At 31.3% G+C, this 72,089-nt stretch overlaps 1 protein-coding gene across 8 annotated transcripts; it reads right to left on the reverse strand.

Moving 5' to 3' along the window:
• Positions 1–3,771: 3,771 nt before the first annotated feature.
• On the reverse strand, positions 3,772–49,456 carry LOC148613321 (PR domain zinc finger protein 1-like). 8 transcript variants are annotated; one of them, XM_088586655.1, is made up of 6 exons: positions 49,220–49,456; positions 48,047–48,127; positions 27,215–27,381; positions 18,102–18,224; positions 16,091–16,343; positions 3,772–9,780 (listed from the first exon to the last, which is right to left on the reverse strand). In XM_088586655.1, the coding sequence occupies exons 2-6, from the start codon at positions 48,108–48,110 to the stop codon at positions 7,931–7,933; spliced, it is 2,457 nt and encodes an 818-aa protein (XP_088442781.1). In that variant the 5' UTR covers positions 48,111–48,127; positions 49,220–49,456; the 3' UTR covers positions 3,772–7,930. The 8 variants fall into 8 exon arrangements, with proteins under 8 accessions (XP_088442781.1, XP_088442783.1, XP_088442784.1 ...); XM_088586657.1 differs by lacking the exons at positions 48,047–48,127; positions 49,220–49,456 and adding an exon at positions 34,040–34,168; XM_088586658.1 differs by lacking the exons at positions 48,047–48,127; positions 49,220–49,456 and adding an exon at positions 30,422–30,493.
• Between the last annotated feature and the right edge of the window lie 22,633 nt (positions 49,457–72,089).

Consider the following 72,089-nt stretch of genomic DNA (forward strand, 5'->3'; position numbering starts at 1 on the left):
GTTGAAAACCTGATATAATTGTCATCTGGAAAGATCAAACAGCAAACACAGTACCAGACAGAGAACACCTAACACTAAATACTGAAATGCTTACATTGGAGGCCTACATGTATACTTATATTCCCACATTAGGATTTGCTAACCCAGCTTAATATGTTCATGTACATAACAAAAAATTTTCCTGGGGAAAAAAATAAAATAGAAAGCCGAATGCTCAGTGAAACAAGATATTGGAGGGCCATTTTGCAACTGCTAGCAATTTTATCAAAATTAAATAAAACTTCAATTTGAATTCATTTCAAAACTTTATCAGAGACCTTATGTTACTCACATTGCACACCGTGTATTTGTCATTATTTCATTGCAAGCGACACACAATGAACATCTTTGCAACGAAATTACCACGAACAGTTTAAACCAGTTAAGGATCTTTGATTTTTCAAATATGAGAGCACTATAAAGACATATTGTAGACGTCACTGATCTGCAAAAATAAAGAAAGTTTTTGGGGTATGGGAATGTGGTAAATGTTGTCAAACGGGAAGTGCGCCGGACATAAATTCTCCAAAGTTATCACTGTAATGGTCTCAGTCTTTCACCATACGCGTCTTCTAGTCTGCGTTTATTTTTAGGGGATAGGCGTCGATCCAAACGAGCGTACCCCTCCCCTAAATTTGCATGTAATCTTTTTTTGCTACATTCGTTTTACGCAATCCCTAACCTAAAACACACATCCCTAACTTTAAATCCTTGACCTGCCCCTGAAACACACATCCCTAAAATTAAATCTTGGACCCGCCTCTGGAACACACATCACTAACCTAAAATCCTGGACCCGCCTCTGGACCACACACTCCTATTACTTTTTTTCTACTGCCCAGTTCATAGAACAGATTTATATATTTCTATACTTTCAGCCTTGCTCTTACCACAAAGCCATGAAAAGCCACATAATAATAGCCAATTATACCTATTAACGCGATTTTTATCCGACCATACTGTCAAAGAATGGATCTTATCGCTTTAAACTGAAAATTAATTCTTCATTTTCTAAAAATTATACAATATTAAAATTTTTAGCAAGACAGTCTAAATAAATACTAATTATAATATGCTCTTTCACTAATTATTTAATATTGGGTATTTGAAAACGAACTTTTAACAACTTTACTTTCCCGTATCGCTCACCTTGGACAGAAATGTATATATTCTTTCATTCATTCAAGGAGAATCCTACAGAGAAAATATTATGTTATGATATAGTGGAGATTAGTCTGAAATTGATAATCGGCACGCAAGTATAATTTTCACTTTTGACGCCTTTTGGTTGTCTTAATGCAGCCACTACGTTCTAGTTCTCCCAAAGCAGTTCCAATAGGAGTTCCGATGTACTCACAGTGCAGAAGTAAATTGTAATAGTGAACGCTTCAAAATTCAGCTTAAAGATAATTTGCGGAGTTCGTGAAAACAAGGTTTAAAGTGTCCAAAGATATATGAACTTAGCTTGCGGTCTGATATACACGATGAAAACAAAAAAATCGGCAGAACAAATTGAGGACCATTCTGATGCATCGGGAACAAAGGCGAATCCAGAAAGGGGTTTCAAGGAGGTCCTTCTTTTTCGTTTTCGTTAAGTTTTGTTCAAATTTAACGAAATTTCTCAATAAAAGGGATGGACAAATTGGAATCGATCAAGGGGAAGGTAAACATTCCCTGCTTTGCGACAAGAAACTATACCGGTGAGCTTGAAGTATGATAACCGGAAGTAAATACACAGGCGGATCCAAGGGACGGCGACCTCCACCCCCCCTTAAACAATTTGCAAGAATGAAGATATCATATTTGTGTGTGTAAGTGCGTGCATTAAAATGTGTTTATTAAAGATATTTTGGCCCCTGGTGCCTTACCCACCCCACCTCTTAGGTGACAAGTGATTCTCTGGATCCGCCACAGAATGACTGAAATCCATATTCTCACAGACCAATTACCAGAGATGTTCGTTACCGTATTTTACAGTTCCTGCGGTTTCTTTCATCAGCATGCATCAGAACAGCGAAAATGCAACAGTAATATAACTTCAGCATCGAGTCCACTAGTTGAGATTCGACCACAATATTTTGCGCGTTTTTTTTTACGAATTAAAGTACACTCAATCTGAACTTTACGCTCACTAGATATACTTTTCATTAAATGTAAATGAATTGGAAAATAAAATGAAACAGTTTAATTGTAATCAGATATTTTATTTTTAGTGACTTTCACTATTTTATGTGTTCATGCACGCAAGCACTAAGGCACTACATAGTATCAAATGCTGACTTCCTTTAAAACCGAGGCTGGGCAAAAGAGCAAAGGTCACCACTTTCCGTGTTGGTGTTTATACTTCACGGTTAACCCTTGCGATCGAATGTCACTTTTCCTCCATTCTGCGTGAGATGCGACATCAAGGGGAGATAATTTATTAGATAACAATTAATCCGATATGCTTCTTCTTTGTGACATGAGGAAACTTGTGTCGCCAAGGAAAACGGAAAAGAAATTTTGAGAGAAATTTAAGCTAAGAGAAGAGACTAGCGAGCTCATACATCTTTATATCAAAATAAAGCTCCGTGCTGATTTCTTTTGATATCACGGAAGGATGTGCAAAGTCGGAGAAGTACTTTTTTTCATAAATTCTTTTCCCACGGCACCGTCATTAATTAATGTGTTTACCCAATGAAAGCAACAGAGCTTATGATGTCTCATCGCGGTATATTAAATTTCAAAACAATTCAACTATGAAAAAGCGTGAATCAGTCGCCATGATAACACCATGCATGACTCGCCAATACCTAAGAAAGTTTCACTACGGCACATCAAATAGCAAGCCATTGACTCATCTTGTCAAAATTTGTCTCCAACAACGGCTGGAAAAAAAGCAAAACGTAATTTCTTCAATTGCTGCATGGTGGATCGGGTTTGCATTTAAAAGCAAATGTGTTTTGTAGCGCTTTTTTTAGAACGGGTGGTTACTTCTGTAAATGACCAGTTACTACTATCAAAACCTGACCATCTAAAAACATTTTTTCTTTACATTCCAAACAATTGTCTGACCCTAGCACGGGTACATGTAGTAGACAAGAACTGTTTTTTTTTTTTTTGTGTATGTGTTATCAATGATATATTCTCAATTATTCATACAAAAATAGTCGCCAATCCGCAATTCATGAAACCTTTGCTCAACCATAACAATGAATCTTTTTCTTTATTTGTTTTTGTGTTGGACTTTGGTATGAGGCATTGTATACTACTTGTAATATCAAAATAAAGAGATAAATATAGCTATGACCCGACAGAACTTATGTACAACTATAAATTAGTTAAGGTATATTCTTATAAGAAAATAAAACAAATTAGATCGAATGCAACCAATATTTTAAAAAGGAAAAATCGGAAGCCAAGTACCAAAACAAAGCCGAAAATGGAAACAAAAACAAAATCAAACATATTAAAACAAAACTTATAAACATTGAGTTACTTAACAACTTTGGACTCTACCAAAAACCGGGAGAATGGACCAGCTAGATGCATCAGTAAGGTAAGAATCCTTTGCCTTAAAAAAAACCACACGAAGTAGCTTACATTATGCTTGGTGTAATCATATTAATTTGGCCTCATTGAAAAGAAGGGCGAAACATAATTTGGCTTAAATGAAGGGGAAGACTCGTTATAACGTGGATGTGGGAACTAGTTGAAAATAGACTAATATTAAAAAAAAAAAAAAAAAAAAACTTGTTTGAGTTTACAGTACATTTTATTTAGGATCAGTAACAAAAGAGAAATACACACACATACATGGTTATATCAATAACAGATTTCATTGTCAATTGTGCAACAAATAACAAATGCAAAAAAAAAAATAAACCCGATAATCATGTTTGTTCCTTTATTGTTCTGTTTTTTTTTCCCTTATAAACGTCCAGGTTCTTAAATGTACAGATTTTTTCCTTAATTCCCCAGGTTTGTTTCTTAATTGTACAGATTTTTATGGTTTGTAGCATGTCAGTCGTGCTTTATTTTCTAATTGTGTTAGGCTAATGAATCACGTGTCTTTTATCAACATGATTCTAGTACTTAGACATTGCTTGAATTGACGATCATTATTTAACAGTTTTTTTTTCAAGAAAAGAAACACAGTGGCCGATTCAAATAAATTTAAGAAACAAATATTTCACCTCCTTTTTCTTAATAAGATCAAATTTGCTATTTTTCTAAAACTCCTACTAAGGCCTTTTACAATTTGCCTCTTGGAAGTTCTAGAGACTGACATAAACAGTAAACCATACCAATTTATCAACTTTAAAATGACTTGTTGAATAAAAAAATTGCTGGATTTGTCAATAGAGGTAAATGTCAAGCCATTCTGTCAAAGTCATTTCTCAAAATACAAAGAAACTTTTCAAGTAAATGAATCAACATAAAAAAAAACACTGTTGAAATTGAGAATAAAAGATTACAATCTTTAGATCTTCTTATTACAATGTATTCCAATCCTCTATAGAGGAACCCTTTTGTTTTCTATAATGTTTTTAATTATGACATCCTTAATGATTATAAATAATAGCAATACTCCTGGGTGACATATCAATTTAGCATCCTTTCTCCTGCACTTAAGGTATCAATGTAGAGGCTTTTATTGCTCTCGGATATTACAACCGGAAACCCTAACATAAACAAAATCAAAACTCGACACATATTGACATCCTTTTGATGCTGAATTGAAATATGTTCGCTTTATGGTAAAAAGTAAACTTTCACAATGGAGCCCCTCAAACAGCTTAATTGAATAAATATTTTTTACCAGATGATATCAGAAGAAAAAATCTAATGTTTGACAACTTTGCAATGATGACTGGTTTCGATGAAATAACCTTTTGATTTTAACATGGTATACAAGCTGCATCAACTGAGGCATATAGAATACTATTTGTCTTTCTAATGGAAGTTATATGGAGAGAAATAATAGAAAACTCGCCAATTTCCGTAACACATTCAATTGCTTACAATACAGAGTCAGGTAACCTTTCTGTTGGGAATAAATAGAGAGAAATGAATAGTCACACAGGAGAATTTAGACGTCATCTCATAAAAACATTAAACATTGTCGTAATCATCCATAACACCTGTTAAAGGACCTTACATTTGATAGATACCATAGAAATCGGCAATTAACTTGACTGATATTAATTTGTAGAATTGAGGTAAAAGCATTAAGTTATTGTTAAAGACTGAAATTCTATCCCATATTTATCCCTGTGTTATAGCAGAAAGCTGTTATGACTTTCTTCCTTTTTTCTGTCACGTACAATACCACCAATGGGAGATAATCAACTTGATAAGGGAAGGCATTTTGTTTTATGATAGCCTCAGGACCTCTTATGGAGGAAGCTGTTGTCAATTTTAGATTACAAGAGCCTAATCTTGAATAATAAGGTGTCAGGTTCATTTTTCAACAACGAAATCATATTGAATGGCTATATTTTTTCCACTGTACAGAATAATTTACAAGCAAATAATGTAAAGGTTGATTTTATTTTTGTCATTTATTGAAGAATTCTTAAAAATTAACTTTAAGTGAATTAAACTGATGGGAAAATTTTAAAAGTAGGCAAAACTGTATGGAATCCTGCATATAATAAAATGTGAGTGCAGAAACTATTACAGTTTTATTGTTATAGAGTATGCTATAAAAGAGTTGCTTGGGGGTATTAAGGCAAATACTACCTTACAAGGCTAAAACTTGAAATTATATATTTTCATTGTTCCAATGAATTCTCATTAATAAAAAAAACATAAAAATTATTTCTCAAACCTACAGTACAAGGCAAGGGACAAATGCTACTTGTTATAAAAATGCCTGTGTAGTTGTCAGAAATTACTGCAAATGCACTGTTTACAATGATAAAATGATTAAAAAAAATGGACTTGCCTCTTTTATGATAAACAATGCCACAACATCAGCCAAAAAAGTTGGTAAATCTCCAAATATTCACCCATTTATCAGTACAATAAATTCACACAGAGCCTTGGGCAATGCTTTAGTGAAAGGTTTAATTACAGTGAAACCAGTCGTAACTGAATTCTAGGTAGGTAAAGAATGGATACAATACCCATCACCCTTTTTGTCTCTACAACTTTAACAATAAATCACCTAATTTCTACCTCTTTAATAATATTAGAAAATATCTGATAGTATAATATGACTGCTACTCAAAATATCTCAATTAAAAAATACATATAGAAGTAGAAATTACCTTTTTATCACTGATTATTTTTAGGGTGTAGTAGAGAAAAAAGGGGGAGGATATAGTTTACATTCTGCATGTACCTCTCCACTGAACCTCTTAGAGACTGAAGAGGTTGTTTGGTTAAGGGAGATATTTGGTTAATATTAGTTCACAGAATTGAATTTGAAATGCAGGGACTTCAAAAGAAATCTGGTTTGAACAGGTCACTAGTTTAATCAGGGTTCATGTAACACTGGTTTCACTTTAGATACAAAGTTAGACATGGCACTCAAAACTTTAGAGTAAAATCTTACAGACAAGGAGTCTAGTCACAGTACAAATGAAAACAAAAAAAAAATAGTATATACATTCAAAATAAATGCTGCCTTAAAATAAATGCAAGGAATTCTATAGTGTCTGATTAAAACAGATGAGCAAAAATGGTTAAAAGACCCAAGTAAAAAAAAACAAGTTTAGTTCATTAAAAAAAATGTGCATTATTGTATTATTCCTAACAACTGAAATGCACTTTATGATGATAAAAAGCATAAAAGAAAAAAAAAGTTTTGATTAATGAAAGCCTCAACTTCATTAAAAAAAAATTCTAATTTGTTTTTCTTTGTCATGGCACAACCAAATATATATTTGTTATTATGGCACACTACAAATAACTCTTAAAGATAACAACTATTTACAAATAAATAACAAAATAATTATGTCCATCAAATATAATATACAATTAAATATAAAGACATGCTTGAGCTACAGAGTCACAGACCAGTGGCAGATCCAGAAAGACGGGTCTGAGGGTTGGATTCTAGATGCCCTTTTAAGTTGAAATTTATTTTTTGCAAACCCATTCTGTTTGAATTTTTTTTTTACCTTTGTGCAAACATTGGTAAAAATGAGCAAATGATACATGAAACCCTCCCCTCTTGTATCTGGTTTGGGACACCCTCTTTTTTCAACTTCTGGCTCCACCCCTAAAATATAATACATGTACATGTTACAGACAACAGACCAATCATACTCAATTACATTTAATAGACAATAAACTAACCCTACTCCTATCCAACCAAAATATGGAGGGTAAGTAGAAAAATTACATTTCATATTTATTTGAATTGGTGTTTGATTAAAAAATAACCCTATCTAAATAACCCTAAATTCCAACTTAGGATATGAAAACAAATCAGAATATGGCTGGCATTCTGAGAAGATAAAGTAAACATCAATTTTGATTGGTCTCAATATTAAATGCCTTACAAGATGCCCAATTGTATCAAATACAGTAAAAAGCATACAAAATGAAAAAAATTCTATAACTAAAAATATTGATTGGTACGTGTTCTAACTATAAATATTGTCTAGGTATTCTATGACATATAAATATTGACTAGAGCTGAATGGTTTTGGCAACAAAATTTGGATTGTAGCATAGCTTTTCTGTGAGTCTATTGATCATAATAATAATTTCATTACACAATCAGATTAACTAAGTAAATATTTTCTGAAAAAAAAAATATTGATCTCGTATGCTTGATTTTTAAAAAGCTCAGGGTAAAATATTTTTTCTTAATTTGAGAAATCGCAGTACCAAAACTCTGTAACTGTTCAAGTAAAAAAATGCACTATTATGATGCCCCAGGGCCAAATATTACAGTCTATGATGCTGTAATGGCTTCTACACTGTGAGACAGAGTAGTGGGCGGAGAAACTCCTCCTCTAGGGGAGGGGCAAACATAGTTGATTGGTTTAGAATAATTGTCATTGCTATCTTGGTCAGAATCCATTTCCATTCCTGTGCTTAAATGACCTTTGACTTCATCATCTTCCTCACTTTCATTTTCACTACTATTACAGCTGTTTAGACGAAGATGCTTTGGACTATTTGGCCCATACATGTTTTGATGGTCGTAATTCTGATTATTAAATGAGCTTGTTTGATTGTCAAAAGAATTTTCTTGATTGTTTACACTGTTCATGATGCTAAGTTCAATTTGTTCCCTTACTTCCTGAGAAAGACTGCTATCATCTAGGTTTTCTATTCTGTCATGGCTAAGGATTGATTGGTGAGTATTCTCCAACAATGCATTATAGTCGACATTCATTCCAGACGGTATACAGTTGCCTGTTTTCCAATGGGTTTTCAAGCCACTAGCACTAATGTATTTACGGTTACACTGTGGACATTCGTAAGGGCGTTCATTTGTATGGAGTCTCTTGTGAAGCTTGAGATGTACAAACTGAGTAAACTTGGCTGGACAGAGTTTACAGTGAAACGGTTTTTCACCACTATGAAGACGCATATGAGTTTTTAGATTGCTGGTTGAACTGAAGCGTTTGCCACACACCTGACATTCATGTGGTTTTTCACCTGTGTGTACAAGATGGTGTTTCTGTAGATGGGCAAGCTGGGTAAAGCCTTTGCCACAAGTCTGGCAAACAAATGGTCTTTCGCCCGTATGTGTTCTCAAGTGTACCTTGAGGTTTGACAACTGTCCAAAAGTCTTTGAACAAACGTTGCACTCATAATGCATCTTGCCATCCTTTTTACGCAGTGGATATGGCAATGACCTATGACCTCTGGCATCTATTTTAGGCTTACTAAGATTCAAAACTTGATCAGGTTGTTGACCCATTGGACGGAAGGGTGGTGACATCTGTGGGTGATTCCCCATTGGATGACCAGGGTGGTACTGAGGATACATCTGCCATGCTAGTTGAGGATATGGATGGAAAGGGAACATTCCAGGCATTGGATACATCCCTGGCATAGTTGGTGTTGGGAAGTAAAGTGGGGGTCCAGAGGGTGACATCTTTGACATACTGCCAGCCATCATTTTATTAAAATCATCGTTTCTACTGATACACTGTTGCATTGGTGATTTGTCCATCAGTGGATTGGTAGGCATGAACTTCTGTGGATAGAAGAATGGGTTAAATGGCATCATCTGGTCTGGCATCTGTTTCTCTGGAAACTGCTCAAGTTTCACTTTATTTTCATGAGCAGCTGTAATAGGAGGCTTTAAATCTGGTTTTGCATATGGAAACATACTACTACCATTCAGCATCTTATCAGAAATTTCATCCCCATTTTCTTTCATCCTCTTCAAAAGGAGATTCTCAATAAGCAAGGAATTTTTCTTAGGTGTGCTGTGTGCCAATGTTTTGTTCTGCCCTGGAAAAATGCTAGTAGGGCTTTTCTGAATAGGTGAAACATCTTCATCATTTTCTTTGCCACTGTCGTACTTAGTTGGTGTTGTTCTACCTGATTTGTTCTTTTCTTGGTGGTCACTGTCGTCGCTGGTTGGACTGCCGTCACGTTTATGCATACTGTAATCAATGGCATATCCTTCATTATTACTATAATCTGACTCAATACATTTCTCTTTTGGAGGCTTTTCTGTTTCTAGTTTGATTTCTGGCAATGCCTCCTTGAAGAGTTGGCGATTGTGGCAGATTGGCAAGAATGGTTTTGGCATTGGAATTTGTCTTTCCAACATCTGTCGCCCTTAAAAAATAAAGACAACAATATAAATATCACTTGTTTCCATTTTCATATTAATTCAAAATTAAAAGATTTTTTGCTTTATTCAAAATTAAAACCTAAAAGTGGTTACACAGTCAAATATTCTTGACGTGAAATTCATAATAACATGAAATTACTGTGATTTTCATGTGAACAATTCACACGAATTTTATGTGAACTCTGTCACAAAGTTTATTTGCTCAATTCAGGTGAAAATCATGTGAAATTATTCTGCCTGCATAAATAAATGATACAGATACCTCAAAAAATAACTTTGTAAGAGGTATATGTAGGCTGTGACATTTTCATGTAAATTATGAAAGATCTCTTCAATAGTATACAGCAAACAGTGTTTGGTTAAAGAATTAAGATCTTCATAACCTTGAAGATATGTGTTAAGTCTTTCTCACTTTTATCGCACATATTTTTTTCTTCATTTTATTACTAATTAAGTTTTTGATCATTGACTTAAGTAATGTAATTAAAAATACATGTATGAGAAATAAGTTCTGATACTTCAAGTTTAAGAACCAAGTAGTTCAATTCAATTTCATGAAAATTATAAAATTTCTTTTAAGCAGCTCAACTGTCACAAGTTGGTAAAGACACTGCAAAAAGACTTTTTGACTTCCATTTATTTTGTGAGTGAGTTGGTATCATTTAAATACCAAATGGAATCCTTCTAAGGTAACTTTAATAAATATATTGGTTTTTTTTTTCTTTTCCTCAAAAAACACCACATTTTTTTAATGAAGACATGGCCCAATTAGAAGAAATTACTCAATGTCAACACTATTTGAACAGGTGGTTCAGTTATCATGACGATAGTGAAAAAAATAATGAAATTGACGGAAAAAAAGTCTACGATGGGGCTAGAATCGCTTTGACATTACAATGGATGAAATAAAAATCTGTGATTTTACCACCACTTGATAAAAGATAGCGGGTTATTTGTATAATGTTCCATCCTTCTGTCGAGTAACTTCACAGTCAATTACAATACAATCAGATAAAATAGAAGCCACAAGTGAAATAGAAATGATTTCATGACAAAGCACTTCAAAAATCACTTCGAAGTGGGATTTATATAACTGTTTGCTTAGCTTAAGTAGGAAGGTTTAGTTTAATTCAGAAGACCGTACTTAACATTAATAGGCATCTCTCGACAATCTATTACACAGAAGGTTCAAAGAAATACCCATTAGCTGTCTTTCATTTCCGATTTCACTCCAAAAGCAGATTATTTTTATTCAAAACACTGTATTATATGCATCAAGGCCTCTAATCTTTATTCTATAGAAAGCCATTTTTCTATTTTTTCCATGCTCATAGCGAGATTGCTTAAGTTGAAGATATTCTCAATATAGACAAAGTTATGTCGGCTTCCCTTTGAAAAACCATCTCACTTGAAATTTTTGTATCGAGTGCAAATAAGATGTTTGAACTAAAGGGATTAATTTATTGGACCTCTTCAAGAGTCAACTACTGCATAAAATAATGAGAACCAAGAAGCCTGAGACATGCACAGATATTTTCCAAAACATTGTGCTTCAATTACAAGCAAGTAGGCCATGTTGGAACTCATAGTCATAAGAGGAAGTCACTCATAAACTCCTTTAATATTCACCAAACATCTGCAAATCTTATTTTTTTAATGATGATATTTTCAATTTTTTTCACTTGACCACTTTTAATGGTTTTTGACAATGGATTGATGTTGTGCCCAATTCATATAAATTCTTTCCAAGTAAACTGCAGTGAATGAATTTAAGGGAAAGTTGTCAAACCTTATAATTAGGGGTGGCTATCCAATTTCATGACATTGGCTTTTATTACCTTTAGGCATGTAAGGACTGCCCACAACCCATGTATAGCTCAACTCCTTATAAAAAGGACAAATCATTAAAATAATAATATCAGGTATTTTATGGTTAATGCCCTTGTAATAGAGATTAAATATAAAAAAATCCCAAGTTATGAGTCATTTGATTACTTTATAATTGTACTAATTTACAAATAAATATTGTATGCATCTGCTCGGAGATTAAGTTGAAAAAAAGTTTACTTTGTACTTTAAGGACATCAAATGACTTTCACTTGTGATTGCAAAGAATGAAGTAAAGAAGTGAATTAAAAAAACTGTTTTAACCAAACAAAGGCTTAAATCAAAAGAAATCTGTTTAACACAGATTTCTGCACTTTAAATACTGTGAAAGTACTATTGTTTGTGGGGTACCAAAATTAACAGTTTTTGAGGTTAGGTCACACCACAAACTTTGGTTCCCAATGAGAAGGAGAATCCCATTGATGTGTATAATGAAAACCTCAAAACCATGAATTTAAAAATCCATAAAATTGTGTTTCTCCACCTACTCCATAATCCAAGAAATCATAGTGTAACATAAAGTATCTTTGCAATATTTTTCAAACAATACCAGTATTTACAAATTAACATATAAATGTATAAATAAATCAAAATTTTCTTCTAAATTTAACAACAACAGAATTTTTAACAGATATGGCATCAAAATCTATCTTCCAAAATTTCTAAGTATGTTGGAGTTATTTCCCTTGATGCAAGTTCTTATGTGCCCAAGAACACCTCATGGCTTATAATATGACTTGACATGTATTATTTTAAAGCTGATGTCATTAATAATCCTTTTTATTGTCAGTTTCATAAAGTAAATACCATATTTTCCATAGTATCAGGAAGACCAAAAATCATGACACCTTTGGCGACCCGTGCTTACATAGCAAATATTAAATCTATTGTACATATTATAGCTCAAGAAAATAAGAATTTTGATACTTTTTATTTAATTATGCTGGAGATGAAATTAAACTATTTAAGACTAAACTGTGACTTAACTAAGAATGAAATACCCTCCACCTTAGACCAAGTCTGATCACCTAAATTGTGATTCTGTCTTTGTGATGCAAATATACTGACAGTAAGTTGACGCTTTTTACTAAAGGAGTTGCACGTACTGTAGTTGTCACAATATCAAATATTTTTCTTATCCAAAAAAGTTTGCACAACATCCATTGAAATACTTATAAGTAAAGTGACTGAACTTTAAAGAGCCTTCCACACGACAAGACTATCTTACTTCCTTATGATAACTACTTTCCCCTTTAACTACATGTACTCGACTAATTGGCACATTTTTCTTCCTTAAAGTATGTATTCATATAAGCTGATGTTGTTGTGAAAATTAACCCTCTTATCCCCAAGAAAATGAAGACAAAATTTGTCGTTCAATACCTTAAAAGAATAAGTTTTTGTAAGAATCAGGCAAAATGGGAAAAATCAGAAACATGAATGTCAAAAACCCACTGATCTGACAGTGTAATTTCATTCAAGGATGCTTTCCCTATTTAAAAAGACCATTATTTAATCTCTGCATCACTGAATTTGCTCACAAATTTTCCAATAAAATGATAGAAAAATATGGATTCTCGAAAGAGTTATCTGCCCTAGAAATGTTTTTTTACACCATGTTTCACCCACTGCTTGATTCTTACACAGACTGATACTTAGGTTGTATAGTGAATCTTGTTTAAACGAGGACACTTTTGGACAGATTTATCGTGGCTTAATGTCCAATTGCAGGTATTTCATACATTTCAGGATGAAGATTTTGTCTGCTTTAGGCTAGTCCAAAATGCTGAGCTGACAGAAGCAACAGCCACAACGAACCAAGGCCTTCTGCACTCGTACTACCTCAAGACCCAAAGGTTTGTTAGGTTTCAGCATTTAAGTTCTGCCATTAATGTTTATAACCTTAACAAAGATTATGATAATACTTCACCACAGAAATATATCTATCATATTTCTGACTAGGCTCACAATAAATAAATCCAATAAGGAGACGAACATTCACTGTCCTTTGAGCAATTTTCATTAACTTATTCTTGTACATTTTTACTACCTTTGAAATTTCAAGACCTTATAAAATATTGGGAGATAAAAACCCAACCCAAAGCAAAAAACAAGCAAAATTAATTTAGTCTATCGTCTTTGTATTCTATTTTCATTCTTTCCACAGCGAAGTTATCCGCAATAAAATGTTGTTTCTTTTGTATCGAGAGACAATTATGAACTCATTGTTCAACCATATTTATTGAAACAAGTTTTATGTCTTAAGAAAGGATGGCAATTTTCTCAAATTTCTCCAGGATGTAAGACAAGTTAAAGTATTAATTGAAAGACAAAGATATATGTCAAAGAGCACAAGATAAAATATTTTCATTTATATTCAAACATATCCCAAGGGTATAAAAAGAGAGGCACATGCACACAAAAAAAAAAACCACCACAATATGACAATTTGATTACTTTTTTTACTCTGGTCTTTCAAAGAGAGAAGGTTTATCATAGATAGGCCTCTTACCCCTCTTTACCCCCCACCCTCTGGCAGGCTAAGGGTCAGTAATTTGCAATGTGTGACACAGCAGTAAGGGTGTCAAAATAGCCTAGTGATAGTGCATTCTTACACAATGAACAAAGTGCTGAAACAGTGTAGTTACTGGTGGAAAGAACATAACATATTTTTAAGTCTTACAAAACCGTCTTTGAACATCCATGTCTATCAAGGACAAGTTGTAGTATAGTCATTTTCAATATAGAGTTCCTGGTATTCAAGTCCCATTGGATGAAAAACGATTTGTTGTTTAAACGTCCTCTTCATAATTAACTAAGTTTATAACAGTAAGTACAGTAAAACTTGTCTAAATGAAACCCTGAAAAAAAAAACCCACATCCGGTCTAAACCCAGATCCTGTCTAAACCAGATACAGTCTAAACCCAGATCTTGTCTAAACCAGATCCTGTCTAAACCAGATCCAGTCTAACCCAGATCTTGTCTAAACCCAGATCCTGTCTAAACCAGATCCTTTTTGAAGTCCCTTTATATCAGTTGAACCTGGGAAACCCAACACCTATATAAACCAAACAATTTCTACAGTCAAAAAGGGTTCGGTTTAGACAGGGTTTCACTGTAATTAATTTTCTTACTAGGAAGTAGTTTAACTGCAACAGAATGAATTAAACTTTTTCCAACTCCTCTTCATTTAAGGAGTGTTTTAATTGTAGAATTTTCCTTCTTGTTTTTCTATTAAAGATATCATAAGTATCAGGATACTTCAACTTGATTTCAAACATAGGATAGTTTTATAAATACCTTATACACCCCTTTAAAGTTATTATTGAGAATTCTCATATCATATTAGCCATTTTTCTGCATGAGAACTTCATTTTTTCCAGATTTATTCATTGACTGCCAAATTTGGAAAGATTAAACGGTGCTGTTGAAATTACACTTTAAGCAATAGCTGAAAAACTACATAATTTTGTTAAATCCCTATAAACCAGAAATTACATGAAATACAGGTCGCAAAGATCATATCTCTAATGTTCACAAATGCTAGTGTATAATACATTTTTTTTTAAAATTATTCCACTTAGGAGGCAGATTCAGAAATTTATAAGAGTGGCAAGGGTTAAAAATCCAGAAATTAGTAAAAAAGGGGGTTCAAGGCTATCGTTTGCTAATTTTTGACATAAATTTGCATAAAATTAACAAAATTTTCAAACAAAAGGGGGTTTCAAGCCCCTCTCCTTGGATCCTCCATTGTTGTTTTATAGTATTAGAAAACCTTTCCAGGTTTATTCTCCATCAATTGGGCAAGTGGTCATATCAATAAAAGTAACTAAGAAATTGCTCTGTCCGTATTGATAAAACAAGCATAAAGAAATCTATTAACATAGTACATTAGCATACATAATTTTCAGTCATTTCAGTATTTTGTTATCAAAAAACTATTGCTTAGATAAGTCTTTATTTGCATCAGCTTTTTTCCATAAATATTTCAAAAAATCTCCAGTTATTTTATTTAACAAAACCTCTTGTATAAGCTGCAATAAGATTAAAGGGACTATGTTTCAGAGAGTTTTTGAACACAAAAACATGTTTTCCTTAAATAAGAAAATATTAGCTGACCACAAATTCTAGTTTATTTTAGGAATTGCTTCAAAACTGCAAAACAGAGAGTTTCATCATACATAGGAAAAACTGATGAAACTTACATAAATAAAAATAACTCTTTCTCTAAAAGGTAAGTTCTGAAACTGATCAATTTCACACCTATCAAGATAGCATATAAAAAACAGCACTTCTTTCCCTCGAGATTCATATATTTTTCGCACTAAGATTTAAGAAGCAAAAGCTTATATTTTGTAAATAACAAGTTTCTACAACAAAAAATGAAATAAAAATTAAAAACTTACTCCAAGTTTGAAGCATCTCTTCCCCAGTGAGGGGATAGTTGAGCCGATCGGCATATTCTCTGCAGTACCAAACCATCAGCTCTGTGTTTGGAGGAATGGGCTTTGTTGTGTAGAAGTAAATATTAAAGTCTATTTGACAAGCTATCAAATTCTGCTGTACAGTATTGTAGGAGAAATTCACGTAGTGCATCCAACTGGATTTGGTTGTGTCACTGTTGTCTATGAATTGGTATACCGTGTTGTTTTTGAAAACCTACAATAAATGGTTATTTCATTCAATAAAGGACAACAATATCAAGCATTGTGACAAAAAAGGTTTTGATTTTTACAAATTAATTCATATTCAAACTGAAAGTTAAAGACACAATTTAAGAATTAAACATATAAAAATACAAAAATCATTCCAATAAGAAAAAAAACGAAATTAAATTAAAGATGTCACAGAACATTTACATATCTTTTTTAATAAAAAAAATCAGCAGTTTATTGTAAACCTGAAATTAACTTTCATAACAAATTTCACAGCAAGGAAAATTAAGACATAACTATTTCATAAAGCTCTTTTTAACAACCTTGTGAAAATAAATTTCAAAAATACATTAAAAATTTATGATGGAGAAAATATCTTTACCTTAACTAAATCTGCAGGTGTCTGATCATAAAGAATAAATGAACATAAATGATTTGATCCTCACTCCATCGTACTCCACTTACATTTAAACATCTTTTCACTTAAACTCAAAAATTAAATGCAACAAAAATTCATTTCTATCAGTGGGACGATTTAACACTCTATTACTCAGCAGGTGAAGCGGAGATGATTTGCGGTCATAGCCAATCAAATCAGGTGCCAGTTTTACCTACAGCAAAATTGCAGTTTTAACGCACAATAAATTGAATCTCCCTATTTTTAATTGTGAAAAAGTCACAAACTTCACAGCTTTGTTCGGATCTTGTTGATAAGTTTAAGAGGAGTGCATATTTGTTTTCGAAGCGATTTTCCATTTTCCGAAGGTCACTTATGAACTTTAGGGTGTATTAGAAATGAGAATAAAGAATACAACAAAAGTATCTTGAATTACCTATACTTTTAAACACTTTTAACAAAGTTATTTAAAATGGAATAGTCATTGAAAATGGTAGAAAGTGAATGATAATTCAATTTATCATGCATTGAAAAATTATGATTTTTTCCTATAGGAACTCTTTAAAAATCATTTGTATTTAAAAGGTAGGAATTTGATATCAAGGATTTTTGTGTTTTAACAGCAGATGATAAATAGACAACTTTCTTCTAACCTTGGTTTCAAACGGCAGATAATTAAAACATGATAATCAAAGATCGTTCTTTTAAAAAATCTTTCATATCACGATGGGATAAAAATTTTAATTAATCAATGACAAGATGAAAAATAAAAATCAGTTATAGTTTATTAAAAAACCTTCAAGACCATTTTACTTTAGTTTGAAGAGGACATAAAGTACATCTAAGCAAACTGACATATGAAAGCAAATGTTTAAAGTGTGGCTTGATTTCAGTTAAATTCTAAGTATGTACTGTAAATAATCATATTTAATCTGGTGTCAATGGTTTCCCCAAAAAATATACAAAGATCAGGAACAGCATCCCATTAAAGTAGATATATTAAGCCAATTGCAGGTAAAGCAGTTGAAGCAGATCAAGAGTCAACTGGAGGTCCATTGACGAAAAAAGAGTGCCAACAGACCAAAAGAGTGTCCTTTGAAAAAAGAGAGTGTCAACCAACGAAAAGTGTTGACTGTCAAATATGAGATCATCAGTTTGTGGACACACGGAGACTTTTAACTAAGAATATGTGAGTAAACTGACAAAAAAGAGAAAACTGACAATTAAGCCTGAACTCAATACCCTCTTGAGTCACTTCACACACATCAGATTTAATAGAGTAAAACAGAGACCAGACTCTTCCTTCCACTCTCTTGTTCTCCAAGAGCTCTGAATTCTCATAACATAGTAAAGAATAATGCTTACCTTCCAAACAGATAATCTGTCAGCCTCAGTGGATGTGTATGGTTCCCTAGAGTATACTTCACCAACCAATGGACCAAACCTCGTACCTCTGGGTATATAATCTAAACTCCACACTCCTAAGCCCTGAAATTAAAAAGAGGTATTTAAACTGAGCCCAAGTATAAGCCCTGAAATTCAGGAGCGCCATCAAATTCAATCCAAGTTATGGTCATATATATATGTTATTCTTACCACACATTTCTGTTCATTTTAGAACAAAAATTGGCAAAGTAGCTATTTTTTAAGAGGAACAAAATTAAAGTTGGAACCTGCAAGAGCATAATCAAATTCAGAAACTGTAAAAATGAAAATATATTTCAATAAAAACAAACCATAAGATGAAGGAAACATTTGAAAAGAAAAAAAAATTAGTCTTACCCCTTAAATATTTCCTGATGCAACTCTCACTCCAACAACTTTCAACGATATGAAAAAAAATAAATTCCACCCCTTTCTTCTTTCACAAAGATAAATATTAAAGGATTGGAGGATATAATATAGATATCTATATTAATCAAGGGCACTTCTAGCTACTGATAACACAAAATGATTTTTTTAATGATTAACTGATTAAATGTAAGTAAATTACAACTTCAATGTGATGGTATAAGGTCGCCCCTGGTGATGCTACTAAGATAAAATCGGTAGGGGCCTGACAAAAACAAAATCCTAAATAAACCATCGTCTTTACTATCATTTCTGGTCGGTGTAGACAGCTGTGTCAGAAGGGGAAAATTATGTACCTGTTTTCCTTAATACTAGGGGAGCTATTTATTTTGAATGAAACAGAATTCCTTATCGGATGTCGAATAAAAATTTCATGAACTTCCTGATCCCAAACTGACATGGTTAATTTGTGTCAGATAAAATTTAAGAAAGAGAAAAGTGCTCAAATATATTTTTATAAATGTAGTAATACTAGGGCTGTTTGTAAGGGTTTTAGGGTGCCCTTTTCAAGTGAATTATATTAAACAGAGTTGGAACTCACACTGAGTAGTGAAAACACGCCATTATGAGGGAAGACATAGAAACCAAGCCAATCTACTCAGACTCTGAAGAAAGCATTTCACTTTAGAAAGACATGAGCATCAATTTATGTGATAAAATAAGTGAAAACCATTAAACAATCAAAAACAGAAAACCCTCCAATGCAAAATGAAGTCTAAGAAAACTTTCTAAGTATTCATGGACAACACTACTTCAGAATCCTAGGTCAGAATTCTTAACAAAGTCAATAAGGTTATAAACACAAAATATAAGGCACTACATTGCAGTGTATTTTCATCAAAATTCACCTGCAAATACTTGTTGTTTGCTGAACAAAATAATTTCAACACCAATCACTCCCAAAAAATAAGAATTTGCTTTTGAATTGCCTAATTCTGTTTCTTAAACCTACAAGAGGAGAACTTTTGAAAATAAGATAGGAAAAATCCCTACATTGTACCTATAGATGAGGCAGTATAGGCCCAAACAGGCACTTATAATTTATGATAGGGTTACTTATTTACATAATTTGTATAAACTGTGAGAATGAAGTACAAATCTTTGAAAGAATCAGGCAATATGAGATAAAACTGAAATGCATGTAAAAAAACCCAACATTTCACTTTCTATTTGAACTAATGACTTTGATCTCAGCTTCACTGAATATGCTAGGAAAGTTAGAAAATTATGGTTTTTGACACAACAACCTACCCTTGAAATGCTCATTTGCAGGACATTTCAATTGAATCTAGACTCATTTTATGAGATTTGTCTTTTCATTTATTTTTATAGTACAAATAGTCAAATTATGCAGCAAACTTTTTACACTATGCATTACCCACAGCCAGATTCTTGCAGAGACTGACACTTAAAGATTAAGTTGCACAATTAAGCAACATAAATGTTTATCTCTATCCTATTCAAATTGTTTATCTCTAAACATCTCAATTTTACTAATTTACAAATTTTGGACTAGTTAGGTCTAAAATACAAGTATTACCCCCAAATGTGCAGAAGAAAACAATTATTGAGAAAAAAATTGAAATTTTGCCGGTCCCTAGTTCTGGCTTTTCCAAATCATCTTGACCTTTTTATTCTTGATAATCAGGCCAGTAATCTCAGGCGCCTCGGAAATTGTCGATCCTTTCACTTTTGGACAATACTTGATTACACCTAAATTGACTTAAGAGCAACTTAATTTATAAAATTGTAGCTATAAATATACCTTTAGATAATTTAAATAAGACTTTTTGATAATTGAACAAACTTAATATGGTAAATTTTCTATATCTTACTTTGACCTCTATAGACAGTTAATATCACACTATGATTAAATGCTCTTTACTCAACAATGACAATTTCTCTTAAATGTAAAATAATCTACTTATTTTAAAATTCAGAGTAAAGAGCAGAGAAATTATAGGTGAAAGTTTTGAAAAGATAATTAACATGATGAAGGCCAGCTGAAATTTATCACTCATTCAAATCAAACGGTTGACAAACACTTTAAAATATTTTTTCGTCACTTTATATTTTCTTTTTGCACTTGGAATGCATAATCAAAGTAAAATTCTGATTATATCACAGTGTAACTGTCAAAATTGTCCATATGATTAACTCTTATATCAAATTTAAATAATTATGGTTAAAGATATAGAACTCATTAAAGTATCAAAAGTTGTATATTTCTCTATGCATTTTCATTTTTTTCAAGGTGAAGTACACACGACCAATATCTTGTTTCCTACTTAGTGGAATAGCACTTAAAAGGCAGAAATATTCATAGACAGCACGCGATGGGTTTACCACATTTTTTGCACCAGTCCTAAGTAAGGACTTTATGCCTACATGTATTTGGATAAGGTATAAAATTGGTGATTTCTTACAATAATGCTTTTAAGACAACTTCGCTTTGGCTAATTGTTCGTTGCTTGACTTTTGGTGGATGACTTTTTTTGGTCTAATTGACAATAATAACACATCTCCTATTTTTATATTAATCTTGTTCAATGTTAATAATTTTAATTCCTAACATTTGGTCAGGTTTTTATTGTAGTTTTTCACCTAATATCACTTTTTAAATTCCAAAACCTTTTTACATGCTATTTTTTTTTTTTTTAAGTTTCTATGGTGATTAATTATTGCATATTCCACAATATTGGTTTGTCTGGTCTTAGGTGGGACAATGACTATGTCTAAAGTTCTGAATCTAACTTCAATGAAGTATTCAGTTAAATACTTTCATACCATTTTTTTTATTTCAAATATTCTGTAGTGATAAAGTAATTACTCTATTGCTAGTTCATCTTAGCTTAGGCATGACAATGCCTATAACTAAATCTATAAATCTAAGTCCTATGAATTATTCTTCAATGTAATTCACACACAATGATATTTAAGTTGTAAAACAAAGACTTACTGTCCTAATCTTGGTAGTACTAAGAAGACTTAATTAAAATGTTAGGACATAAGCTCTTGACAAAACTTGAGTTAGAGTGACACAAATTTATACCATGGAGAATTTTCTCTTAACATGTGGGTATTGTTTTAACTTTAAATTTTCAAATTTGAACTAATTCAACGAGCCGGTATAAGTGTATGATGTAACAACCTGGCTATTTGGACTTTGTTGGCCAAAAGTTCTTGTCAAAATTTCAGAGTTACCTAAATATTTATATCAAATATTTAACGGTGTTCTCTGATGTCCGGGAGAAAGTAACGATTGTATTGATTGATTTCTTCGCTGTGGTATAAGATTCCTAAAACAATGAGATCATATTTGGACTTTTGGAGATTTAATACTATCACTTTTAAGATAACTGTGACACGTTAAAACAAACAAATTTCCCACAATCCTTCAAGTTGTCAGTTAATGACCAGCTTTGATGAGACTTTGGAAGAATGTTGCACATGTTCAAATATGGATAAGATTAAATTATTGACCGATGATGATAAAGGGAGATAACCAATTACAATTATCCATTCACAAACTGTCTCTCGAGTGCTTTCACTTCTTCAACAAAAATACTTGTAAAAGCTTGCTTTGTCCTGTTTATCATTGTGAATTTGTTATTTATTTTGACGGTCAAAAATCATACGATTAGATTAATCAGACGGTGATGTCATGTGAAAGTTGCAGTTTTAATTAGTTTTTCACTGAAATTCATACATAAGTACATGTGTAATAAATTATATCATAGAATGAAGGATGTCTGATGCAGTAATGTTAGGTCATCAGATTATCCATAAAATATCAAAAAAATATCAACAAAGTCAGTTAGTCCAAAGTGTTTGTCATGCTATTTACCTTGATAATTTCACATTATTTTGTTTTTTTTAACTCTTGCTCTTATAATTCAAGGGATACTATTAATACACTATCATTGAACCAGTAATCATCAAAACCTGTCAAAAATAAAACAAAACCTGTCTATACCAGACACTTTTTGAAGTCCCTTCACATGAATTTGAATGTACTTTATACCTGTGTAAACTTGACAAATTCTACAGTCCAAAAGGAGTTCAGTTGAGACAGGATTCATTATAAATAAAGTAAATTAATGTAAACTGCTTTGCTTTGCTATTTCTATCTTTACTCTTTCAGGAGGTAGACCTAGGGTTAGGGAAATAACTATTGAAATCAGTGATATGTTTGTATGATATTCAATTTCATCAAAGCCTTTCAAGCTCTCATTTGAAACAGAATGAATTCAGTCCAAGTTACTTTGATGTTTAAATGAGATTGATGTCAAATGCTGAATACAAACATTCCAATGATTTGTAAGAGTTGTTTCCCTTACTCTATGTCTACCTCCTTAAATAAGAGCATATAATTGTCTTTCTACTGAAAGAAATATATATGCATTACCAAAATTTATAATACAGATTTTATAAATGCAACATACAGGTATGCATACATCCTACCATTACTACCATGAGTTTACAAATACATTAAGTGTATTTGTTCATTTAAAAGCAAAATTAAAACCAGCTGTGAAGTCCTTTTTTCCTTTATTAAAGGTAGATAATGCCTAACTGTTCAAAAAATAGATTTTTATATTTGCTCAGCTGTTACTCTTTATACAAGTACAAAGTCATTAAGTCAATTTGTCCTATTCGCTTGCTATTACTGTTCTCCTGTTGCTAATATGGACTTTTAACATTTCTATGGACTAGAACTTGATGAAAAGAGGGGGGTCAGATAATTGAACATGTTTGGCAAAAATAACAAAATTTATAATCTTTGCAACAAAAGGTGGGATTCAAATTCAGCACCCTTACCCCCATCCCTTACCTAATGCCAAAAATACACTTAATTTTATCAAAATGGCATATAAAAAAAAGCTTGAGTTATTGCCCTTGATTTACCAAATGCTTTTCAGTAGGAGATTATAGTTATTTCCATTAATTGTCTATATTTTAATGGTGCAGAGTGACCAAAAAAAACCAAATTAATTAATGACTGGCTAATTACATTCAAATTAAATGACCAAAAATATATATCCATCAAAGCAATAAAATTCAAATTGAAATTTTGGGAATTTCATAGATGGCAAATGTGGGCAAAGCACCGTAAGCATCATTACAAAAAAAAAATTAAAAATGCACCAACAACATGATAAAGCATCATATGAATAAAAAATATCATTACTTACAATGTCCTTTCCAACCAGGAAAATTACTCCATTATAAAAAAAGTATAACAGCGTACTTCCATCTTTGGTCAAAATGAAGTAGAATCTTTTAAAATTGCCATCTTAAGAAAAAGTAGATCTGTTTAGATCTTTTCTAAAAATAACGAAGAGACTTTCTTGTTTCAAGTACCGTAACTACTTTAGGTCTTGAGATGAAAACTACATTCTAAAACTTTTACTTAATATTAACCCACTTGTAATAACTTGAGTTAAATCATTCTTTGAAGTCAAAAATTTGATACTTTACGTATATCCTATATCTCTATTTGATGTATCATATCTTTTAACTTACCATTTCTTTTATAATGAAATTTTATTTAAATTTATTGCCCAGATTTCATATCTGCCAATTAATACAATGAGTTATATTTGACTCCTGTTTTTAAGATAATTACCATCAATTTTACACAGTTGTCAAGAAAGTGGAACAGATGATCGATGGGATGTCCTGACCCTAACTACATATGTACCCTTACTGAATTCTTTATTTTTGTAAGTCATTAATTCTAAACTAAATTCAGAGGATGTAACACTAGCTTTTTTGTGCTTATATTGCAATTACTCATTATTGATTTTCACTAATGACATAATTAAATAATCACAATTCACAGGGAATAATGTACCTTGCTCATAAAAATCATTGTTAATCAAGGGCAATAACTCACTTTAAAACATTGTCTATCATTTCTGCTACAGAATTTGTAATTGATTCATAACTTAAAACAAGGAATAAGAAATCTAAAGTCGTATTCTTGAAATGCATGTTGAAGCAGTTGATGACACAATTGGAAGTATATGAAATATAACTTATGAATAAAACCAAAGTAGTTCTTTAAAAATACAAAATTTTATTTAATTTTAAATGAGCATTTGAATTATCACAATCTTTTTAAGCTTCTTGGTTCAATTCACAATTTACAAATCTTTATTAATAGGGTAAAAAGTTTGAAAATGGAAAGCATTCTGAGGTTTATAAATGCTTTTAACTTCTCAGGAGGGGTTGATCTAGAATTGCAAGTAGGGAGGGGGCAATGACAAAATTTTGGGAGGGTATCCATAGAGAAAACTTATAATTTCATGCCATAAAATTTCTTTTTCCTTTTTTTTTTTTTTTGAGGGGGGGGGAGGGTGGTGGAGTTCACACACCTTTTTTAACTACCCACTTCAAAGATGATTAAATTGATAAAATCAAAAAGAGATTACTCCTACATAATGAAAAACAAATGAAATTCGATGAAACAGGGTTTCATGGTTTGATATATAAACATTTTACTCCAGAAGATGACCTTGAGGTGATTATGCCATAACAAAAACAATAATTATAAAGTATAATCACAAAAATGTTTATAAAAGTCTAAGGCTAGCTACAACTTGTATAGGAGACATAAATGATGCATATAACACAAAACATGCATGGTATCAACTTGTATTTTAAAGTCAGGACTTTTTATGATATACAGTTAAACACTTTTAGAAAAATGTTATTAAATTACTCTTGTTGAATCTAAATTTACATAAAGTATCATTATCTCTCGAAAGCTTTTAACCCTTGTAACAGCAACCAGAACAAAATCTATTATGGAGCTTTTATAAGGAACGGAAGAATCAGCAAGAATTCTTGACAATATCTACAAACTAATTTATAACAGCAGATTTAAGCATAAATTTTCCGGTTAAATTTATGAAATCATAAACTTATAAAATAGGATGTAGAGATATTAAGATAAGATAAAATTTCCTATGATTAATTTGAACTGTAAAATGAATCAAGTTTATGTATACTACAAATTAATGTCACGATGTCACTTTTTCATTTCTTCATAGGGGACCTTGAAATAGTCATAAATGTTTATTTGAAGTTGTTAAATAACTTTTAGCAAAATCATCTACAATAGTCTCCTTTAAGACTTAACCTAAAAATTTAAAGATTTGAATAAAAAAAAAAAATGAAGTTTCTATAAACCGAATACACTGATTTTTTAATTTGAAAATCATAAATTTTCTTTCCTATTCATCAGTTATTGCTTTCTTTAAATCCAAACTGGAAAATTGAAATTTAAATCACAAAAAAATATACAAGTTTCAAAATACTGACAGCAAAAATTTTACTTTTTAAATTCAAAATATCAATACACTCCTACCTGAAGAAATTATGTCTCTCTCTTCACAATTCAACCAAAAGATAGCAAATATAACCTCTTCCACCAATAAATCTGTTAAATTCTGATAACCTAATCAAACCGTCTAATTTTAAATATTTAAAACAAGAGAGTTGCTGTTTTAACATTTAACCAAAACCTTTGAAGTTTGTGATTAATCCGATAAGGGGGAGATAACCCTTGTCAAAACACTTTTCCCACTTTTAATCTGAACTCAGGGTAGTGGCTTCCACAGGTAAATAGCAAGAACTCATTTTTTACAGAAGTAAATCATAATTACTGATAAGACAGTTGTTATTAAGAAGAAGGTTTCACTGATGAGTAAAAGATTAATTGAAATTTAAACACAAGGTTGAAATTATTTGACCCTGGAAATCGTAAATATCCATCTATTTAAAGCATAAATCAAAGAATGATATAAAAATATCTTCTATATGCATTTAAAAATAAATATTTTTTTAATACAGGAATTTTATAAAAGCAAGTATTACACCGAGAATTATCAAGATCAGTTAAAATATTCTGTATAACTACAGTGAAATCTGACAATCAAACCCATTTTGTGCTTTAGAATTGGTTCAGTTTGTACAGTTGTCCAATTTTCAAAAGTTAAAAAATGCATTGAAACTGATAGAAAACGATTTTAAAATGTGTCTGCTTTAGACAGGTTTTTGAATTATTCAGCATTTGGTTAAGGTTTTATTGTAGTTTTTTTTTAGAGAAAAGCTGAAAAGTCTGACAAATAGTACAAGTCCTACTGACCATAGTACAAATCCTATTGATAATTTCGCTGTCCAATACTTATATACAATAATTACAAATGGTCATTTAATAAACTTTTATCTTTTTGCAAAAAGGTCTAAGAAATAAAAGTAAAGACATACTACATGTAAAAAATTGATTAAAGAAGATATAGAAATTATAACTTTAAAACCTTCTTAACTAGAATGATAATCACATGATGATTTGCACAAGAACAAATGTCGACTATCAACCTGCATCTGTTGATATTAACCCTTTTTAACTGAAAGTTTTTTCTCTATCAACATTTTAGATAAAAGTAGCTAAAATTACAACCTGCACAAGATAAAAGAAAATTAGGTAGTTCATTCCTTCCCTAACCCTTCACACATGAAGACACAAGATTCATATAGCTAAGAAGTATGTTTTAGCTCATAGGTTGATCATAAACTATCCCCCCATTTTTCATGAATGGTTAACCAGTTATACTTACTTTACTGCCTGTGTTTTGTGAAGGTTTCAGTGTCAGATTTCTGGGCAAAGATGCCTGGGCTCTGTTTGGGCAGACCCTCTCGCAGGCTCTGTCATGGACGATATAGACACAAAATTCTTCAAAATCATCCTCTTTCAAGCTTGATATATCCCAGTTGTCGTCCATATCTGAAAACACAATAGAAAATTCTAACAGCTTCATCAAAATTGTAAATAAAATGGTTTTTATCATTGCCTTGCTCTGTTTTGCTGAAATCAACAGTTCAACAAAAATCCACAAAGCTAAAGCTGATTAACAAAAAAGCTACCCAAAACTGAAGTAAGAGCACTTTGGAGAGCAAACTTACCATTGAAGACCTCCATTTTACCCTAGTCAAACAACTGACTGAAAACAGAATCCATCTGAAATCCTTAAATACCAAAATTTTCCCTTTTTTCTTGACATTTCCTTACATGAACACAAAACAAATTTTTTTTTGGTGATATATTGCTGAATCTGAAAGTCTTGGTTTCTACCCTTATCATTACATAATTTCCTGAACAATGACAAATGCACCTTTTATCTAAGTGTTCAAACAAGAAAAAAGGAGGGTGCCTGAAAGTACATGACAGTGTTTTTTTTAAGAACATGATACCTGTACTTATTAATTTCCTTAAATGCAGATAACCTAAATGTCTACTTTCAGTTTCTCAATGAACTGGAGAGAAGACCAGGAAAACAAAACCAATGCAAGGAAAATTTCTGGGAGAAAAATATTTCCTTATTTGAAAAGGATGGTTGTTTTTGATGATTAAAACAGATACAACTATCCTAAAGAAACGGTGAAGTGCGAATGCATAGAAAGCTACATTTCCAAATAATAAACATGCATTAGCAATAAACATGTAATAAAAGATAAATATCTGAAACAAAAAACACAATTCAAGTTCAATTTAATATTAGCTTCTTATGATTTTTTGTTGGTAAAACAGGAATTCATAAAATGTGTTCTTTTGTTTACTCAAAATAGTATTACAACTTATTAACAAAATTGATACACTGTATTATTAAACCAGTCATAAAAACATTTGTGTTTTCCATACCCTACTCTAAAGGAGAGGACTAACTTTTTTACAGCGAAACCTCTCTAAATGTAACCACTTTCAGACTTTAAAATTGGTTTAGTGTAGACAGGTGTTCAGTTTACCAAGGTAAAATACATTTAAATTAATTTTAAAGGACTTTTAAATATGTTTGATTTAGACAGCCTGTTTGCATTATCCAGGGTCTGGTTTAGACAGGTTGTTTGTACTATCCAGGGTCTGGTTTAGACAAGTTGTTTGTATTATCCAGGGTCTGATTTAGACAGTTTGTTTTGCATTACCCAGGGTCTGGTTTAGACAGTCCGTTTGCATTACCCAGGGTCTGATTTAGACAAGTTTCACCGTTTATCATCACAAAACTTTAAAATAGTCTATAATGAAATGATAGTATAAAGATAGTATAATAATCTGGTACTTGGCACTCATATGCAGGGGAGGTAACTTTATTGTACTAAGTCATATAACTGGGGATACATTGATTTATTGGGCCAGTCATTAAAATATTTGTGTTATCCATAACCCACATTATAACTAAGTTTAATGTGTTAATACAAGATTTTGTAAGTTTTAAAATAAGCAACAAAATATCTAAAAAAATGTTAAGTGTGTGTGATTCAAGAGATAAAAAATACTGGTAAAAGTACACTATTTTTTTATCAATGATAAGAACTTTTCAAGGAGAAAAAGCATGGAGTTATCAAAGACTGAGGCCCATTTTACTGAAGGCCCTTGAAAACCTTAGTCTGGTTCCTTATCCAAAAAGTTGAACAATAGAAACAGTTTTCTGTCCCTTCATCATTTGTATTCAGACTATGTACCAGAGTAACTGGACTTAGAATCAGCCAATTCATACCATTCATGTAAAACAAGATAATATGGCTTTAGAAGTACACATTCACTTTCTTGTACAAGTTGCATTTATATGTTTTATAAAGGTTTTTAATGTCTTTTTGCAGACCATTATCCACACTCAGAAGTTTCCTGACATGAGTTTTCTTACATTTTTCTGCCTACAAACCGTACGTTGCTGTGCAAAAGTTTTATTTAAAGAAAGTACACATTTCACTTCTATCTCCAAGGTCATTTTCATATTTTTATCATTTTGGGATGTAGTTCAGGAACCCACAGAGAAGATAGCTCCATATCTTAAGCAAACAGTATCTGCAAGGCCTGTCTGTACAAGAAATGAAATCGTTATCAAACATAATAACACTTATTCAGTATCTTGTGGACTTTCGACATCATGGCCTGACAAGGTTTTACTTGCAAAGAAGAAAAATAGGTATCCAGCTCATCAAAATTGGTGTCGGAAGATTGTAATATTTCATATTTTATCTCATAAATGTGTAATTTTTCACTCTTTTATCTGTCAGTCTTCACGGGGTAGTGGTTAGAAATTATCAGAAGAAAAGTTCATGATACGACTAAAATCTCATCTGGCCGAAGTCTTGCGAAACAGCAGATCCAGACACAGGGATTTACAAAGAAAAAAATGGCTCCCATTAAGATTAATAAACAACCTCTCATCTAAAAATTATGATTCGAAAACTTAAGAAAAGAAAAAAAATTATGATTATTAGATAAGTATGAGAAAAAAATCACGAGCAGGAAATATTAAAAAAAGACGAGGATCCTGTAGGATAAGATTATATCTTAGTGTTTAGACATAGCATAAAAATATCAAAGAAACCAACCCAGTAATCAGCAGGTCAAAAGAACATCTATTTCATCTTAAATCTGCCATCTCCAACAAGCAATTAAATTTCTCTGATAAAATTTTTATATTTCACTTAAGTTTTCATCTATACGATTGTGATAAGGGGTTTCTGAACATGACTCGTTATCAGGTTTACTTTCTAGTATACACTACAACTGTTAAAATTTGGAAGTTCGTGCTCTAGCACTTATAAATATAGAGACTTACACCAGCCGATTTTTTTTCAGATTTTACTTAGGAAATTAGCCCTGTCAAAAATATTGGCCAGATTATTTTACAATTTTTATTTAATCCTGAGAAAGAACTTTCTATTCATAAGTTTTTATGAATATATTTCATAGGGAAGAACTGTGCTTCAGTGTTGTATTACAGCGAATAAAAAAGTTAATTTCAGGATATTACAGTTACCTGAAGATCTGTCATAGGTAGTTAAATGGATAAATGCCAAGGACATTTAAACTGTCTGTCAGAAACAGCTTCAAATACCTATAGAATAACAGAAAGTTTTTCTTGTCAATTTTCTATTTAACTACCTTTGATACTCGGCCACCATGGCATTTTTCATCAGGTAATGGTCATTCAATCGAGAGAAGACCACTGCAATTCCCTGAAGAAAGCTATTTCACTTGCTGTAAATTTATTATTTGTTGTAATTAGCACTTTCTGCCATGTCTTTTTTACCCATTATGAAAAGTTTGTTCCTATATTTAAGTCCACCCCAAGTAAATTATCAAATTCCTATCCTCCAAACCAAAAATTAAAAGTGGAGGAGGAATTTTCATAATAATACAACTGATGAACAATAATAACCTTTAGACTGCAAAATTTATTTTTAAAAGTGTTTCAATCAAATGGGAAATATATATATAATCTAAATGAACCGTGTCACAAACTCAAAGTTCAAAAATAAAAAATTAGGATCTGAAAATGAGAAACTAAATATGAATTTCAATTGGCCTGAAAACTAATAAATGGGGTAAGAAGGGGAGGGAATGTAACTACCATAAATTATACAGTGGTATAAGTATGAAAATCAAAGTTTACCTTTAAATAGCATCATATTTATTCTTCATTTTAGTGGAATACTGTAAAAATATTAATTTTTGTGGTGTTCTAATTTTCGCTGTTTTGGCAGTGGATTGAAAGGGGCGAAAAATAGTACTTACGAAATTGATTTATAACACACATATTTTTTTTTTTAAACTGCGAAAATTGATATCCGTGAATATGTTCCATTGACAGAATCCTCAAAAATTGGCAACCACAAAAATTAACTTCATATGACATTAAAATGTTACATTTTAATACCATGTAAGTATGTATGTCTACAGAGAAAGCGGTGGTGGAAATTTATGAAAGGATGTGAGTATAAGAGTTAAAATATTTCTTTGATCTGGCCTAAAACCAGTGCATGTCAATAACATCTAAATACTGAAATATGAACATCTACAGAAATTGGACTGGTGGAATTCATACAGAAATATAAGCGTAAGAATCTAACTATTTCTTTGATCTGGCCTAAAAACATGTAAATATGTACTTCTACTGAAAATGGGATGGTGAATGTTGATGCAAGGACGGCAGCATAAGAAACTAACAATTACTTTGACCTGACCTAAAAACCCTGTACACTAATAACATTAAAACATGTACACCTACAGATAATGGACTGGTGGAAATTCATATAGGAATGTGAGCTTAAAAATCTAACATTTTTTAACCTGAACTAAAAACAATGCATGTCAATAACATCTATATATATATATGTGTACAGAAATTAGTCTGGTGGAAATTCATACTGGGATCTAAGCATAAGAATCCTACAATTACTTTGATATGGCCTTAAAAAATGCTGCATGTTAGTAGCATGTATATTACAATTACACCTGTTACTTTACAACTCTTAGTTTTGTTAAATAGCAAAGGGTATATTCAATATCAGTTGATGTACAGTTCTTATATTTCATATTAACCCTTTGCACTGCCAAATCAATCATAAATATTTCAACAACTCACTCAACAATGGCACACTTTTTCAATCTAAACTTTGTAGATAATATCAATTAAATAGAAGCCAGCTGAGACGTGTTCAATAAACAAAAAATTAATAAATGAAATATCAAAAACAAGTCTTAATTTACAGTGTAGATAAGATAAAAAATGTCACTAGGCAGAAGAAAGCGCATCGGCGACAGATTGTTTCACTACTATTTTACCAGTATTGCAACATGTGTTGATGTTATAATGAAAAGATGAATATCAGTTAAAATTTTTGTGAAATTTCAAGAGAAAATCGAACAAAACTCTATTAATTATATGACAATGTTTCATTTCGAACTGGATACTAACGATTGCACAATGCTCATTATTTTGCATCGTTGAAATAATAATAAAAAAAAGTACCTGTAACAAAATACCATGCAGTTACACAACTGTTAAACAACTCGATATGTCATCAAGGTGGATTTGGGTAACAATCAATCTGATACAATATGGGTCTAGGTTACTTTAAAATGCCAAATTTTAAACCCCTTCTTTTTGTTAATTTTTTTTTTCTTTATATGTGAAAAGTCATGCCTTCCTCTTTTCCTCTGATTTGCTTTAACTAACAATCAATTTAAGTATGAATTACAAAAAAATATAATAATAAAAAAAATGTTTAATGCTAGATCTTCTTTTTTTGCTAATGTTCCAACACTTTGTGTTTCTTGTTTTCATATATCATTAAGACTATCAGTGGCAAATCTAGAAAATCCAAAAGGAGAGAGGGCTCCAATGATTTCCAATTTTTTTTCTACTTATTCAACCAAACTTTTGGAGCATAAAAGGAGGGGGTGGGGGGGGGGCAGATTCTGCCCCCTTGGATCCACCTAAGACTGTACTCATCAGATCGTACAGAATAGATGAAATACTGTTTGTATAGAATTGCTACTTCTCTGGTTTAACAGAATAAAGCATGTAAATATATATAAGAATGAATTAAAATAAAACAAAATTGAATTTTTTTTCTAATACAACAGCCCCACTCTTCGTGTTTCTTGTTTATATATACACAGGTACCTGTCTAAACCAAACTCCATCTGTACTGTAGAATTGTTCAGTTTAGACCATGTTTAATTTACCAAAGTTCAGATTCAATTTAAAATTAAAAAGGGAATTCTAACAGTGACTGGCTTAGACGGGTATACAGTTTGTTGTGGGTTCAGTTTAGACAGGTTTTCAGTTAATTCATGGTTTTGTTTAGACAGGTTTTTGGTTTATTTGAGGTTCAGTTTAGACAGGTTTGGGTTTATTCAGGGTTCAGTTTAGATATGTTTTCAATTATTCATGGTTTGGTTTTGACAGGTTTCACTGTATTAATGACCAGTACTGTATTTAACAGGGCATTGAAAACCCTCAAGGTTCATTAAGAAGAAAATTTATGACATTCAAACATTACACAGTATGTTTTAAATGAGAAAGATGATTTTCCTTACATATCCAATTCAAACTCTTAAGAGAATAATAAATAAACAATAAAACTTTCACAATAAATAATTCTCTTTTTTGCCAGGTAATGTTTCATTTTCCTGCATTCTAAAACATGAATTTAAAATTTTCATTCATTTAATGGGAGACGTCTAAATTTAATACTTTGAATGAATTTTTGTTTAAGGTATTTAAATTTTCGTGGGTTTCAAACACCAATTAAAATAGTCAAAAAATTTAATTTTCTGTTGAAAAAAGACTTACAATTTAAATTCATGAAATTGACACTGACAAATATATGTGCATATCAAAAGTTTATTTTAGACAAATAAACTTTCATATTTCAAATATAATGAAATGCATTATTACATAATCAGCTAATTAATGAGCTAATAACAATTTACATATCTGCTAATTAACAACTTATAATCATTAAACCATGCAATTACAAGGGTTTACAACATAAATTCCAAGTTTTTCAATAACAAATTAAGCTAAAAATATACATATATTGAACTCATTAATTAATTAATTAGTACATCAAATAAATGAACTTACTCATCCTAAAATTTCGTTTAAATCCTGGAAAATTTCTGTAAAGCATCTTTACACCTTACAATAACAGATACCAATTGTTTTTAACCAGGTGAGTTAATTTTTACCTGGCCTCAATAGGTGGGCTGAGACAATTTTATTATATTGCATCTTTTCTATTGAATGACACATTTATTTGATTAAAATGAGGTGAAGTTTGAAAAATTAATGGAAATCTACGGAAAGACTTCGATTGTTGTTTTCTACTTAGAGATTTTTTACCATAAAGTGGGCGTTTTTCCTGTGATTAGAATACATGATGTATATTTCATGCTGTCTGTGCAGATAATCAATTTCATTGTCAATTTCCCCAGCAATCAGATGATAGTTCAGTGTGGAAGCTTAGAAGCTGATTGGCTGCTGAGTTGAAATGGATTACTAATGATTTCTTTTAATACAAGCCTACAGTTTAACATAAATATGATAAACAAACAGAAAATCAACAATTAATTGCTATTTTCTTCAGCTCTGCAATTTAGATTCAACAAGACTATTTCAGTACTGAATATACCACAGGATTATAACAGTAGAACAAATTATACTACATGTACAATATTTGTAACATCTAGATTAGCTAAATATTACAAAGTAAAAAGAATGTATTAGGTAATTCAAGTCAATATTTGCTCCAGTGGGAGATCATTTAAAATGTAAATAACATATATTCATGATGAGGTAACTTTCCCCATTAATTTATAACCCTTTCATTTTTATCCCTAAGTTTTGAATTTCAATCCATTTATCAGTTTTTATCCTAATTTTTCACAGCCTTATATCATAATGTTTATCATTTTTCCATTTTGTGAATCATTTTAAACTCACTATAACTTTTATCTCTGACTCTGTGATAATTTATTATCATCTAAATACCATTTCTAAATACTGAACTTTTTGTGGATTCACTGTTAGAGCCTATGATAAAATACTTTAATCTGCAAATATTATTAATAGGATTATAATATTAGATGTATTTGGGAAAAGGGACAAACTTCACACTATCTGCCTTCAAATTAATCATATAATGAATCATATCTTTTTTGTTTTAAATGGAATTGTTTTTATCAAAATTTTTAACATGAAGGAAAAAAACACACAAAAATCTTGTGATAAAACAATATACAGTGCTATTCCAGTAGTTATAGATACATGTATTTCATATTTTTTTTAGATAATGAAGTGCTTTCTCATATTTTGACTATGTTAAATGAAACATCTTATTTATATGGGTAATAGTATTTTGAAGGAACTATATTGGGAATAATAATATTCAAATAATGTATTCTTTGGAAGCAAAAATGTACAGAAAACTTCTCTTATGCAGTCTGCATTTCTACATGCATTTGTAAAAACAAACAGTTGACATTTTTACCTATCAATTAAGTGAAATAGACACCTTTGAAATTGTATTCTTCATTAAGAAGCTTTTCAGTGGGTTGGCATTAAATGATTTACACAAAAGCATTTAAGTAAAATAAAAAAAAAACATTTTCAAGAATCTACTATTAAATGCCAAATATCAAAAGAAAAATATCATTTTTGACTTATGTATCAACTCCAAAATCGAGGAATATAAAACTGTGAAGTTAAAATTAATAAATTCCAATTCAAAGACAAAGGAATTTAAACTTTTGTTTCTAATCCCTTTTTGGATTTATATCCAACAGATTCAAAAGATTCAAAGGTAAATCACTAAAAAATGACAGATATTTCACTCCCTATCTCAAATATTGAAGAAAGTCTGACATATTAATAGCTAGCTTTATCATCATTGGTCAGTGGGTGGTCATATCAAGACACCGATTGGTCACTTGAAGTTTGGACAGGTGATATACCTGCTATACACCTGTGACAGGTAGCTCCACAGGTGAGGAAGTGTCTTAATTGATCCCCACTGGGCCAATAGCCAGTGAATAAATGCCACTGTAATGATTTTAAAATCTGTGGAAAATGAAAGAATATTTATACTGTTTGGAATTGAAGAGGGTGTAAATTGAACATGAGAACCAATTGTTTCATTAGTTTTAGTGACTTGAATAAGTCTACTTAAAAAAGAACTCTCTCCCAATAATTGTTTCAATGTTAGTATTGACCTGTATTTTACAGGTTTATGATGTTAGAAACTAGAAAGATATGACTGTAAAGTAAAATAATAGGCTAAAACAAGACATCATACACACCATCTACTTAAAGGGGGGTCTTGAAGCATACATCATGCATATCATCCTATTTCATGGTCTATAACAAAATAGTCGGAGTTGAAATTTGCATCATGCCATGGTCTAAGTTAAATAAGGGGGGTTTGTACAATATACAAAATGTAAAAGACCCTGGTCCATGGTCAAATCAAGCGGGAAAGGGGGGGGGGTTGTACCAGATTATGTACACAACCCTGTTTCATGGTCTAGGTGAAATAAATAAGGGACTTAAGTCATGCATTATAACAAGCTTCCTGACTTCTGCCAAAAAAACACACAAAATTTTTATATGAAAAAAAAATTATGAATGAAATAAATCTTTGCAGGAAGCTTCAGAAAGATAGAAACAGCACCATTCTATTCATTGGATTAGATAAAATGATAGGAATTTCAATATAAAATGATAAAATAAAGTTTTCAAATTATAAAGTAACAAGTTTATAAAAGCAAAATTTTCAAAAGTAGAAGTCAAAAGTCAAGTTATGTAATCTCAAATAATGATGATTTTTTCAAATTAAGAAATTTCAAATTTTAACCTTTTGAAAAAATTCAAAACATTAGAAATCGAGAGAAAATTGAAAATTAAGTTCTGACTCTTGTCTATAATTTAAATTTGAAGATTATAATAATTTAAACATTTTACACTGATTAAGTTTTGAATATACAAACAGAACTAAATATTAGAAAATTATACATCTCCCGTAGACGAAACAAATTTCGTTTTCTTTTTCTATACATGTTGATTTCAATACTGTCGCCATCCTAAATGAACCACTATATTCCAAATTATATAGTCTGAGAAGAGACGCTAAATGATCAATGTCATTGCCACTGTTGACTTAGCTAGTGTATTAACCATTTTAACGGCTGAAATAGAAAATAAAACCCATCCTTATAAAGACATCCTTGTTCTCTAGTTCTTTTAAGATGTCGGACAAGTTGACTTTTGACTAAATAACACTATTATACAATATTATCTGTGACACCCATTCGCGGTGAAAAACAAGATGTTCCTTTTAAAAACACTTTCACCATTTTTCTTGCGAGTTTTAATTCAATCAAAATTGATAGGTACATTGAGAGAGTTAAATTAGTCTGCCACTTGGTCCACAATATGAAAAATTCGCCTGTTGTTGTCAAATGAAATACGTCACTTAGTAAAAGTCGAAGAAAAGAACATATTATAAGATAAACTCAAGTGGAAAATAGCATGGCTTTGTGAAATTTTGTTTTCCAATAAGTGACACCTTGGTACATAATAAAAGCGAAGACCAATTTATGAATTACACAATAAATAATTCATTGAACTGATATTCAGGATAAAAAGTGGCCTTAACTGATTTTTTTTCTGAATTACTCATACTTCATCACATTTTTCACTATTCTAAACTTTTGAAATTGATATAAAATAGCAAATAAAAACAGCATATAGCACATAAAACAGTTAGTAAATGAAAACCCTTGGATTCCACTAAAAACCTTGGAGCACAGACCAAAAGTAACAGATGTTGCTGTTCATATATACCAGCTGAGTTAGGCTTCACATGCAGGATGGATCCAGAAATTTGTTGGGGGGGGGGGGTTAGGATTCAGAAATTTATAAAAAGAAGGGGAGGTTCTAGGCAATCATCTGCCAACTTTGCCAAATTTTGCACAAAATTATAAAAAAATTAAAAGAGCGGGTGTACAGAATCATGGATCTGTCAATAAAATGTCTGTCACAATATGCAAATGATAACTATAATGACAGATATAAACCTTCCTTCATCGTGGAGACGGACACAACATATTAGTTGGCATTTTCAAGATGGCAACCAATGACATTTTGGAGAAAAACTTTGATGGTTACATAATCCCGTAACTAATCAGGTGAAAAAATGGTGTAAAAAATACTGTTTTGACTGTGGGCCTGTTGAAATGTGTCATAAAGATCTCCATATCAACAATGAAATAAAAAGTTATATAAACGAAAACTTTCAAACTGGACTTTCATTCGTATAAGCAATGTTGCTTTAAAATAAACAAAACAGAAGCAGAACAAGGAAAAGAGTAAAAAAAAATACATGTTTCAATGATACAGAAAGGTCATAGATGTTGATGAACTCAAAAAGGAGTAAATTACTACAATAGAATACACTAATCATCAAAACAAGAGATAACAAAAAGTACATCCTTCAAATACATAAAATTCTTCACTCACAACTAATCTATAAAATACTAAATGCACCAACTTTTCCTAAACAAGCCTAAAATTCTTCACTTATAACTACCCTTACGATAACCCCTGGATAAAGCTGACAGTAAAGTAACCTCAAGATAAACATGACATGCCCATAATCCTTTACCAAGCCCATATTTCTCCGGCTCAGCATGGGTTTGATCTCTTCAAATCTCAATCAAACCACCCGTTTTTCCTGATTTTATCATCAACAACTTTCCATATTGGAACACCTAGGCAATGATATTATCGAGGAGGAATGTCTGCAGTATCAAGGCGAAACAAACAACCTAAACCGATCATCAAGTACAGTCATAAGTGGATGAAAAAAGTATCCAGCTCCGCAAAGCATTATGGTTTCCGTAAAGTGAATAAACAAAAAGTTAGTTCAGGTGTATTGCGTATTTTCTTTTCAATCAAAATGAAACTTTTTTGTCTTGTGATGATAAGGTTACCATGGTAACTAATGTATGCCTTTATATGGTCACTCTTGATGTCACTTCAAATCTGATTGTTTTTCGGCCTGGTTTCCATTAAATACAGGAAAATAAAGTATCGAAGTGGGATATTGTCAACAACGTTTGTGGCTAGAATTTGTCTAATGTGAAAAAATGGGAAATAATGATATAAAATTGTTCAAGTATTTGATATGATAAAACTAAGATCAGTTAACCTACTTTAGCAGAGAATTAGAATCAGAATTAATTCAATTTAAAATGTATGGGTACAAAAATATTACGTATACTGGCATATAAGAAATGCTATGACCCACTTCTTCACAGTTGCAATAGTAGACAAAGTTGCATTAAATTTATTTTTCATCATAATTTAATAGCCAGAAATTTGGGAACCATAATTCATAATGACAAGGGTATATTTTCTTGATTAAAGGGCCTTACTTTCTAGCTCAAAAGTGACAAAAAAAGGGTCACGATCTATTTCCATTGTCAATGATACAATTTATATCTTCAATTACTTGTTCATATACTTAAATAGCAGTCTTTATAAAAATCAGACAGGAGGTGATTCATGCATGTGAAAAACCTACCAACTTTACTTTTATTTCTTACTCAGAAACAGTCTTGGTTTTTCATTTGGGTGTTGCGCTTTTGAGATAAAATTAATATAAATTGTACATGAAATAAGCCCTTTGTAAGAGTTATTGTTCTTGATTTTGTTCAATTTGGTTGATTTTAGTGGGAGATAAATGTATGATTTTCTCAGAAGTACAAATCTGAATATGGAAAGGACAATTGTTAAGTAAAAACGTAGCATATGTAGATTGAAAAACATTGTTTGTTCGGTCGGTTTTCCTTCACCATGAATCACTTTAATATAGTGTCTGAATTTTATATGGACCAGTACTTACAGCTTAATTCTATGGAGACTGCAGTATAAGAAATTCTTGAAGTGCAAGTCACATCTTTTGAACAAAATATTTGAAGGAAGCAAGTAAAGATTATGTTGACTTGGTAAAGGTACCAGTACCTAACACACCGTCTTGTATTTTTTCTAAATATTTTGATTAATTATCTCTAAAATAATTTTTAAAAATTGATACATTGAAAAATAATGTAAACAAATATATGAAATTAAAAAAAAATAATTACATTGATTGCATTCTAAAAAATTCTTAATGAAAGGGGAAAGATAACTTTGCAAAAGGAAGATAAGTCTTCCCTACCAAAAGGAGTGAATTTCTTTCCACTGTAACAAAAAATAACATTTAAAAAACAATAAAAAATATTTGGTAATGATCTTTAAACATTGATGAATCTTTATTGAGCAGTGATAGCAAAGTGGGAGTTTGTTATCAATGAAAAAGAGGCTCAGATTTCTTCACTGATTAAGAAGACACGGTAAATGATATACCTTTATAAAATCGTTAATCAGAGGCAAGTAAATGATACATTTTCTATCAATTAAAAAAATCTCCTCCAATAATAGTGATCAACCAAAAAGAAATCGTGCATCATGCACATAAAGTTAGATCAACAAAGATATTTATTTCTAATTGTTAGAATTTAACGGGCTGCGGAGTCATGGGGTCAATTGATTTAAAGATCGATGGAACGATACTGGGACACTGGCTTGAGAATCGTTGGTAAATACAATAAGAAAATCTTAAGTTATTTTTTATTACATTGTGATTTCTGATTTGTAAAAGTCATTTTCAAACGGATTCCGTGATCCTTTTGTTATTTTCCTTCCTTTGTAGACGATTAAATTAAACTGTTTTGTATAATGCATGTTGATAGTTGCACAAGTAGAAGCTGGGAAAAGCAGTAGAAGATCCAGAAATGTACAAAAGGGGGCCTTAACCTAGGGATCCCAACTTTTTTCAAGCAAAAATGTAAAAAAATATGCTTCATATTTGTTTGTGTTAATAATACAATGTTAAATATCATATAAATTTACTCATATATTTGACTATATAGCTTTGTGAGATTTGTTGAATGTATTAACATTTTTTTATTTTCAATTTAAAAGAGGTGGGCCACACTGGTGACCCTCTGGCCCACCTATGGAAAGTAAGCATTTACGCTTATTTCATTATAGTAAGAAAAATTGAAAGCCACGGCTGACCACAAAATAAAATCTTGAGAGATACCATTTACAAATACTCCATTTCATTTGTATCAAATTCAATAAAAATGTGACCATAAATTTATTAATTAAAATCTGAAACCTAAGAGGTTTTACTAATTGTGACTGCCAAGCCAATTACAGTTCTGGAATCTCCAAAATCGTTATCGTAATTGAATTTAGTAAGTTTATCCTTCATGAATTTGGTAACTTAAAGTTACATTGTATTTCAATTCTTGGCTTTGCCATTCTCTAACATCTTCCAATGGATGGAGCAGGTGATTTTCAAAAATTCTACTTTCAGAAACAAAAATCTATCTATGGAAAAAAAATGACAAGGATTTAAACATAAGCACCTACAAAAATTCTAGAAAAATTTATATATCTCAAAGTTAACTAATTTGATAACTGTAGTGTAACTTTTTTGTTTGGCTTTCAAATTTTAAAATATTTCAAATTGATGTCTGCACTCAGCAGGTGTTTCTAGAAAAGCAGAGGAGGCTTACCCTACCGGTGCACCTGGTCCATGCTCCCAGTTGCTCATTTACTTTTGTTACTTTGTATGTATTATTTTAATTTATTTATGTTCTTTGTTGTGTATGTCTATTTTCCATGTCTGGTCTTTGTCCCTGGATTACATTCTTTTGATTTCTGCTAGAATCTTGGTTTCCTTGATTACTCTCTCAACTCATTGGAAAAATTTAAAAAGACACCAAAAATATATAATGTATAATTTTTTGGGTTAGTTTTGGCTCTAGCATTAATAAATTTAGTAACAATTACCAAATTCAATTACGTTAATGAATTTGGAATCAGGCATCAGCGCTTCATAAAATTATGAAAATATGACAATCTTTAATACATGTACCCAATTGATTGAATGATAGATTGTACATGTACCGTAGTTTAACATCCTATCATTTCATGAATATCAGAATGAGAACATTTTATCAAATGAACAGGTCCAGCTTTGTACTAGTCTAACAATTTAATTGTAAGTGTTTGTAAGAATCAGGCAAAATGGGAAAAATCAGAAACATGCATGTCAAAACCCCACTGACCTGACAATAAGATATCACACAAGGATGCATCATTGGATTTGCTCAGAAATTTTTCAACAGAATCTAAGAAAAATGTGGTTTTTGACAGAGTTTTCTGCCCTTGAAATGTTTATTTTCAATACATTTCAATGAAATTGTAACTCAGTGGTCCAGCATGATATGGAAAATGACTGTTTTCCTTGATTCTGATTACACTATCAAAATGATGGGCATTTTTCATACCATGTTTCACCCACTGCCTGACACTCATTATTTTTATGTGGTAGCTTACAAAAGCAACAGGCTATAGCTGCAGTTATTCAAGTCACTCCATTTGGATACAATGTTCTGACTCCAAGCCAACTAGTTGTCATTCTGTCTCCCATATATGTTGTTTGCTTGGTGAAGATGCAGTGACAAAATTTTTTAGTGGCAGTCTTTATAAAAATCAGACAGGTGATTCATGTATTCCAAAAATCCACTAAATTCACTTTTATTTTGAATTCAGAAACAGTTACAGACCACATAACTGTCACTTTTGAAATAAAAATCTTTATAGATAGATTGTGTATGAAATTAACCCTTTGCAAGAGTTATTGTTTTTGATTTGGTTAGATTTGGTTGATATTGGTAAGAAATGAATGTATAATTTTCTCAAACAAGAGATTCCCAGAAGCCTGAATCGCTCACCTGGTTAAAGTTTGTCTTTCAAGGGCAATAAATTTGACAAGGAGTTGTCCAACAATTTTGATTCAAGAAGACTTTGGTAGGACTATCATTAGGATCATTTCAGCGATAGAAAGTTTATTTCTATTAGTTTTAAAGATATTGGCTGAAAACTGTAAAAAAAATAGTCATTTTTCATCTTCCAAGGGCAATAACTCTTACAGGAGTCACCTGACAACTTGATCTCTGACGACTACTGAAGGCCTTATAATAAGGGTCATGTCAGCAATAGAAATAATTTTGCTAAACCTAACGGTTTTGGAGATACTTGTGAAAAACTATTGTCTGACCCCTTTGTTCTTTTTTTAGTAACAGCAGCCATGTTTTTCAGTGGATCAAAAATCTCCACACCAGTTCTATGCAAGACACCCCAAGGAACATTCATACCAAGTTTGGTTCCAACTGGTCAGGTGGTGTCAGAGGGGAAGATTTTTGAAAGAAATAACATTCAAAATAGCAAAACAATGTTGAAAAAGAGCAATAACTCTGACATGGCTAAACATATCATAATGAAAATTTGATCACAGATAGACCTCATCATGCTGAACATTTTTCCACACAAAAGAATTTGGCTAAACCTAACGGTTTGGAGATATATGTGAAAAACTACTGTCTGACCCCTATGTTATATTTTTAGTAATGGCGGGCATGTTTTTTGACAGATCAAAAATCCCCAACTCAGTTCTATGCACGATACCCCAAGGAACATTCATTCCAAGTTTGGTTCCAATTGGTCAAGTGGTGTCAGAGGAGAAGAGTTTTGAAAAATTGAAAACGACGATGACGGACGCCAAGTGATGGCAATAGCTCACATGGACTTCAGCCAGGTGAGCTAAAAATGGAGATCTGATTACAGAAATAAAGACTGATGCATAAAAATATGACTGAAAAATAATCATTTTTTCATTGGGGTTTTCAATGACATGAATCACCTCTACCATAAGCAATGCCTGAATTTTGCATGGACTGGTACATGTTTTTTTTTTTAACATAATGTACAATCAAAGCCACAACATCCCACACTCAAGACAGGACCACAATGGCAGTCCTTTCCCACTGATAAGAAGTAATTGTTGTTGAAGGAAACAACTTTCATTTCAGGTAGAGCTTTATCTTTGCGGATTTTGACTGCAGATTTTAGGGGGGAGGGCAGATTATTAAGATACATATCTAATTCTATAGAGTATTATATCACACTTGTTTGCAGAACTGCTTGAATGCATGTTAATTATTAAAACAAGACCTCCTCTTTACAGTGGGTTCAAAATTTAAATGTTTCATAACTACTGGGTCAATGGTTTCTCTTCAAGATCAAGTGGAAAAATAAAAATAATTAAAATCTGATGCCAATAACTAACAGGATTTAATGGCAAAATTTCTTATCAAATTATATTCCAGTTTTCATTCGTAATTTATAGCTTCTCATCCCTGTCATGTACGATATGATATGATTGAGAGACATAAAATCAGATGAAGTTTTTACGCTATCATCTATCTCCGACAAAATCTCCTGTTGCATCCTGTTTTCCAAAGTGAAGAGAGATATTTCATAATTTTGCATCAAAGTTAATCATGCCTAATGATAAAGAGGTCATTATAATTCACCTGTTCAAAATGGATGATCTGAGCTTTGAACTGATGCCCCTGCTTCAAATTTGTTTGAAGTTAAACAAGCTTAGGATACAGGAACTAGATTTCAGACATACGAAGTCCTTGGATATCATAAACCTAATAAGATTTACATTGGATATGTTAATTTATGCAAATGAAATGATACCTAGTCACCTTTTGGTGGATTATCCAGATTTTGGAAAGAGGGAAGTCTAGAAAACAAGGAGGGTTTCCAGACAATCATTTTTTCATTTTTGCCGGAATTTTTCACAAAAGTAACAAAAGGGAGGTCCATACTATTATTTGCTTATTTTTTCACAATTTAGCGCAAATTACCTAAAAAGGGGTCCCAGATTAGTATTTGCTCATTTTTGCCCAAATTTTGTCCTCAATTACCAAAAAAAAGGGTTTCATCTACTGGAACCCTGTCCCTTAATCTGCCATTGACCAAGTATATGTATTGCATAAGTAGGACCTACAACTGAAACAGTATACTGGATAAGAAACATGTTGATAAATGAAGAATATTTAAGGAAGATAAAGATTTCTGGTAATGGGATATGTAAAAGACGAATTTCAAGTTATTATTTTTTCATCAGAAAAAAAGATTATCAATCTGCACATGGCTAAAACTATGGAAGATGCAAAGAGGTAACTTTCCACTACATGTAGCAGCATTACACTTATTTACAATTACACTGAATTACATCCAAGGAATATTATCAATTATTTTATTGTTGTAATGACAATTTTTTAAATCCAAATGCATAAGATAAAAAGATAAACAATCACATTGGAATAAAACACTTCTTTAAAATGCAAATCATAAATAAATTCAAGCATATAAATTTACAGAAAAAAGCATCCCAAGTGATACGCTATACCTCTGTAGTATCAAGTTGACAAAATAAACATATATATTTCAACTCACAAACCTGCGGCTTTTACAATCTTCTCATTAATCAAACAAAGTGAGGACAGTTCTTTCTTGTGGGCTAAGGTATTGTCCAATATTTGCATGTTGACATGTACATTATGGCTCCCAACAATATAGCAAATCACACTAATTCAAGATGAAACCAAGTAGCGATGAACATCGGTAACAAACCAAAGATGTTCTCATACAAATTAACGACATGACACTATGACCGATCAAGCTTGACCACAAATCTTCGAGAGACGAAAACTTAATAGGGAGGTCCCTCCCATCACTTAAATATTTGGACACACATGGTATTATTCTGTCCATGGAAAGTTAATAGTATTGGAGTGTTTATAGCGTTAATTTAAAGTGAAAATGTTTTATGCCAACAAAACCAAATGTTGCTTAAATGATTGCATTAGGAAAGTTGGCCATGATCATTTTGTTATCAAGAAGTTTATGATTTACAGATAAAAACTGGGAGGTGTTATCTGCTGAAAAAGGGAAAGTAAAAAAAATTAAAAACTAATCTTCAGTGCAAGTGTTTGTGCTTTTACATCTTTAATGTACTACAATTTACCACCTGTAGAAAATCTTGATTGAAAACTTTTTTTTACCTTCAATGTAAATTTTGTCTCCCTTACCTTTTAAAAGTTGCTACTCATTCATGTATTATTATATATTATAAAATATGCATTGAGATAAAAAGAAAGTGCAAAATTTAAGTCAATTTCAATAAATTACAATTTTTCAAGCCTTGCCTAATTAAGTGTGATACATGCTCTCAATACTATGGAACACCATTGGTCCCAGTATAAAAGTCTTGCTTGTTTGGTGAATGTTGATTTCAACATTTTTGGTCCAAAATTTTGCAATCAACAGAATATTGGCTCAGCTCAAATACACTTACTATAAATATACCACCTACAGAAACTTACTCAAAATTGTAACAAATCGTTAAGTATTAGTCAAGTTATGCTTTGTCATGAGAGCTGGAATGTACCAATATGTATTATTTCAATTTCATAGCAGGATAAGGGCTTCATATCTTTCCATCATCTTATTGCCTTAGGGTCCTCTAACTCCATCCCAAGTCTCTTAAATTTTTTTTTTTTTTCAAAATTGACTTTCAAGACAAGAAAAGAGCATGATTCAGTAATTTTCACTTCATCTTTAAAGTGCTTAGTTGACACATACATTAGAACCAAACCTAGTCGTGTTTTGTTATGTCTTCCATAATATAGGTACAATTTCTGATTAATTTTAGGATAAGGGGTTTGTATCTACATCATCTTTGTCCCCCGGGGTTATCTATCTTTATTTCTCTCCTTTTACAATTTCAATTTTCTCAAAATTGACTTTTAAGACCAAAACGAACATGAGTCAGGAAATTTTTAAAAATTTACTTAGTGTACAGTAGTTTTAGGTTCTTAGTCTATCCTATCCTATATCAAATTACACAATTTCAATTTTCTTCCCAAGTGACTTACACGACCCAATTGTTCGTATACTAGTAAATACTCTCTCTGTAAAGCCTTCCAAATAAAACATTTGAATTGCATTTGGATACACCTAACAATTAAGTTTCTCAACTTTATTTTCTGAAACATGACACTATTTCACTTAGTATTTATAAGCCCATAAAAGTGAAAAGCGTTAAATTTGATACTGATAAAAACTATTTAAACATTTAATACCAGGGTAGAAAGTTTAAAAGAAAGCTTTGAATTAAATTATAAATGATGTCCCTAACATAATATTATGTAAGACGGACTGTGCAATTTGCACTTAATTGAATGAGATTAACGATGTAAAGAGAAACTTCGTTGCAGTGTGAAACTTTTTAATGATGGACAAAATACTAAAGAAATGCATACAAAAGAGAGAAAAAATCATTAAATAAATAAACAAGTATAAAAGTATCTTATTCGTTTATTTTCAACGTCCTTCAGCTCTTTTCACTTTTGGTGTACGTGACAAATTTTACACTAAACCAGATACATTAATATAGTCTTAATATATTTGACAGGGTCATTAAAATTGTGCTACTTTCAGTCAAAAAGAATTCAATATAAAATGTCAGAATTATAACTGAAGCAAATTTTTCATTTGATATCACTACCTGAATACATCCTTCAGGAAAGCCTGCCTATTTGGAAATCCAAATATATACATGTATATATCCTCCTAAACTGACTAAACGTTTGATACTGTTTAAGATTTTTTTGTTTTAATTAACAGGAAGTATCATTTGAAATAATACATATTAAATGTATCAAAATTACAGTGAACATAATAGAAAATCTGTTTCCTTGTTGGCGTCTTCAATTTGTAAAATATGGATGTTAATATTTATCTTGTCAAGTTCCAAAAGATATATATTAATTTGAGTTGACAAAGATTTAAACTTTAAATACCCTTAACAAGTGAATCCTCAAACTCTCTCCTTAAATTTCAATTCTTCACATAATATCAATGAATAACATGTTTAAAATTTAAAATTTCACTTTTTATATATCTAACTCTAAATAAATCACCTCTATTTATGTACAATTTAAAGTCATTGTCCTGCTCCGCCTACTTTCACTTTAAATCTTTTTCTGAATGGATGAAAGTCAATAAAAGAAAGTTTAAATGTCCAATAATTTCATTAGTAAAAGTCATGTGACTTACTTGTTATTTCTTCTTGCTGAACAATGTGATCTCCCTCAGATGTAGAGTTGCATAGACTAGCCATGATCCCAAAGCAACTTTCTACAATGAATAAACAATAATGAATGATGACTTTTATTGTCAAATTAAAAATTTAAACATTGTAAAGACCCAACAGTTGGCTGAAAATTTTTAAGCTTTTGTTACGTTTGTTTTTAACAAAGGGATCAGGATAAGATTTTTTATTGTAATTCTAAACCAAATCATTGTCCATTACTTTAGAATAGAAATAACATGGTCTAAGATATGATTCAAATGTAACATGTTACCGCCTACCTAACAAAGGCAAATGTCATCTACGTTGAACACTTAACGGAAAATCTGGAGAGAATATTGTTTTGCATGGCTTGTTTTCACATAGAACCCAAATAAAGGATCGTATCATTGAAAACTTCTCAGTAGGGGACGATTTCGATGCAAAGTTTCAAATCATTCTTCAATTATGAAGGTTTTTTATCTTTAAAGGCATTGACACAGAACACGTACAGACCAGAGATTTTGTAACTTTTGTATCACGTTTAATTGTCTTTAGCGTGACTATACTAGTTAATTTCAAGTCTAATCGGAAATCTCTAATCAAAATTCATAAGCAAGAGAGTCTTAAAAGAATTGAATTCAAGTCATTACTTTATATATGTTTATGTATTGCTTTGAATTTCTCCATAATAAAAGCAAAATTATGTAAATTTGATTCAAATATCTAAACGAGACATCGCATCGTTTAACAGTTAATACCAAGGTCTTGTATCAAACCTGATTTAAGCTATCACCTTCAAAATTTTTTCAGATCATGAATGTAAATTTTTTTGACAAGAGATTTAGGTATAACAATGACTTGGACAAAAATGAAAATTTCAATGTGTTAATTTATTCATAAGCCGTTTAGCCATTTATGTCTAGATCCGACAACATCATATTAAAACCATAAAAGGGGAAGCTCGAAAGATTAAATTTTATGTGAACCGTATCGTAACTGTTAATACAAATAGTAAAGTTGGATCTAAATCTTAACTTTTTCTCACTCTCGTGATGAGTAATTGGTCTCTTTGTTTGTGATGGGAAATAAAAGGTGTAGAGACAAGTAAAAGATGCAAATCTTTCCTCAATTTGTGGGAGAATTATGACATGACTCACAGAAAAATGACAGTATCAGACTTCAAAATGAACATCTGTATCAATCTTTCCTCTGTCATCTCAATATATACCCTGAAAATAAAAATGTCATCTAAATCTTCCTCTCGTTAGTGTAAAAACACATCACTTTAGTGACTGGTGGAATTAACTCACATTCTTCAAATTACGCTAAACAAAGGGCTGCAGGATCCAAATTTGTACAGTTCTTTACGTCTTGTTAAATTTTCAGAACTATATAATTTAGGATGATAGAGAACTTGTAAATAATATATCTTTCACTTGTTAGTGTAAAAAACAAGTGGATAAAATTACTTGCAGAACCCAATTAACTTTGAACTACATGTAGTACAGAGCTAACATTTATATAATTGGTAAATTATTTTATATAGTAAAACCTGTATAAACTGAACCCTGAATAATCCAAAAACCTGTCTAAACCAGACTCTAAATAATCCAAACACCTGTCCAAACCAGACTCTGAATAATCCAAAACTCTGTCCAACCCAGACTCTGAATAATCCAAAAAACCGTCCAAACCAGACTCTGAATAATCCAAAAACCCGTCCAAACCAGACTCTGAATAATCCAAAAACCTGTCCAAACCAGACACATTTTAAAATCCCTTTAAAGCAGTTTAAATTTATTTTGAAACTTTTTAAACAAAACACCTGTTTAAACCAAGCAAATTATGTTCAAAAGGGTTTTGTTTAGACAGGTTTCACTGTATTAAAGCATAGCCTAATATAAAGCATAAAGAAAATTGAAAAAAAAATATGGTGGGAAAATGAAGCTTTAAGAATCGTTATAAGAGCATAAAAGAGCATGACAAAATTATGAGCTGAAAATGTGATGCTTGTAAAGTAATTCTTATTGGACTAATTAAATTTCTGGTATTGATATCAGCACTTTAATCTAAAGTTTGCTGGGTAGATTGACACTTTTATGTATTGCTCTGGTAAAGACATTAAATTTAATTTGAGCCTTAAAAATACTGTGAAACCTATTCAAACCACACTGTGAATTAACCCAAAACCTGTCCAAACCAGATATCTTCTAAAATCCCATCATAACTGTGTCCTATCAATTTAGATTGACACTTTTATGTATTGCTCTGGTAAAGACATTATATTTAATTTGAGCCTTAAAAATACTGTGAAACCTATTCAAACCACACTGTGAATTATCCCCAAACCTGTCCAAACCAGATATTTTCTGAAATCCCATCATAACTGTGTCCTATCAATTTAGATAGGTTTTAATAAAATACATAATCAAATCTATCTTAGCAACAACCTGTATTCAGCAATAGCCAATGATAAATATATCCTGTATATAAAGACCACCTGTCTTATGTGACCATGACTTTGCTTTGCATTGGAAGGTCATTAAAGACTGGTTTGACTGTACATCAAAACTTAGCAATATCAAAAATTCATTAAAATGTAAACAAATTCCTAGGTTACCTGAAAGACTGGAAATGGTACAATGTATAATAAATATTAAATCTTAACTTGGTTTGGTCCAGAAATGCATAAAATTGTCAAAGGAAACTCAATTTAAAAATATCAACAGAAATAGGAGGTGGATGACAAACATGATTATACACGCGGGCAAATAAATATTAAATAAGATAAAAAAACACAATTTTAGACAGTCTAGGTACAAAAACCATACTTGTTTGTGCTATGAAAGACAAAAGATAACCAGGACGAGTCCAGACGGGAAAATTATAAATGAACCAGCTATGTACTTTCCTAATTATTTTTTTAAATAAAAGTATGCACATCTACATATAGAATGTGTAATAAATCTTATTTTTTGTCACACTTCTAACATGTTGAGGTCACAGAATTGTCTATAGAAGGTCAAATAGATGCATGAAAAGATGGATTGGATAATTTGAAACCTGCACTTTTTAGCATGGTCTTAAATATTGAAAATAATGATGAAAAAAAGTCTCCATTCTTTCACAGTGGCAGAACTACGTGACAAAATTAGCATTAGCTTTATCGACAACAGTACGTGTCACCCTCAATTTTTCAAAATCATTTTTTTGCTAGGTAGTAAAATCGTAATTATGCTAAGTGCCTAAAGGGACTCTTTATTCTTGTAATAACTCATATTCAGTGATAAGATGCCAACAGAGTAAAAGGTTAATCAGATGTTTTTAACGTGAGGAGGCCACGCGATGCTTTGAACTTGGTGCATCAGGTTACTAAGTATCTAAGGCTAATTGAGTTTCTTTTCATGAATTTAAAAATGCAGATTTTTGAAATTTCAAAACTTATCTGCGAAATTTCATGACTCAATAAGACTATAAGTACATGTGCCCTTAGTAATCATGAAAAGCAGTTCATACTATGGTAATTTCTTGCAAGTAAGGGAAAAAGGTTTCTTTAGGATGGACTAGAAAAAAAAATATGCAAAACCTTTATAATTACATGTAAAAAAAGATATGTGTATGAACAAGCAACTGTCACCACATATATCAAGTAGTATGAAATGGCAATTTGGCTAAGTCCACCACTTTCAATATTGTTTAAAGTAGCAGGTGACTAGAAACTCTTACTAATACATAATAAACCAAATATGTGTTGTTATTGTAATAAAATCCATTCAAAATCAACTAGTGGTTCAAGGAAGTCTTAATCAAGTGTTACTAAGACTGCCAATTCCAAACTCTCCAAACAAGACACCAGGGACTACAATTGTGGAAGGTTGTAGACTTTACAATTTCAATAAATGGTCCACTTGAGTAATATCAAAAGTCCTAAATAAAGTGTCAATGAATATAGTTGAAAGCCCCTGACCTAGGTAAATTGAATTTCATAGGTCATAAATAAAAAATAGAGGGTCCTGGACCTTGGATCACTGCTAATTAAAACTAGGTATAATTAACTGGATAATACTTGAAGATTTCGAAGTATCAAGGAAGCCATAAGCTGTACCTGTAAATTTGAAGCCATCAGATCAGATTGATGAAGAAAAATCCTAAAATTCAATATAGTCAAGTCTAATGATTTATATAACAACGGCAATAAAAAATCTTTAAAATAATATCTGCACATTTAAGGGGGTGAAGGTCAGTCATGATACATAATTCATTGATTGTTTTTACAATAAATTAAATTAAATGTTATAACAAATGTTGCAATAGAATCCGTGATCACAAATCAAAGCTTCAAAATTTGATACATCTGACCACAAAACTTCAAAAAAGATGTTTTTATATAGGGTTGGAGTAGAAACTACAAACAAAAGATATTACAAAGTGAGTCTAATGAACAGAGTACTTTTGAGCTATTTTATGCAACTTTTTAGAAAGAAATTCTGCAGAAAAAAATACTTTCTTAAAAGAGTTCTAATGGGCACTATTAGCAGTAAAGCCACACACTGAGCTGTAAGAATCTTTGCTTCAAGGGACAAAAGTTACACAGAATGATCTAGTCAAGAATTTCCAAAAAGCTTAATTTTTGAAAATTTGCTACTTTCTAATATTGACCCTGGAAACCACATTGACCTGTCAAGATTTAGTATATTCTAACATTTATTTCATTTGAATTTTTCTTCCAATATATTTATCAAATTCAAATCAATATCAACCTAAGTCAGAATCACATTAGTTTTGTTAAATCTAAATGCCAATGTTTGAATGCATGTCTGATAATTTAGCAACCAAAAAAATTGACGACCACAAAATCTCCAACAGTTTCTATTCAATATAAACAGACATCCTGACATGGCAACTTAGCAAAACTGGCAGAGAAAATTAGCTTAAAATTAATATTTCCATCATTTAATTCACAATTACAATGAATGGTCATTTAACAAAATAATTTGCTATACTGTCAATGTGTGAAGTTTGTACTTGGTGAAACATACAATTTATTATGACCATATCATGTCAACAAGTCATCAACGTTTGTTTGTACCCTGTACTATTGGGTATTTTTCCCTTTAATACTGAAATTGCAATTCCAGGTATTATTATAGAATTTTGAAATCATTTTCAACCATTCTCAGCAGATTATGGCGGAAATTATTAATCGATAATTTAATATCAAGGAGTCCAAAATAACATTTGTAATAATTTGCAAGGAAACGAACAATTTTCTGAATTTTTCATCTGGAAGACAAGCATCTTTCATTTAAACATTTGTAAATATTTTACATGGGGAAAAAGAAAATCGGGTCAAAAGATAAACTTTTTATCAAAGTGGATATAATCTTATGTTTCAAACATAAAAAAGGCCGAAGTCCATCCGATTATAGTAATAGACAAAGAAACAGGGACTTTTAAAAAAAAGTACGGAAGTTACGACCACGAAAAATATGAAGATTCTCACACCTTAAGTTACCATATGAACTTTCAACGTTTCAGAATGACAATGGGAAAACATGACGAAAAGAATAAAATTGTCAGATATATGATGATAAAATTCCAATTTAAATTGTTTAATTATCTACGGTTAATTCTAGAAGGATGTAGACAAAAAAGTCCACTTTTTTCCACAATTTCTATTTTACCTATCAAAAGGGAAAAACTGTGGTAAAAGACAACTGTCTCAATCTCTTTATGTACTACTGAGTCAGATGTGAATTGATACCCCTCCTTTAGAAATCATGAATGTAAGTATTGGTAAGATAAAGGCAAATTTTGTAAAATTTGAAACATACCCATCAAAGTTCACAAATCTGAAGTGGTATTTTCACTCAAAACAGACCTACTGCTAAAACTATTGCAATACTGTAAACCAGGTATATGTGACAATTTTTTTTCCTGAGAGTTAAAAACTACATTGCAATGGACATTACATGGTTGCAAACAGTAAGATTGGACAGATTTTACAAAACATTTAACACCTAGCTCAATAACTATCCAATCCAAATGGGTATTTTATATAAGCTTAGTTTCATAAAAAAAAATCATAAAATCCATTAGTATTTCTCAAAAAATGTATCCCACCATAAGGGATACCTACAGGAAAAATGTGATAAAATTTCAAGCCGCTGTAATGAGTAGCTGCTGAGAAAATTGTGACAGAAAAAAGTGTTACGGAAACAGGGAAACACAGACCAGAGTAAAACAGTATACCCCTTTCCTTGAAGGCAGGGGGTGTAATGAGTAGGATTGTCCATCAGTAAAATAATGGTGCAGAGGGCTCTAAAATCTTAATTTCAAGTTACCCATGGCAACTGAAAATTAACCATGGGAAAAATACTCTTGAAAGTTTTGCATGTTCATTTTAGTGTAGGAAAGAAAGTCAATTCTCTTGCCAAGCATTCCTGTGGAAAGCAAAAACAATTTAAATATCTAAAGTGCAGCTGAACTCTATATGTCTACTCCTAGGTTTATGTGGTTACAGACACAGACAGACAGGCAAACAAACACAGACAGACAGACAAACAAACAGACAACTTTATCTAATGATCATCTTTATTCTGAAGGTGAAAAAAGAGTTCATTATTACTCAGTGTTATTGAGTTCATTAGTACTTTTTGATTTAAAAGGTTGACCGATACATTATAGCTACACATTCAGGTACAATATATTTTCATTTAAGATAAAATTAAATGAATAATTCTCTGATGACACTAGTATAATAATATCAAATGTCCGACCTTGATTCAGATGACAGTCACAAACAAATCTATATTCATTTTTTTTTTCTCAAAAATTTTATCAGAAAATTAATTCTGAAAGTAAAGGGGTTCCCATAACAGAGGGTCTGAGGTCCAGGGACCCTAAATTTCTCACCTAACTTCCAAAATTTTATTTATTTAGTTTCCAGGACCTTTTCTCTTTTCATTGACACTTTATTGAAAATGTCTGCTTTTTCACAAGGTGACTGTTGATTAAAAACATAGAAAGGTCCAGGACACTTCTATACTTCCATTCTTGAAAGTAAACTAGAAACCCAGAAGTAATACTTCCATTCTTGAAAGTAAACTTGAACCCTTGAAGTAATATTTGCATTCTTAAAAGGAAAGTTGAACCTCTGAAGTAATACTTCCATTTACTATTGCTGCAACTTTGATATTCTTTACCCTAATTTACTCTTTAATACTAAGGTAATATTCAGAAAAAATTATCTCCTCAATTATAAAATTTCAGATGAAGAGTGAATAAGCACACCAAAATTTTAGCTGAAATCAAAAGAATATAACCCAGGGACAAAGACCAGAGAGGGAAAACAGACACACACAATATAGAACATAAAATAACCAAAATAATACATACAAAGCAACAAAAGTATATGAGCAACTAAGACTCCACTAAAAACTGTGCTTTTTTTTAATTTTTTAGTAAGTGGGATTTTTACAACCCATTTGCACTTTTCCAATAATAAAAAAGCACCACCATCTCTAAATTATCAGTAAATAAAGTTCCAAAAATATTATAACCCCCAATTTCCAAATTTTAAGTTCTATATTAAAATTTAACCAAATTTGAAGCATTGAAAAGTAATTTTTGAAATGCATTAAAATGTAAAAAGAGAGAGAGAGAGAGAGAGAGAGAGAGAGAGAGAGAGAGAGAGAGAGAGAGAGAGAGAGAGAGAGAGAGTGAAATTTATTAGATCTAAACAAAAGATGTCTAATTAGTGGGTTGTTCAAGGTTCACACTTCAGGTGTCAGGATTCAGGTTCAAAGTAATTCATAACCACAAACCCAGTGACTATGAACAATAACTACTTTTGCTTTCTTTAAAATGAAATCAAGTTCAGTGAACAAATACCACCCATTCTCATTATTCAGGCCAAGTATAAACAATTGTTTGTTTTCCCAGTTAGCCTCTACCTAGCCTATGGAATTTTATTAACCAATAAATAATCATAATACTATTAAATATGCATAACTTTACTAAAATTGCCACAAAGGCAATACAGCCCTTGACATCCCCTCCTCATGAAGAATTTTTGTAAATGACCTTGACCTAAACACTGACCATGAAAATAAATAAATTATGGCAAAATATATAACAAGATTGCTTAAAATTCAATGAAGATAGGATTCTAATTCTAGAGTGTTCACAAGATAGGTATAAACTGAAAGATGGACTGAATTTTTACCTTACCCCATTTACAAAGATGGTGGGTTCTCATGGAGGGGAGACAGAAAAACTGGCAAGAGACAGACCCTAATGGCAAGAAAAATTCATGCATTATGTCTCACTGAATACAAAGGGACTTAGCAGGTAAATAATCACTATCCAACTTCCTTTCATGGGAGGGGGATAATTTGTTCAAGTCTACTGTGTAAAATGACCCTCTTTACAATGAAAATGTCCATCAGCTAATTTCTAGCTGGAACGCAACTAATGCTGTTTTGTAATCTTTTTTGAAACATTTTTGAAGTATTTTGCAGTAAAAATGTCAAATACAAGATTATATGTCAATAACTGTTTAAAAAAATGTGAGATTTTGATGAAATTCATGGTTTCAAATCAAAACTGCAGAATCTAAGGAGATCTTGACAAATCACAAGCATATACTTTTAAATAGAAGTACTCACAATTGATTAGGTATACTATCGGGAATGGATCAAGGGAGCATAAACTTTTGGGTGTAGAATTCATAAAAATCAAGGTTTATAGCAAAAAACAATTGTTTTGAATTCCTCAATTTTAGAGGGGTATACGTCTAGCATACTTTTCCTCAGATCTATAAATTTACATACTATGTATACTTGTTATAGAAAAGAACATAGTTTGAGATTTATTTGTCAAACATAGACAGATCAAGGGGTTGGTTTGGCAAGCGTGTCAGAAACCTCCCCCCCCCCTCTTTTAGGCCCTTTTCAGAATTTCAGAATTTCTGGATCAGCCACTATGACAAAGATTAAAAAAGAATGAATTACACACAACAAAGAAAAAGATAATAAATGAAGATTACAAGCCCATGAGACAAAAACAATTATATTTTTGACCAAAAAGTTTTTATTGGTGCAATAATTTCTAAATTTACAGCATTTTGATATAAATCTTGACATTAACAAAGAATAAAAGGATTAAGAATTTCCCTTTATTTTATTATAGGCATTTCATGGAAACAAGAAATCAAACTAGATCAGCCTATTGAAAGGACTGAATTAAACAGTGGAAGTTGAATCCAAGCTTTTTTTTTCCTTTTAGAAATAGGAGACTAAGCAGTTTTGTGGATAATCTTATCAGTTTAAGGCTTAAATGGTTGAAATCAAATGAACATCTTCAATCTGAGTGAATCTCTTGATCGGGAAAATCTGATCACACCCCACCTGTTGAAAGATACAGTTACCCTTTAGATAAAGACGAGGGTGAAGAAAGGAACGATGGAAACACCTGGGTAAGCAACGCTACGGTAGGTATTCCTCCCTTCACAACTGAAAAACAAAAGCATTTCACTGTGTTGTGGGACGCTTTAGTGAGTATCACTTGATTATGACCAAAAACAAAAACATTTCACTGTCTTGTGGGAAACATTTTCTCTATGGGATATCATTTACAAATCTTTGTGATGAGTATCGAAAGACAACCGAAAGGTGATGAATTAGATCATTTTAACTCCAAAAACCAAAGCAATAAAACTGTTTTATCTATATCTTTACTGCTACACTCATGAAAAGAACAATTTTCCACTTGTTGCGGGCCATTGTTCACACTTGGACGAATGACAATGAATCCAGTAATTTTGGAGGGCTGGGAAAACTAGCAAGACACAATAGTATTGATGATTTTCTAAACATACACTGATTCTCAATTTTGTTAAAGATCAATAAAATTTAAAAGAATCCTCATTATCAAATCATAATACAATATCCAATTACTGTTAGAATTTAATTTTCTTCTTTTTTCCACATTTTTCTATGATGAAATTTTCTCATGTGTTTTCTCACACATATAAGTTTTTATCTGTGTTAGAACGATTTAACGGTCCACATTGAAATGAAGATGACCTTTTGAATATTTGGATTGCTTGTATCAATACATCTAAAAACAGAAGGTAATTCAAAACCGTAGGAAAAAAACGTAAACAATAACAAAAAAATCTGTAAACATTACCGGTATTTCAAATTCAGTTATTTGCGATACCTCCTTTGAAACATTTCTCAGCGATGACAAAAAGAATCTGTCCAGTACATCAAATTGAAAAAAGACTTTTGTAAAAGTAGATACAATGATTTTTAAGATTGAAAAACATCTTTACATATAAGGTATCAAATCTTTCATCAAAATAATAATGGTTCAATACATTTGCTTTTAAAAGAATCGAAACAAGGCCTGTCAAACTGAAACATGCTCAAACATAGGAAGGAGAGTGTGCAACAATGTTTTTTTCAGGCCTTCAATATGAGTTGAAAAAAGAGGTATCTTACAATGAAAACTGAATAATGTAAAAATGAAAATGGATCATTAGACATTATGCTATTAAAATGTTAACATTTGAAAAGCTGAATATGAACAGTAGAAATTATCTAATTGTCACCAGAAAAGTTGTAGGTCAAGACTGCATTGTTGGAATAAACAGGTTGAAATCAATGTTAGTATCCACTTTAAGTCCCCAATTATTACAGTCTGGGCAACGTTTTTGACTAAAAATATGACAGGGAGCATCTTCTTTTTTAAGTGTTCAAAGTCCTTTTAATTCAGCCTCCCCAGTATTCTTACCATTTTACTACCTTGATTTTTAAGCTTCAGAGACAGGATATGGTTATATCATATTTTACCATGACTTAAAAAAGTAGTAATTATTAATTGTGAATTCCATCATTTGGTACTGTACAACCATTCCATCATTTGGTACTGTACAACCATTCCATCATTTGGTACTGTACAACCATTCAATCATTTGGTACTGTACAACCATTCCATCATTTGGTACTGTACAACCATTCAATCAACTGAAAACACTTCATAATCCATAATCATCTGAAATAGCAGACTTTACAAAGCAAATTTATAGAACCGCAAAAAAAATGAGATCTGTGACTGTCAAGTGTTCTCAACTACATGTATAGCATTATCTTCTTTGTGTTGTCTATCGTGTTTTGATTTGCACATTTCCTTGACCCATGTGAGTGTAATTTTGCAATTAAATAAGTAAAATTGGTTCTGAAACTGCTTTGGCATAAGTTACTTGGTCAATAATGCCCACTGAAAAGAATTCTGATAAACCAAGTGTGGTTCATTGTTAGATCTATACATGTTGCTCATCTGTATGTACCAATAAGTACAGTTCCTCAAACTTTCCATACTACTGGTGTTCTTGAAAAAGATATATTGTCTAAAGCTTACAGGCACAGATCCAAAGAACAGCATGCTACACGTACACACCACCCCAAAACTTTTTTTGGGGGTGGGCATGAAATCTTGATTTTTCAAAAATTCTTACACTAAAAATGTTCTTGTCTTGTTTAGCTTAACCTTTAACTCTATTTACACCCAAACCTGAATTCCAGAATCCGTCCCTAAATTATGGTTAACACCCTAACCTGAAATCCAGAATCCGTCCCTTAATCATGGTTTACACCCCAACTTGAAATCCAGAATCCGTCCCTTAATTATGGTTTACACCCCCAACATGAAATCCAAAATCCGCCACTTAATTATGGTTTACATCCCCAGCATGAAATCCAGAATCCGCCACTTAATTATGGTTTACACCCCCAACCTGAAATCCAGAATCCGTCCCTTAATTATGGTAGATTTTATGTGTAATACCCCATATAGTCTAAACCAAACCTTTTATGGTCTGAAGGGTTTGTTCAGTATAGACAGTTTTGGTTTCCACAAATCTAAAATGTACGTAAACCAACATAAAAAAGACTAAAAAATACTAACAAAAATAAATATGAGATATGAACCCTGTAGTTAATCATTTCAAGTTACTAACTGATAGTTGACCAGAAAGTTGAAAAAGCAAATTCTTAAAAATATCTCTTTAATGATTTTTAAAGAAGCTTTTCAGTCAAAAATTAAGAACAAATATAGTTTAGCAAAACATTTACAAAAAAAAACTAAACTGAAATGGGGGGGGGGGTTATATCATAAAAATTCCATAACTTTAAATGGTTAATCTGCAAGCAGAGAAAAACTTTGATAAGTTTAAGATACATACTTCATTAAATAGATTATTGTATATACTTATTTGTTTTATTGTTGTATGTAATCGATAGCCAAGTTCTCTAAAAATTCATAGTTAAATTTTGTGACAGCCATTAAAACAAAAAGATAGTTACGATTATATACCATAGCAAGAGTAATTAAACTGCATCTACCCATAGAAAAAGATTAATCACTGATTATCTCCTGGGTCAGCTTTTGTCGTTATGTTTTATTGAAATCGCGTGATATTCAATCCCAACTGATCGAAATTACGATGGAATAGTTTGGCAAAATTCCCCATCTTTTGTGTTGTCTTAATGAAGAGAGACACTATTTAAGTATAGTTTCTATTGAAGAAGTATTTGAAACTGTTACCAAGTTCGAATAATCTCTTTCATTTATCAAAATGAATATCGTAACTTATCCGAGTGTGACATTACTGATTTAATCAAAGGATTTAATTTTCAATAATGTAACAATGAATTTTTAACATTAAAATTGAACACTACTATCTTTAAATTTATTTCAAAAGAATATTTTGAAACTTCTCATTCTAAAGTTAAGATATGAAGATTAATTCTTTATTTAATAATAAATAATCACACAATTGAACGAAAAAGAACAAATCACTAAGTAAAGAATAGACAAAACTGACTGCATGTAAAAACTAAAAAATGAAAAGGATAAAGACATGAATCGGTCTTCCTATTTTATCATTTTCTCCATATTTTGTGGTCTATTACAAAAATTAGTATGATCTTGAATTTACCACATTGTGGTAACTTCAATGAATCTAATTATCTAAATTCTGTATTGACTACATTGATTGTGAGACTGTTTCAAAAGGATCTATAATACAAAGAATATATCTATTAGTATATATTTTATTTTCACTATATTTGTAAGATTTAAAAGAAATGCAGAAAAAATGATGCAACAGAGTCAATCATTTGTTGACTAAACTTAACCACAAGGAAGAATATGGACACACTTTATCAAATGGTATCAGAATTCAATGTTTTCACTTTCCTTAACACTGTATTTACCAGAACACAATAACCGAATGTTTCTGTTAAAAAAACCAACTTATGAATATTTCCACCTAATATACAAATAAATATTTGTGTTGTTTTTTACTCCCTCCAGAAAATTATACAATGAAAAGTCAATATTATGATAATTTTAACATGAACATTTTTGAGTTGAACACAATAACTGTATAAAGTTTTAATGAAAGCCATTGAACAGTTTCAGGCAGACAATATCAGTATAAACTTCAATGGACAAAATTATTTGGAAACACTACATCCCTCTTAACTGATGTCCAAATAGAAGTGATTTTGCAACCTCAATATTCAGACATCCTTAAACAGAAATACCTGTCTAAACCATATCCTGAACTACTGTGAGCAAGCTAACAAAGATAGTATCTCCCACTTCAAATGGACTTATAGGTAAAACACTTGTTGCACTTACAAGGTTTTAAAATGTAAAGCCCTTAATTTGGATAACCTCCCTTTGGATTCCCCCAATAGTAATTATATTCCTTCGTGCATATACATATATGAAGCCCAATCTTCCTATAAAATTTCATTAAAATCCTTTGACCAGTTTAGGAGTTGTATTTACAAGAAATGTGAACAGACAGATGGGGTGATTCCTTTATACTTCCCAAACTTTGTTTGCAGGGGTATAATAATGGGAACCTTTTCTAATCCAAATCCTGAATAATGAAAACCTCCCTAAAACAAACCAAGAACTACCAGGAAACTGCCTAAACCAGACATTTACTGTAATCCCTTTATGACAGTTTCAGAACCCTGTAACCTGTTTAAATCACACCTCTATCTAAACAAAACAAAACACTCAGTTTATTTAACAGGTTTCACTTTTATTTGTGGGTATTTATTCTAATTACCATAATTTAAGATAGCACAGCGCTAAAACCTCTAGTACAACAAATGTACTATATTCCAAACAAAATTAATTTCAGGTAGTCAATTCCTAAAATATCTACCACTACCAGTCACCCTGCTCTCAAACTACATTCCAAATTTAATTCATTTAAGAAAGCGCAGTGCTAAACTTTAAAGCACTACAAAGCACAGTACTAAATATTAAAGCATTAAAAAGCACAGTACTGAAAATTAATGCACTACAAAGCACAGTGCTAAAAACTAAAGCACTACAAAGCATAGTGCTAAAAACCAATGCACTTCCCTAAAGCAGCGCTATAAAAGCCTGAAGAGAACAGTCGCATTGACCTTTCTGGGAGAGTTGTTGGTTCTTCTATAATGTCTTCGCAAAGTTCACTGACTTCCCAGTCAGCTACTCAACAATTGCTGACTACAATTATTATCTTATAAAATGTCTGGCCTTTGTCACATTAGGGTATCTGTAGATGGTATGATACAATGGCTGTTATACAAAAATATGAAATAATTTTAACATCAAGATAGGGATGTGAAAAAGTGATGAAATTCTGTTGCAGACTTTCTCTTTTCAAACAGATAGTTGATATTTGTACTGATAAATGGTGATGGAAGGTTAATATCTGTCATACTGAAGTTGCAGTCTTTAGATAAATGACAGACAGGGGGTGATTCATGCATTTCATAAACCTACCATAATAACTTTTGTTTATAATTTAGAAACAGTTAGGGACCAAAGAACCAGTCGTAAGTTTTTGTCATAAGGTTGTTGCACTTTAGAGATAAAAAATATACAGATTTTGTTTGAAATAGGCACTTCGTTATCATTCTTGAATTGGTTGATTAGAAGTAGGAGACAAATGTATAGCATACGTAAATCATGCATCAAAGTAATACATTTCCCCAATATTACAATGGGGGGGGGGGGTCCATAATATTTGTGCTAAAAATTACACAATTTATCCATTTTTTAAAGTGTGAGTGTCTTCTCTGCCCTGTTTGAATCTGCTACTAATCTCAATGCCTCAACTAAATTGGAAGAATAGAAAATATAAAAAAAAAAGATGGTAGCTTTTTCCTTGAGATTCAAAATTTGCTATAACTAGGTTTTGATTTGAGTGACATGCTAATTATTCCTTGACAATTTTTAAAAGGAAATTAGTTGGTGACATATTGGTTGTTACCATAATGTCATGGTGCCCTGTTCATGATGGACATCTGGTAACCTGTGGGCTAACTTGTTTCAGTCGCTATTTAACTTTGTCCTCTGTTATTATGTATTGTGTACTAGAGTTATCCACGACTGAGGCTGTAATTTTTATTAAATGTAATCGTCACTTTTGACCACACATACTGTTCCGAATTCATATCTGCACTAACAGTGACCTTACGATGCATCAGGGTTCATTTCAGATCCCGTCAATGTGAGAAGAAAACAATCACTTTTGTCGGAGGCAAAGTCGTGGCAATTGTAAGGAAAATACACAGGATGGAAATTAATTATATACCAAAGAAAATAGAATTTCTTTACATAGTTATCATTAGAAATTGCAAGAGTATCAAAATTGCAAAGAACTAATAAACATGCATTAAAAGATTTACATGCTCAAAAGGTATGTGAATAACAACAATACATTTCTGGATCTGCTTCACTGTCATATATTTTTCAGCATAAATAGTGTCTTCAATATGTATATAAACATTGAAAAGTTTAAAAACAATGTGGGTTACAAATTACCATATGTAATGTTCTGATAACAGCATTCACTACTGAAAAAAATGGCTAAGTTCAATATGCTAATTATGAAGAAAAGTCTTAATTAAATTTCTCTTTAGTAAAAGGTGTACATCTTCAATATGTATATAATCACTGTGCAAAGTTTGAATAATATTGCTCTTATACTTTTTTTGGGTTACAGATTATACAAAGTAGGATAAATCTACAGACAGACTGACAGTTTTGAGGGGCTATTAGGGCCTGCTTTCACTGCTGTTGATGTAGGTGAAAAAAGAAAGTCAATCAAATACCATGTGATGCTTAACATGAAATATACTCAGCATTTTCCTGATTACAACCATACTATGATGAACATTTTATGATAATGTCACCTCATCTAATATAATGTATAAGCCTTAACCTTAATGTTTGACTGGAGTATAATCAAAATAGTGAAAAGACAGACAGACCACAAATCTGCAGGGCCCAAAACTTCCTTGACTGGCAAAATATAATTTTGTCATTGAACTGTCTTCCCATTTTTTTTTTAAATTTTTGTCATTAAAGCAATGCGCACTTTCTGTCTTGACTCTTTTGTTGCCTTATTTTGTACTTTTATAAAAGCACACTTGTTCTAATTTTATACTACAAAGAAGTGTCTACCTTAGAATGCAGAAAACAGACTCCACAAGACTCAGTGTTTTCTTATAATGATGTCACTAACATGAAAATCATTCAATTGCTCGTCTTAAATTGCTTAAATCATTCAATTTAACTTTAAAATGTCTCCAAGTCAAAAACATCTGAATTAGAATTCAAATGACAAATTCTTAAAGACATTTTGACATCTTTTGAGGACTTTTAGACTGCAACAAGTAATGAAACAGGATCTTAAAAGTAGAGAGTAACATTTGATTTTTTCAACAATTGAAAATGGAAGCACCCTAAAGCTAGTAACAACATGATAAACATTTAAAGAAAAAAAATCATTCAATGAATGTTAAATAATTTGAAGAAAATGAAAAAAAATCAAACTTTATCCTCGAGGCAATGGTTTTATTTTGCATAAAGACCATGCATATTATTTCTTAGCGACAAAAGATTGCTACGTCTTCTACAGGATTTTCCCACATTCTAGTTTCCTGTGAAAGTTGCCCACAGTAATGAATCCACCTGTCACTTTCTCTACCTTGTAATTACCTTTGACTCCTACTTCTAAAGTCACACAAGGTCAGAGAGGTATACATCACTGAAATCATAGGGCCTGAAAAGAAAATAATAATAACTTTTAAGATTTAAAGTTGATGCATTAACAAAAAAATAATTTAGAATTAAACAGTTGATTAGTACCATTGGCTGCAAGGTGTTATTTTAATTCAGATAAATTTTGTATTTTGGAAGTAAAACTCAAATTATTTGTAAAAAAAAGAGGGAGTTAGTTGTGCATCATTGGGAATAAGAATGTTTTACAACGATGAATCCCTGTCCCATTTCAGCAGGGCTGTGTAGCAGTTATATATCTTTTTTCAAATTTCCTTGCGACTGCACTTTAGCCACTAGACTTGTACACTGAAAAAATGTTTCAAGCTTGTGAAAATTCACAGCAAATTTTGTTAAAATATTAAATCGAGAAAATGACTGAAATTTTATTGTAGAGCTAATAGCTAAGGAAATTAGCTTTGTCTTTGTTCAGTTAATTTCTCCTGAAACCTCAGTCCCCATCAAAGCAGTAATTACTGAACCAATTTTTGTCAGATCTGAGATCAAATGAAGAAAATTATCCAAAGACGTCATTCTCAATAAGGATTAGAGTGCAACAATTCAAAGATTTCTTCTATGAAAGGGAATTTGGTTTTTTCCAAGTAATAAATTGGTAAAATGCCTTCATTTAACCTGATGAAATAGTTCTGATGAACCTGAAAAAGGCAAAATTAAAAGTAGCTCTTTGATGTATCAAGCCATATTAACAAATTTTCATATTTGCCACTTGTATTTGCATTTTTTACCCAAAAAGGTACTTGAACTTTGGTGAAATGATTGCCTTTACAAGTTAATACCAGATTAACACTTCCCATAAACTCGCTCTCTGACCACAAGAACAAATGCTGGATTTTAATAAGGAAATTTTACACTGTAATTTTTCCCGATAAAGTGGAAGTCGATGAAAAGAAGACAAGAGACAGTTATATAAATCAACAACAAATTTACTTTTTCAGTTCTTTTCAGGATTTTTAATTTGTTTCCGATTTATTTTTGAATTGTCCATATTCTAAGTATAACCCCAGGTGGGGACAGGTGGACATGGTCATTCAAATGTTTAACTCAAAGCAGTAATTTTATATCCTCTAAAGCACTTCAATAATTCAGATTCAATAGTTGACATTTTCAGTTTTTCTTTTTTTAATTTATCAGGGTGGCATCTTCATCATTTAAACCAATGTTCGAAACAATTGCTGAAATAAATCATATCCAAATTTTTTTGAAAATTTCACCTACTGTCAGTTCCAGCTGATAAAAGATTTGAATTTTATTGTTTAACTTTTTATCCTCTCAATAAATCATTGTTTAATCAACATTTTTATGAACTGACCATTATGTAAAGGATGAGAATCTCTTTAATCATTCCAAAATGACTCTAAAATCTTTTTTATCTTTTTGATAGATTTACCAATATCCGAGTGTTTTCAACTGGACAAACACTGGTCAATTCTCAAGAACTTAAAATAAAATGTGGAATTGTTTTCAAGAACAAAATGATTTGATGACATTAAAATGATAGTGTAAAAATAATGTGACAGATGACTTGGACTGCCATCTTCCAACATGGTAAATGGATTTCTAGGATTTGTTTTCGATAGTTGCATATCATTGGTTACATTTTATTTGAGAAGCCACTCAAACGGTTTGATGAAAAAACTACTAATACCTAAAAATAACATTGCATGCCATTTATGCTTTAAATTACATCTAGACAATTTAAAGTACAATGATTTAAAAACTGTTAAAAATTGTCAAAAAAAGATAACATTAAAATCTAAGCAATGTCTAGATAACCATGGTTTTTTGTTGTTTTTTTTTTAAAATGCCCATTATGTCCTTACCTGGGCCCACTCCTTTCACCCCTATTAACGGGGTACAGTAATTGATTGATTGAATATGGTTTAGCATCCTATGACTAATAAATCATGCATTTCAGGATGAGAATGATTGACAAAGCAAACAGACCTGTGTTGTACTAGTCTGACATGCTGAGCCAGATTTTTACTGTGCTAGCTGACAGAAGCAACATCCCACAGAATGGCATGTCACCACATTCACATTATTCTGTCCTGAGCCAACCAGTGATCCCCTTAAAAGTCACAGGTTTGGCAAAGAAGTAGTGATTACCAAATTTTAAGACTTTGATGTGACTCAGCCTGAGATTGAAAACACGACCTACTGAACAACCTACCCTGAGACCACTGAGGTGGTTGTGTGGCATAATAATAGTTGTCCAAATATCAATAAAATCCTAAATGAAGCTGAACATAATAGTTTTTTCTTCATGTGATGAAGATTTGAAAATTATTGCAATGTATCAATTTATAGTGAAAATGTTACTAAGTCAGGGCGTGTAGACCTTTTTTAGGTTTCCTTTTCCTAAAATTAATGTAAAAAAAAATAGTTCACTTTCCTTGGTTGAATTTTACCATGTCCACACAGCTGGATGAGATAGATTTTGAGGGTTTGGGGCATGCCCAACCCCAAAAAAATTGAAAATTGTACCGGTAATGCAAATTCTGCATTCTCAGCATTAATGGAAGGGGTGTAGATGCTTTTGAAAAAGCTAATTGTGTCTCATTTGTAACTTGCAAAATAGAACTTTTGGGAAAGAAAGCAATTTTTCAAAGCAATATTTTACTTTCCAAGGAAATAAGAAATAGGAATTTCAATGCCCTGCAAAAGTGTGTTGTAATAAAACTACAATGGACACATAACTTCATATCACAAAGATAACAATAGGGTATTTAATGGGGCATTAAATGATACCCTGCCACAATGCAAAAAGATTTTGGGTAAAAACAGCTTAATATGGCCATCACTTTCGTGTAGATAGTCCAATCAAACTTATACTTGATTTGTATTCTATGATACTCAATAACTCTACAAAGTTTGAAAAAGGTCCTTCAATATTTTTCTAAAGTTATCATCTAGAAACCGTAGGAGAACATACAGAGGAACAGACAGATGGACAGACACACAGCTCTTCCAGGGATTCATATAATACCTTGCCATTTCATGTGATAGGGTATTATGATAAAAAAAAAAACAACATCAATAAAGCCACTTGTCTGGATTAAAAACCTCATGAATGTATAAGATCTAGATGATTTTTTAGACCAGAGCATGTGGATTAAAGGCATGCAGATTTCTGAATTTACAGTAACATTATCAAACATTTTTCTGACAACATTATTCCAAATGAAGTCTCATTTTCAACATAAAATGCACCTAAAAACCTCAACATTCAAATTAACACATTTTTCTTTAAAGAAAATAAATGCCAGAATTAATTCAATATTGTGTTTGTTATCTGAAGAAGCACTCTTCTTTGGCCTGCAAGCTGATAGTTCAAAGATCTGGCTCACTTTTAACTTATACCTCCGCGGCTGTGAAATCTGTCAAAACACAAGTGAAGAGAAAATCCAAAACGAAATACAACTGGTGAAAAAACAAAAATTCTTTTACAAAATCTGGTTTCCCTGCTAATATGATATTTCTTGCACAAAATCTTACAATTTTTCCTTTCAAGATGTTAGAACGTTATTAATTATTACCCAAATATAACATGTTATTCATGTAAAAAGATTATAACTGGATGAAAATCAATGGAATTTGAGCTTGGAAACCATCCTATGGTTGTTCGTGGCTTTACTCAAAGAGAAAGTAGGATAAAAAGTGGATTATCCGTGTATCAACACTTGTGAAACGGATTGAAAAGAATGACAGAAAATCTATACACTAATCCAAGGATCACCTTCGAATTCAAAACTTGCAGCTATCAGATTTAGTCTTATTTGTATTTAATATTTTAAGATTATGGTGAAGAAAGTATTTCTACCAACATGTGAAAAAGTGCTAAATAATGACAGATGTTAAAAGGCAATATCGTCTTAAAAACTTAAAGAAATACATGTTGGATGCAAGTAGAATTATTGAAATAGGCATAACTAATTTCTGTAGTTTTAATGCATATATCTGATAACTTACTATGACACTAACTCTAATCCTAACACTGGCATAGTGTAATAAAGGATTATTGCATTGAAAGATTAAATGTTATCCAGTGTAGTATTTATATTGCACAAGCTTGAAACTTGTGCAACATGAATTTCATGAGGGATAATATTTCCATTATTGATGCAATAAACTGTTTATTATATAGAAAATTTCAAAAAGTTTTGCTTGAAATGTGAGTTGTAATTGAAGAATTTTTTCATACTTCACTTGCATCAGTGCAGTGTGGGACTATTTCATAATTACTAATCATCTATACTAGCATGTTTACTGCTCTATACAACTATACTAGTATTGTTTGTACTTTGTACTGATAAACTGTGAAGAATTGAATTGAAATTATGGTGGCTGCCTTTGATATCCATATCTTATTGAAAAATATTGTTTCAGACAAACTGATTATAGATGATGGATTTTCATAATGTCTACTGATAAATTTTCCGTAGTTTTTACTTGTATATTCATCTTGAACTTGACACAACTTCCACTAGACCTTTTAGACCATTCCTTTTGACTACTGCCTAGATAATTTTGTTATTCATTTAGTACCTGCAAAAACTATGATGGCAGCAGGTCGTTTACAATAAATAAATATAATTTAATCAACTTTGTAACAAGCCCTCAGATTAGTAGGTTGTCTTTGGCAACACAGGTTATTTTGTACATGTATGACCTGGATTGGTACAGAGATGTTATAGTCCATAGTGTGTGATTCAAACAATCCAAATATGATTCAGAACAATTCTTACTTGGGCCCAGAATACATTTTTAAATTTAATTGTAAAGATTGTTTTAAATTCTGGGCCAAATTTGCAAAACCAACTGATGAACAATGTATTCTCACTTATAAATAGGATCAATGTCATAGAAGCATTTAAACTGCTGCAAATTTGGTTATATAAATAAAAATAAACTTGGACAAAAATTGGGAAAAAAAAGTTGTTTATCATATCAGCAAATGATTTTTTTTTAAATTTATTATTGCAAGGGCAAAAATGTGTTTTAGCTACTCAATACTTTCCATTGGAAGAAAATGTTGGTTATCTCCCATGTGTTAGAAAGGAATTTTAAACTTTAATTTGTTTATAATTCCATTTATCACTTGGCTATGTTGCAAACATCATCTATAATTCAATAATATTTTCCATTCACATTATGACCTAGTGTTATCATTATGCAACAATCACAATAATTTTTAAACAAGTAGGAAACCACAAAAATTAAATTTATTGAAAATAAAATACTCATTTTTGACAAGAAACCGCAAAGTCTTTGTTCTGCAAAAATTACTATTGAAACAGTACACAGTAGCATATTCCGGGATAATAGGGATTAACACAACATGCCTTATAATTACACATTGTTCTTACTGTTTAATATTTTCTATCTCAGACTACTGCCATTATAATTAAATATATATCATATATTCAGAATGAACCTTTTGTTGTTTATGGACTATAAGAGATTGTTTAAACCCTATTTTGTTTACCTTATAATGTGTACCGTATATCACACCTCTAAACCTATATCCCATTCCTAGACAGAACTCACTTGAAGAGTGATTTAATGAACAGAACAATGTTTAATTGTTTGTTGCTTGGCTTTTGGTGTATGTCAAAATCTGTATCACATGCAGTATCTGAGTACTTACCACAGCTCCAATAAATCAAATGTTTTTATTTAAAGTCTACTGCTGTTGATTTCTCCAATAGGACAGTACACCAGTCTGTCAGATTGGAAAGTTACTTCTTTTATTTTAAATAAATTGTGGTCTTCATTATTGTTTTACATGAACAGCAATCACAGCTACATGCACAAAAAGTATTATTGGAAGTCTATGAAACTGCTGAAAAAAGTTGATTGAACTGAGGCAAAAAATATGTTTATTTAAGGTTTCAAAAATAGTTTTTTTCTAAATTTTATTAACCTTGTCTCTATGGAACAATCCTTTATGTTCTAGAATTGCAAATCCAACAATGGCCAACAAAATGTGGGGTGCAGCGAAAAATTAAATTTAACAATAGCGAGGAGGGTTGTTTTTGTCAGTGTGTTTGCTAAAAAAAACATTTTCACTAGCCTGACTTAAACATTAAACTGGACTGAATTATGTATTGTAAACTATATTTCTTTAGTCCCTTTGTACATGTACATGTATACAGTCACAATTATAGAAGCAAGACTTTAAGTAAATGTTTCAATTCAGCAATATGTACAAAGGGGGATAACTGTAACATACAAGTGAAACATTTCTCAGAAGAAATTATTACATCAGCATTATGTGAAGCTACTTTAAAGATTCTTTGTTTTTGAATTGGATTTATAATAATAAAATAATAATAACATTTTGGGATAAGGAAATAGAAATTATTTCCTACATTAGTACATGTACATAAGAAAGGTATCTTATAACAGTGCACAAAACAGTGCAAAAGTCACATTGAAAATAAATTCATTATCTTGAAATAGTGACCAAATTGAACAATTGACTGCTGAAATTACTTTTTCTCCTTTTTATCATATAAAATCTGGATTTTTCATAACAAGTATTTAGTATTATACATGTATATAGCCCTAGTATAAAATGACAAGAAAATGTATGGAATTAAATATATTTCATTTGTAGAGTGAATGAATATCAGATGCACCAATATCCTGGCTGAGTTTTTTTTCTGCTACAAACTATTTATACAATTAAAGCATGCCATATGTTTTAATTTATCTCATTTTATTTTACATTATTGTCTCACCCAGTTAAACAAGAGGCTCCCAGGAGCCTGAATCGCTCACCTGGTTAAATTTTGCATTTGAAAGGCAATAAATTAAACAAGAAGTTGTCCAACAATTTTGACTCAAGAAAACTTTGAT

Source organism: Perna viridis, chromosome 6, assembly GCF_037379345.1.
Source record: "Perna viridis isolate PV_CMFRI_1.1 ecotype Kerala chromosome 6, ASM3737934v1, whole genome shotgun sequence".
Classification (NCBI taxonomy): Eukaryota; Metazoa; Mollusca; class Bivalvia; order Mytilida; family Mytilidae; genus Perna; species Perna viridis.

What these genes read in the sequence shown, in the direction of transcription:
- LOC148613321 (XM_088586655.1), bottom strand. Translation starts at nt 48,110, where the DNA reads ATGGCTAGTCTATGCAACTCTACATCTGAGGGAGATCACATTGTTCAG. An exon ending in CACAAAACACAGGCAGTAAA is followed by an intron (nt 18,225 to 27,214) that starts GTAAGTATAACT and finishes TTTTAATTTCAG; the next exon opens with GGCTTAGGAGTGTGGAGTTT. An exon ending in AGAGATGCTTCAAACTTGGA is followed by an intron (nt 9,781 to 16,090) that starts GTAAGTTTTTAA and finishes TTATTTTTTAAG; the next exon opens with GGCGACAGATGTTGGAAAGA.